The 69380-nt window shown below is 40.9% G+C and overlaps 5 protein-coding genes and 1 long non-coding RNA gene across 9 annotated transcripts; 3 read left to right on the forward strand and 3 right to left on the reverse strand.

The window, feature by feature from the left end:
- Nucleotides 1-5909: 5909 nt before the first annotated feature.
- On the reverse strand, nucleotides 5910-26568 carry eif3g (eukaryotic translation initiation factor 3, subunit G). Of its 2 annotated transcripts, none has more exons than XM_076266376.1 (12): nucleotides 26477-26568; nucleotides 17462-17543; nucleotides 14347-14394; nucleotides 14203-14249; nucleotides 13485-13573; nucleotides 12910-12969; nucleotides 10528-10632; nucleotides 8065-8260; nucleotides 7293-7403; nucleotides 6663-6799; nucleotides 6407-6513; nucleotides 5910-6051 (listed from the first exon to the last, which is right to left on the reverse strand). In XM_076266376.1, the coding sequence occupies exons 2-12, from the start codon at nucleotides 17473-17475 to the stop codon at nucleotides 6036-6038; spliced, it is 930 nt and encodes a 309-aa protein (XP_076122491.1). In that variant the 5' UTR covers nucleotides 17476-17543; nucleotides 26477-26568; the 3' UTR covers nucleotides 5910-6035. The 2 variants fall into 2 exon arrangements, with proteins under 2 accessions (XP_076122491.1, XP_076122492.1); XM_076266377.1 differs by having other exon boundaries at nucleotides 7293-7400; nucleotides 26477-26567.
- p2ry11 (purinergic receptor P2Y11) lies at nucleotides 20519-22471 on the reverse strand. Its single transcript, XM_076266378.1, has 2 exons — nucleotides 22196-22471; nucleotides 20519-21687 (listed from the first exon to the last, which is right to left on the reverse strand). Exon 2 carries the CDS (start codon nucleotides 21678-21680, stop codon nucleotides 20769-20771), a length of 912 nt encoding a protein of 303 aa, XP_076122493.1. The 5' UTR covers nucleotides 21681-21687; nucleotides 22196-22471; the 3' UTR covers nucleotides 20519-20768.
- On the forward strand, nucleotides 22877-24932 carry LOC143102641 (uncharacterized). Its single transcript, XR_012982612.1, has 3 exons — nucleotides 22877-23153; nucleotides 23817-23939; nucleotides 24446-24932. It is a non-coding gene; the product is annotated as an uncharacterized LOC143102641 (long non-coding RNA).
- A 203-nt stretch (nucleotides 26569-26771) lies between the features above and the next one.
- ppan (peter pan homolog) lies at nucleotides 26772-33766 on the reverse strand. Its single transcript, XM_076266374.1, has 12 exons — nucleotides 33577-33766; nucleotides 32932-33102; nucleotides 32665-32766; nucleotides 32402-32452; nucleotides 32018-32188; nucleotides 31739-31815; nucleotides 31080-31187; nucleotides 30740-30863; nucleotides 28157-28235; nucleotides 27921-28050; nucleotides 27536-27702; nucleotides 26772-27430 (listed from the first exon to the last, which is right to left on the reverse strand). The coding sequence occupies exons 1-12, from the start codon at nucleotides 33589-33591 to the stop codon at nucleotides 26988-26990; spliced, it is 1638 nt and encodes a 545-aa protein (XP_076122489.1). The 5' UTR covers nucleotides 33592-33766; the 3' UTR covers nucleotides 26772-26987.
- Nucleotides 33767-34750: 984 nt separating this feature from the next.
- angptl6 (angiopoietin-like 6) lies at nucleotides 34751-42037 on the forward strand. Its single transcript, XM_076266379.1, has 7 exons — nucleotides 34751-34757; nucleotides 35389-35891; nucleotides 36213-36353; nucleotides 36449-36626; nucleotides 38581-38774; nucleotides 39530-39800; nucleotides 40161-42037. The coding sequence occupies exons 2-7, from the start codon at nucleotides 35400-35402 to the stop codon at nucleotides 40343-40345; spliced, it is 1461 nt and encodes a 486-aa protein (XP_076122494.1). The 5' UTR covers nucleotides 34751-34757; nucleotides 35389-35399; the 3' UTR covers nucleotides 40346-42037.
- A 6302-nt stretch (nucleotides 42038-48339) lies between these two features.
- On the forward strand, nucleotides 48340-67525 carry LOC143102643 (uncharacterized). Of its 3 annotated transcripts, none has more exons than XM_076266380.1 (12): nucleotides 48340-48588; nucleotides 49678-49992; nucleotides 50269-50598; nucleotides 50692-50820; nucleotides 63396-63707; nucleotides 63800-64054; nucleotides 64148-64489; nucleotides 64587-64841; nucleotides 65157-65504; nucleotides 65602-65856; nucleotides 65943-66260; nucleotides 66972-67525. In XM_076266380.1, exons 1-12 carry the CDS (start codon nucleotides 48540-48542, stop codon nucleotides 67127-67129), a joined length of 3066 nt encoding a protein of 1021 aa, XP_076122495.1. In that variant the 5' UTR covers nucleotides 48340-48539; the 3' UTR covers nucleotides 67130-67525. The 3 variants fall into 3 exon arrangements, with proteins under 3 accessions (XP_076122495.1, XP_076122496.1, XP_076122497.1); XM_076266381.1 differs by having other exon boundaries at nucleotides 49681-49992; XM_076266382.1 differs by lacking the exons at nucleotides 48340-48588; nucleotides 49678-49992; nucleotides 50269-50598; nucleotides 50692-50820 and adding an exon at nucleotides 52514-52575.
- Nucleotides 67526-69380: the final 1855 nt, after the last annotated feature.

Raw genomic sequence — 69380 nt, forward strand, 5'->3', positions numbered from 1 at the left:
ACTGATGGATCTTCATTAACTCTAGTACATTTATTGGGGTGGTGTCTAGAAGGGATACAGCTAAGGGTTAGGATTAGGGTTAGGTTACTTCCTGTCCTGATACTGTTTATTTCTATGGAGATTTCACTGGAGATTTCACTATCTGTTACGTGACTTCCGTTGTTAGCTGTATCCCATCTAGCCACAACCATTTATTGGGACTCAGGGCCATGGGGTCAAAGGTTAAGGTCAGTTTCATCCCCTGACATACAAGGTAGACGGTGGAGACATGCTAATCAACATGCCATGTTCAATTCAATTACTGTAAATATAGTGAACTTTTTTTATGTTGCACAACATAGACTTGGTTGTTTTTGACATGGGGAGTCCCTATCTACAGCACAATGAGTTTAATACCCCTCCTTTGAATATACGAATCAAGAATCTGATTGCAATTACTGTATGCAAATGTGCTTAGCAGTTACATAACAGTGAAATACTTCCACTAGCATAGTCATGACCTGACTAATATCTCTTTCAATATTGCCCATGCAGTTCTTTCCACATACAAGCAGTGCTACTTCCAGCTGTAAATTATAGCTTTCTCTGCTGTTGTGACTTTCCATAAGTTAGTATGACTGTTAACTGTGGCCCTTGCTATTTTTCCCTTCATGGACAAGGTGTTGTCCACTTTCTCCTGGCAATTTCTGTGACCCTGAAGACTAGCATTGTCTTCCAGTTTTGATGTTAGTAATGTGGCATGTCCGTTGTTATCTGTTCAGTTGAAGTTAGGGGTGGGCAAAAAATAATATCTAAATATTTTGGAAGATTTTGACGGTAGATATCAATAATATAATTAAATACGAATTTGTTACAAGCCACCTTATAATTTCTTACAAAGCACATTAAGGGACACAAAGTATTAGGATAGCAGTTCATTTTCTAAATTTTGTTTCTGAAACATGAGACTGTTGTAAGAAGCAATATTTTCCCCTGGGATGAATATCAGTATTTAGTTGTGCTCAGTACTGTCTTGATTCATTATTTTCCATTTCACTGCAATGGATGATGAGACTAACCTGACTTTCGTTCCGCCTAGCTCCACTAATCCATCTGGGATCGATCCATTGGAGTGGTGTTTCAGAAGGCTGGGCCTTATCAAAAATCCTTGCATATGATTGGATAAGCCACTTGTCCGTCCTCTATTAACATGCTACTTCAACCACTCACATTGAAGCCAACCCGTGATGCTGAGAACAGTCTCACAGTCGCTTCTACGCTATTCACATCTATGAAACCCTGCGTCCTGATTGGCTCTAACATAAAATCTGGTGCCGAAATCACTCTCAACGGAAGCGATCCCAGATGGATGTGAGTGGAGTAAACATTGGTCTAGTGTTATCCAATTGCGTGCAGTGAGATTTTCAAATGCACGCTTGGTGCCACCCCTCGAGTTGGGCCATTACATTGTTCGTGGTCAGACCCTTTAATCTTTCTAGATTACCAGGGTCTGGATTTTCCAGGCTAGAAATTGTCCAATTAACAATTACCACTTGACTATTTAGTAATTTAGCACTCTGGAACAAGGCGTCCGAAGGAGACAATGTAGATAGAAGATTTTCCGAAGACTGTTGATCTTTATTCACCGTATTGCAATGATAGTACAGCCCAACCAAAGTCCAGACCAACCATCAAAGCAATAGGGAGGAGATGTCATCAGCTGGGGCCCCCGACAAGATCTCCCCTACGGATGGCTATACTGTACACTATATTTTATATTCCTCAGCCCTTGAGAAGTGCCACCCTCTCACGCCATCTCCATCAACACCCTTCACCAATCAGTACCAAGCAGGGTCGCTTACTAGGATTCTCTTCCTAGCTGGACAGGCCCTAACTCATAAGGCACAGTGGCCTCCTCATCCCTGTCCTGTCCAGTCCTCACTAGCTTGATAACACCCCCTCTCCCTCAACAGCCTTCACCAATCAGTACCAAGCAGGATTGCTTACATTGGTGGAAACCATCTTCCCATCATGCATAACATATATGCAAACCTATGTAATGCATAGGTAACATATGTAAATACTGTAGCCCTAAGTTTTTCTGTTTCCTTCCAGTTTGGTGAAATAAGGCCTTATCTTATTCTCTTCCTAGCTAGACAGGCCCTAACTCGTAAGGCACAGTGGCCTCCTCATCCCTGTCCAGTCCAGTCCTCACCAGCTTGATAACACCCCCTCTCCCTTAACCATGTAAGGAGGAGATCCTCTCATCCTGGTACCCCCAGTACTTTATGAAACCCATGATTACATCCCTTCACATCCTGAAAACCCACCATAATACCTATTAGAATCCTAGGTAATATCAGTCCGCTGCTGCCGTTGTTTATATGCCTACTACCAACTTCAGGGAACAAAGAATAACTATTGCAATGCGATGCAAGGGTAGTTTTTATTATACCCTTATATCAGTATATCAGATATCAGTATTCTATCAACATAGACATTTACATCAATTGTCTGGCGTTATATAATTAAAGTTGAAGGAAATAGCTGTAGATGACAATGTTTATCAGATGTTTGACAGAAATGGTTTGGATTTAATCTAAAACTCTGAACTGAAACAGTTATTTTAAAACAGGTATTCACACAGATGTTTGCATTTTTAAAACAGCAAACTATTTAATTTCCCCTGGTTTCAGAGAGGCTACAATACTACTGGAGGTTGAAACAACTGTTTTTTATACAGAAAATAAAGTTTGTTTTGCTTTAATAAATGTCTTAATCTTTTTTAATGTCAATTCAGATAGTTGATTATATGCCTCAGCCAGCTATAGCCTCATGACCTTTAACCTTTACCTGTGACCCCATGATCTTTAATGTCTTATTAGTTAATTTAGGCTTAATTAACTGTGTTGGGTTTAATGAGGATCCTTCAATCTGCTTGAGAGGTATAAAACAAACATGACCTCACGTGACCTTGACCCCAATACATTAAACACCTACTAATTTCATCAAGAACTTATGGTGAGTAAGTACACCAAGTTTTACCAGTATGGGAGATCAGCTAATATCTACAGTATATGTGATAATATACGATTTTGGCCCAATAATCATTATACCATGGTCCATTCAAAGCTGTATATCTTTTTTCTGGTACAAATCTGCACTGTAGGCACCTGAAATTCTTAATCTACATGAAATTACGGTTTGATTGATACCAAATATCCTTTTGCTGTATTTACTTCCACCTTCAACCCTAATTCGCTCAGACTATTTGGAGAGATCGATCATCTATTGACAGTGATAGTCACGGTGCGTCTGTGAATGGAGGTGCGTCTTTGCGTGTATACTACGGTGTCCACTAAGCATACCATGCTTATTTCGACCCTCTGCCCAACATAGCTTGGAGGTTGCAGTGGTAATCGTGATGATAGTGTCTGTAATGTACGTGGTAAAGACAGCAGGGCTAATAGAAATAGGGCTCTGAAGAACTACAAAGATAGGAACTGATTTGACCAGGATACTTTATTATAGGCCTTGTGGTTATAGGCTAGTAATAGTTTACTATTGTTGGTTAGGTGTTTTCCTGTTAATTTGTTATGTGGGTAATATGACAAGTAAAGTTCAAAGAAAGTAAACCTGCTCAAATATGTTCATCCAGTATTTATTGAAAGGTGCATAATTTGAGGTGCTTGCCACCCAGTGGCAAATTAGATGGGTAAATTTACCCCCTTCATAAACTTTTGTTTATACTGGGACTAGGACTAGGACTTTATCTCTGACCACTTTCAAGCCATGGCCTTTTGAAATTTTGATATAAAAATCCAATGGTGTTGCTGTCTTAAACCAGAGACTTTCTAATGTGGAGACACAGCAAAATACTCCATAGAAATGCATGGGGCTAGTTTGTCACGCCAATATGGCCGTTGTCTACACATATCCCACCCCTTCCTCGGCAAAACGTCGACATGTGAATACATTGAGCCAATCATGTGGTGTGATGTGAATACATTGAGCCAATCATATGGTGTGTTGTGAAGACATCGTGCCAATCATGTGTTGTGATCTCGCCGCTGGAGCAAGATTGGTGTCGTGAAGCCTTGCGCACGCGCAGTTCGACCGAAAGACTGTGCCCAATGAGTGCCCATAAAACGTTGGTATATGGCCGCCGAGTGGAGGGACTTGCCTAAAAGGACTTTGCTTAAACCTGATGCCTAGTTTGCCAGGTTTAAAGAAGTTATGAGAGGGAAATATTTTTATTTGGTGTGAAACACACACATATACCTGTTTTTATGCTTTTTTGTTTGTTTTTATAATTTGTATTACATTTTTATTTTATCATTATTTTATTTAGAAGCTAAGGTTGCTAGCACAGGTGTCTAAAAATAGATGAAAAGACTTGCACTTTCCATTTGTAGTTTTGTGTGTGAAAATACAGTATTTAAAAAAAACATTGCATTTTAGGAAATAGACGTTTTTTTGTATTATTCTTTAACACTGATGTGGCCCTCCAATCAGATGACATTGGCAGAAGTGGCCCCCAGCTCATTTGAATTTGAGACCCCTGGGGCCTCATTTATAAAGCGTTCTTACGCACAGATTTGATCTTAGACCGTGCGTAAGCTCAAATCCATGCCAACGCTCAGATTTATAAAAACCGTCTTTGACGTGGAAAAGTGCTTATCTCCACGTCAGGTTCAAACTTGACGTACGACCATTTCCTTGTGGTAATGCCGGGGTACCGCAAGTAATCTGAGGTCTAAGTGCGATGCATTTTCAAAATTCCAAGAAACAGACATTTTTCTCCTACTTTAAACACTTGAAATTTTATTTAATTCAGTTTAAGATTCAACTTAACTTTAAATTACTGAACTAATATTTAGTTGCATAAGCATTGTTTTTGATGACTGCTGCATATTTCATAGCATCAACCAATTTCTGGCAACCTGTGAACAGGTATTTCTGCCCAGGATGAACAAAGGATCCGTGAAGACTGTTAAACATGGTATGTGGATACTATGGTGTAGGCCCTATATATTGTATACCAGGGATCAATACATCAAAATACTTAATGTTGACATGCTGAAGAGAAAATGACCCTGAAATGTCAGACATCTGGTTGGCAATGCTTTGAGTGTAAAACCTAAAACGTCACACCCAACAGGAAGTGAATAAGTGGTTCCAACGTGTAAAACTCCCACTCCAGATGCGTGCATTTGACACACGCACACCCCATTTGAATGCATTGTTGGATTACGAAATGTCAAGGGTTGAGGACCTGTAGGTGCTCGGGTCAGTCATTGCTGCTTGCGGTTGATTTGTAATTGAATGTGATATTTCCATTACATTTGAAATATGGAAATAAATGCAATTAAAGATGTTTGCACTTTATTCACTTGTTGAACACAACTGTATAGGCAGTAAATTGTGCTTATCAGTTTTCTGCTTCTGTTCCTTTGGTGGAACATGATGCACTAGTCATCTGTGTAGGGCCATGATGGGGAATTAGAAATTACACACTGGTATGTTACTTTATTTTTTTTGACTATGTTCTCTCAAACCTGAAAATGGCTATTGGTCTTTGACTTAAATAAACTGCAAACAAAATCAGCACCAACAAAACATGGCACCTACTGCGGTTGTTTTGTCTCCATGTTATTTTTAGGGTGACCTCAAAGTCTCCTTTCAATGTCCGGGATGCAACTTCCTCACATAACTTTTTCAATTCCTCAACTTGTATCTCTTGCAGAATCGCTTCACAGTGATAACATCACCATATGGTCCTCAGTTTCCTTGAAGCTTATCAAAAGACCATATAAAACATGAGAAAATGTATCCAGCAAGTCTTTCTAAAAGAAATAAAGGGTAATTTACACTAAAAGAAGAAATGTACACTTAGGTCCACTACAACAAACTACTGCTGGAAGTCAAAATTAATTGTAGACATTCTTTACATTTATTTTAATTCCTTTTATTAAGATAAACACACATCTGGTTGGGAGAATCGCTGAAATCATCCTCCTGGAATTTTCTCTGATCCGTTTTTAGATCGTTCACCCTCAGTTGTTTGAAGGTCTGTGGAAAAGAAGAAAAGGACTGTAAACACTGTACCATAATGCTCCTTTACATTTACATGCATTAATTTAGCAGACGCTTTTTATCCAAACCGACTTACATACAGGGCTCCCTACTATATAATGAAGGGTACAATATACCACTATATACAGGGCTCCCTACTATATAATGGAAGGGTACAATATACCACTATATACAGAGCTCCCTACTATATAATGGGTACAATATACCACTAGGCTCCCACTCTAAGTGAAATGTAAAATTCCATGACTTTCCCTGACAAAAAAAAAACTGAATTTCCATGACCTACTATACACCATTACCTCCGAGGACACAATCAGATGGTACTACTTACTTGGCCCATTCAACGTTGAGGATGAGATGGTCGTATCCGAATCCAGATACACCTGCAATGGCCCTGGCTGCATCCTCACGGCGATGGAAGCTGATGAAGGCGAAGCCCTGCAAACAAGAAGTCAAGTTGATGATACATTAGTTCACAACTCCTACCCCAGAGCACAACAAAAGAAAGGAGATGAAGTGAAGACTGAGTCCCACACAATCAAACAAACAAAAAAACAATCAGACACACGGCGATCAGCGCCACCCACTTTAGATTGTCCCGTGTTCTTGTCCTTGGCCAGGTAGATTCTGGAAATGGAGCCGAAGGGCCTGAAGAGCTCCTGCAAGTCCGTCTCCCTGGTGTCCTCAGACAGATTGGTCACACGGATGGTGGCATTATCATCAGCTGTGGGGAAGGGGAGAGAGAGAGAGAGAGAGAAAGAGAGATTCAACAAACAATCCTATCATTCAGCCTATCTGTTCAACGTCTGTTAGGGTGAAGTAGTAACATTGATATTACATCCCCTTGGGGTAGAGCACAGGTAAGACAGAAGGGTAGACTCCTAAGTCACCTGACCTTAGAATGAGAAGCGATAGAACAGACATTCCTGTTGCCAAAAATACAATTTCTTGAGTCTAACCCAACAAGAAATGAAAATGAATTGATGCGCGAGCTAATGATTTGTTCATGTTTGACATTCGTCATTTCGTAAAATAATTTGTGTGCTAAATAGCACCTATAGTAATAAATGCCTTAGAGGTCCCAAGTGAAGTCAAGTTCTGTTCATGGAAAAACTGCATCAGCTTACACATCCATTCTACTCCTGCAATTCTATGCACCAGCTATGCAGTAGCACAGCTACTCCTCAATTGTATGCGCTGCAGTTCTGGACACGTACCTCTGCGGTTGGGCTGCATGGACTCTCCTCTGCGCGTGCCTCCGTCCCTCAGGCTGGGGGGAACATACTTGCCCGTCTTGCTCTGCGCCGGCTGGGCAGGCTCTGGCTCTGCTAGAGGGCAAACATACAAGAGACAAGGTGTGAAAACCACAAGAGACATACAGTAATGGGGTAAGAGAAATGGGGAAGTGGGTTGGGGTGCTAGGCAGCCATTTCACACCAATCTAGGACCCTCTGAAGAGAGATTTAAATAAACACTTGAACAGGGGTCGAAATGAACTTTTTGGCCTACTAGCCAAAGTGGCTGGTAAGATGAAAATTACCGGCCAGACATAAAACTAAACAATGCATTTCTTAACTATTCAAGTTCACAAGTTCCACTCAAATGAACGGGCCTTCCCAATATTCAGAGGTCCAATAATTTTGTAGCCTATAATCAGACAGTGTTGAAGCGGAGCAAACGAATTACGTTGCTCTATCTTGGTCAGTAATCAAGGATCTTTGCTATAATGACTAGGGCTGGGACGGTATGGATTTTTTCTTACTGCGGTTGAAAAGCAAGAAATGACTGCGATTTTGCGATATACCACTTTATAAAGATAAAACAACATAAAAACTTTGAAGCATCATCAATGTCTCTACACATGAACTCGAGCATTGAGAACATTGTTTGTGTACACATAGTTTACTAAAAAGAAAGGTTTTGGACAACTCACTCCTTGACTGGCAAGAGAGCAGAAAAACCAAGCGAGTTGTTCAAAAGCAAACGCACCGCTTCCTGCAGCCTTCTCCTTCTCTCCTGTGGACAGACCCAGCTGTTCGGCCAGCTCCTTCTGCATGGGGCCCAGGGTGTCTTTGTACGGACAGCGGGTGGTCCAATGGTCACCCTTGCAGATTCGGCAGGACACGATCTTCTGTCCCTTCAGCTTGTTCATGGGGTCCTCATCCTGGTCTTGAGCATTCAGATCCTGTAGTAGTAGTAGGTAGCAAAACAAGACAAGAGTTACAGACACGTGCTACAGACTGGCTCAATCAGTCGGCAAATGCAGTGGTTCCAATACTTCACTGGGGTGTCATGAAGACTGCGTAGGTGTGTCACAGCAAACATAATCATCATCACTTTTTATTATTTAAAAAAAAAATACTGTTCTACTGTATTTCTGATTATTTATTCATGACAGCACACATTATATATATATATATAGAGCAGGGGTCTCCAACCTTTTTGGGAATGAGGGCTACCTGAAGACCCGAAATCATATGGAGGGCTACTCATTTAAAACAAACATACCCTCACCCCTTTTTTGCGAGGGTAGTCCTCCTAAATAATAGGCCTACTGTATGTGATTTTTACTTTTAAATTATCAATATTGTGCAGGCCTATACATCTTTATATATTAAGCAACTGTATTTTCAAATTTAATATCAATAACCTATGCAACACTACCAAAATTTTTGTTCAGTTTGTTCATTTCATACTTTGCATGGGGAATCTAATCTATTTTTTTTTTTTTACAAAAAAAACTATCTTTTTGTGCAATTAATAATTTGGGTTAGAATTTGTACCCAATTTATACCCACCCACCATTATGAATTCAGGGGTTGTTTAAGTTCTGATTTCAGTGGACAATTCGGTTTTAACATTTCAATAGTAATCGCCCACACCACCCTAACATATGAAAACTCATTTTAAAGTTATTGCACACCTGAAATGATCCATGATCTGACAAAAAGGGTAATGCACAGTCCTGCTCAGTCATACATGCTATAACATTTTCAGCGCTATTATTCGGCAGTTGCCTAGGAGGAGAAAAGGCCTGTGAGCTAAAGCCATTGTTTTTCAGTCCTTGAACAATCATGCAAGAACCGTATTTGACGAACATGGAATGGCCACAGAACTTTTGAAGATATGCTTCCATTGGCTACACCAGACAAGCAAGTTTTTTCCCCCTTTACTGTCTATGCGTGCGAGCATCGTGTATGCGCTCCGCTTCCGTTGTTGTTTAAAGATTGAATGGGAAACGGATTTGGAGCCAAAGGCTAAAATTTAACGCAGCTACAAAGGTATCACCAATATCAATTTAATGTTACAGATGTATGGCTACATACATTCTTAAAATGGTTCTGGTCTAGACTTAAATATCTATTGAAAACTTCACAATGGAGCGTGTTTTTAGAGCGTGATCTGCAGGCGACCTGTTGGCTATTTTTAGAAAGTGCGCTGGGGGCGCCTCATAGCCGTCCCGCGGGCTACCTGGTGCCCGCGGGCACCGTGTTGGAGACCACTGATATAGAGCCTAGACCAGGAGTCTTCAACCTTTTTAAGCCCAAGGACCCCTTGGCTGAGAAAGACACTGAGCACGGACCCGCACCCCCGCCCCACTCTGCCCCTTCCCAAATTTATGCCTGATATTCATATCTTATATTTGGAACTAAGTGTCTGTCGGTCACACACACACACCTATCAATTTCAACTTATTCCATTTCTTATTAACATTTTTTCTACCTTCAGGCGATACACAAGGCAACTTTTTGGGCAATGTTGCCGAGCGACACTTTGCCAATGAGATTGGGCAAAGTAATTTCTATCTGAACGATTTGGATACTTATGGGCAACGTTTTGAGATCATCCAATCAGAGCTATGCTAGCAATGAATCACATGACCATCTGTGAGCTTCTGACAGTTTCATGTTTGGAATAGACTTTCCAAAATTCCATGATATTCCAGAAATTCCATGACCATTCCATGATTCAAGTGAGTGAGTTTAGAACTACTTCATTTTTTTTTTTTTGTTCAGTGGCAATAAAGTTACTTTGTAATTGTACATTTCAGGAACTCACACCTTTTAAACACAAGTACTGTAGCTGTTTTTCAGCATCTGTGAAAAAGCTACATCAAGCTGCCTGCAACAATGTTGGCACATTTACAGCCAGAGAGCTAATGAAAGCCCATTTAATCTGTCCTGTATTCGGCCTGTCCAACCAGCGGAAGGGGAGCACTGAGGCCATAGCAACATCTCAGAGCTAATGAGTTAACTATAGCACATAAAACATTAGGGGAAAATCCTTGGGGCATAGATAGAGAATGGTTAACAGACATAACTGACCAATCAATACACTGCAATTACAGCAACAACTACTACTGTGTGAAGGTCAATTACAGATAAACTCAGGGCACACACACACTTCACATCAGCTGAAAGTATCCTTCTTCAGTATGTGAATTCTCCTTACCTCTTTGCTGGAGATGAAGGTCATAAAGACATCGTCGCTGACTGTTGTGGTGGCCACGTTGGGACCAGGGGCGTCAAACTCAGAGTTGCCAAACTTTTTCCAGTTCTGTAAACATAAGTTTACCAACGGCAAGAACACAGCATTAACGTTATGAGATGCTCTTTACAAACATGTGCTTTGTGATTTTTATTTTCTTTTAATCATATTGTTTGGGCTTCGCTGCATGGTATGGCATTCTAGGTGACGTTAAAAAAATGTGTTAGCCTATCGGGAGATTTGAAGACAAAAGAAAATGAAAGGAAGTCTAGGCATACTAGGTGGAGGTATTTGCGTTGCATAGGCTACTGCGATAAAGACATAAACGTCCCACATACTCAACGCACCCGACCTGTAGCGCGACAATGTGACGTCACAGAAGCGGCATAACCATTTATACTCGCGCGTGGTGGTCGCGACACTAGTTGCAATATTCTCCTGAACAGAGGTGTCGCTGTTGTGAAAATATTAACGCTAACTACGTTACACAGCAGAAGAAGCTGCAGTAAGAAACACTAGTAGCTAGCCTCTGTGATGGTACTTCAGACTTTGGTTGCTACTATTTACAACTACCTTGATCATTATCATCTAGTTTCCAAGGTGTGTGCACAGATAGATAGATAGATAGATAGATAGATAGATAGATGGATATATAGATACTTTAGTCATCCCGAGGGAAATTTTAATAATTTAAACAGTTTAGTTAGCTGGCTAGCTAGTTAGCATAGTTTGTGTTATTTCCTGAAGTGGAAAGAGATTTTGTTCAGGCCTTAATAGATATCCTTTGTTTGAAAATAAATCGTTTCTATTATTTCCTCTTATCCAACTTATCCAGCAAACTATTAAAAATTCACGACTGTAACAAAACAATGCAACTCTCGCTTGCCCTCGAACTAGTCCATCTTCCTGTTTCCGCTTTGTCGCGCTCGTCTGAAAAAAAATGAGTGGTGCTGTCACTCCCCAATGTGAGTCGCTACCCGATGTGAGTCACGCATGCTCAGATTGATAGGTTTTACGGCATAACGCCAAGGGATCCGACTGAAATCCATAAAATAATTAACTTTTAACGTTTCAAAAACGTTTTAGCTATCTAAGATTGTTTGATTGCTAACGTTAGCAAACGCCATTCAAGTGACAGCCTTTGTTGTGCTTGATTGCTTACTTACTTGCCAGCAGTGAACAAACTTCGTTATAGGTCAATTTTTATTGATATTACAGAAGTCGCTCGCTAGCAGACTACTTCAGCCTCTAATCTAGAACTGACATTAGAGATCATGCCGTGAAAATGTGATGCCTTACGCTAAATAATACATTACTGCTGTGTAGGCTAATGTCATTATTCTGTGGCTAACAGCACTGGTAGTCGCAAAGTAGCAAAGTGACGCATGCGCGACTCACATCCGGTAGCGACTCACATCGGGGAGTGACAGTGCGCTACCTCGCGCTACCTGGCTTCAATCCTGGCCCGTCAGCAAGATCTACGTCATTTTGACGTCACGTTGTCGCGCTACCGGTCGGGTGCGTCGAGTATGTAGAAGCCCTTAGGCTACCGGTATAAGGCCGTTTCGTTCAATTGGAGGAGAGGATTTCCTTGAGTTGCCCCAATTAACGTTGATGCTGCATATGATCAGTGACAGAAGGACCGTAGTTTCAATGACACTTGCAGTTCATTTCAAGACTTAAATTTTCAAGAAGTTTCATCAATGGTAGGACTAGAATTCTATTTCAATAGGCTATGCTTGATTGAGCCTCTGGTGTTAATGTGCGCTGTGTGTGACCTCCTGCGTGCGTGCACGCTCATCTGATGATTCTGTAGACAATTAAGAATTCCATGACAGTTGTTTAATAGGCTAAAGACAGGCTATCCACAAATGTGAACATTTCATCACTAGCACTGAAATAACTGAGGAATCATCTGCTCCGGGCTCAGGTTGGGCTCGGACATAAAAATGAAAATGCCTGTCGGGTTCGGACAGAAATATGCGGCCCGCACTCTAGTCCCCATGGGTGTGGAGACCCTATTGTGTGTACAGTCAGTGCTACTGTTTGCGCCACAGCTCCCTGTGCTTTGTGATTTTACTTGAGTGCCGCACACAGCTCTTTCTAGGTTTAGTTAAGGCCTCTATGACACTGTTGTCAGATTCGTCCAGGCAACTTAAAATTATACATATGGTTTCTGAGGATTGCTTCATATGTAGGCACACCAGAGAACAGAAAGAGATGACTGGCACTACACCATTTAGGTACAAATATGTTTACAAATGTGTTTGTGAACATGTGGTGCGGTGCTGCCACTTGCGCCACCGCCCCCTGTGCTTTGGTATTTTACTCGGGTAAAAACCTTACCTTCCTCCGGGCCACAGCTTTAGAGGCCTTCCTATTCTCGATCTTGAACGTGCGGACAATCTAGGCGAAAACAAAGAAAACAAATATCTAGTCAGACTATACTGAGCACACTGACTAAAAATCCTATTCCAAGAACCCATTCTGTAAGACATTAATATAACATAATTATGTAAGGGATAATGTATAGAACCGTAGAGCCGTATAATAAATCAGTTTATTCTATACAAAATATTGGGAAGATTAGACCTTATGTAACTCAATGTCACACCACCTCTTGTGCAGGCCATAGTTCTTCCGAACTGGACTATTGCAATGCACTGTAAGCTGGCCTACCTGCTTGTGTAGTGAGACCATGAGATTATTTTAAATGTAGCAGGACAATTAGTCTTTTATCAGTCAAAGACACATGTAAATAAGAGTTAACACTTTACAATACGTTTACAATAAGTTGTTCGTGCATGAGATACAGCAAAGACAGGCGCCATACAACGTATGCTAGCTTTGCAACAGAGGCCAGTTGTTCGTGCTTGCCATATTGAAGCTGGGCACATTATCGAGAATAACAGCCTAATTACCTTAAACTTCTTGCCATCTTCATCAATCTTGTATTCTGTGACCGTTTTTATATTTCCTTTGACGGTCTCTTTTGGTGATGGAAGAGTACCTATAAACAGACAGCAACACCGTATAGTTCAATATTCTAAATCGAACATTAATGACTAATTGTACTAGCTATCTAACGTTAATGAAAGTGTCCTCAGTCCACCAACTGTTACACTAATGTCGATTTAGTAAACTAACGTTACATTCAATAAGGTCATGTTTGATTAAGACTTAAGGTGCGACATAAACATTCAGATTAAAGCCTAAAGGTAGAATTGTATTACATGATTACACGTATGCATATAAATATAGTGTTTTAACCATTTACTTTGTTTCATTCCACAACATTCTTGACATAAGCGATCACTTTAGCCGGCTACTAGGCATTCACATGCAAACCTAGCTTAGCTTTATTCAGACAGACAAGACACTTCAACATATTTAAAAGATCTTTAACTGCTCTAGACAGCTAAGGAAGTACATATTCGCAACACATTTAGCACACATGGAGTATTCATTGAAATTATTTGTGGATATTTTTTAAAGACAGGTGGACACGTGGATAACCATGAAGCTTTTTGGCCTAATTTCCTCTGCGCACTAGAACCTTTTACTGTCTAACTAGCATTCTCTTTAAGCTAACGTTACTGTTAGCTAGCCAGCTAACGTTACATAGCATGGATAACATACCCTCATCTCCTTCCTCTTCTACTTGGTCAGCCCAACTTGGCTTCGAACTGTAAAGAATACATGCTTGTTAAGTATTTCATCCAACATGGAGGCTATCATTCAAATGTCATATATATATATCGTTAATCTTCGAGTTTAACTTACTCGTCAAATTCGATCGAAGGCATCTTCGGCGCTCGTTTTGGGCAAGGGCTGGCTCAAAGCACACGAGTAACGAAAAAAGAGTAAGCCGGCTATGAGGTTACAGCGACATCAACAGGACTGGCGGGGGAAAAGGTAGCCAAAATGCCTAGTTGAGGCTTCAAGCCAGTCAACTAGGCAACCGTTTTAAAATAATTTGTATTTGTATGAACAGACTAGTACAATGTTCATTGGTTTCTTACCAACACACAATAAACATCCATAGGCCTACATATGAATACAAAACAAAGGAGTAAAGCACAGCTGTAATAAAAGAATGTCACACTCATTAAACATCTCTAGGCCTAGTCTATAGTAGGGCGGTTAAGTGCAAAAATCAATCACTTTGCGATAAAAGCATCAAATTTGGCAGGTAGGCTCACAAAGGGGGTCTGATCAGATTTAGGACCGTAGGCGCTCTAAATTTGACCCCTGGCGGTCATGGCGGTCATTTTTTCAAGATGGCTGCCAAATATGAATTTCGTAATGGGAAAATGGATTGAAAGCTGCCAGAAACATAAAATGCAATAACATATTTCATTTGGTAGGAAGACTCACAAAGGGGGTCTGATCAGATTTAGGACAGTAGGCGCTCAAAATTTGACCCCTGGGGGTCATGGTGGCCATTTTTCAAAATGGCCGCCAAATATGGATTTCGTTTGGGAAAATGAATTAAAAGCTGCCAGAAACATAAAATGCAATAACACATTTCACCATAAATACATGTAAATATGAGCACACTTTCACAAAGAAGGTCTTTAAACTTTAAAATATAAGATATGTTTCAAAATGTGTTCCTGTAATACTAAATATTACTACATGGCAGACATGAGGGACTCGAGTCACATGACTTGACTCGAGTCACATTTTTTAAGACTTGAGACTTGCTTGATCAACATGTATAAAAGACTCGACTTGACTTTGACTTGCTATTCATGACTTGAGACTTGACTTAGACTTGAGACAAATGACTTGAAATGACTTGACTTTTTATTTTTTTCATAGATATTAAAACATACACTCACTAATCCTAAACAAACAACTGTATTTGCTTAAAATATAGTGTAAGATGCTCGTGAAAGAAAGATATGCAGCTTTCAAGTGACAAAAACGGCAAATTCCCAAGTTCACATTAAAACTGTTGGACATGAAAGGCCACATGGACTACAAACGAACTACAACGTGACGACAAAAGTGATGACGAGCCCCTAACTGGGCAACTCTGTTAGCAAAATCTGAGAGGGAGTTAAGTCATAGACCTCTGAAGTAGTGATGGGTAAATGAAGCCTCGAGCGCTACTCGGCACATTTCCCTAATGTGCCGAGTAATGTGTCGAAGCTTCGAAACATGGAAGATAAGGAAAACACAGCGACATCTGGTTGCATAAAGCCCCGCAGTCACGGACTAGTGAAAAGAATGCCTACAACGTTCAACACAATGCCAAAGCTTCGAAATGTTCTCATTCATTACATTAAAAGTGTTGCAAGAAATGTGCATTTCTGTTTGTCTCAATTCAATACAATAAAATACGATTAGGCAACATAATCCCGTCACTCGTTATCACGTGAAGATTGGTGTTTCCGTGGAGGCGTGAAATCATGTTATCCCAGTCAATGATCGATCCAATCGGTCTCCCATCCACTTAACGACCGCAGTAGACACTACTTAGCTTCTGAACCAGGACGAAGTATTATCAACCTCAACACGCTATGGACGAGAGTGAAAAGGAAACGACCAGGCGCCTAATTAAACCAAACCCTACATGGCCTGACATAGTTTGACGTTTCATGAATCAAACTTTCAATAAAAGGAAAATATTATGTCAGCCATTATTGTTAGGCCTACATAGAAATGATTAGCCTGTATTGCTTTTAAATGACATGATTGAAGTTGAGACAAGATTGCAACGCAGACACGTTTGAATGTCATTGTTCTAAATGGCAAAGCTTTAGGCTAGGCCTAGGCTATTTCTTCTTTATTTCTATATGTGCATGATATTATGGATTATGGACATTTTCCGGAAAGAAAAGAACGTAAATTCACAAACAGAGAAAGCATCCTATATAAATCAGGGCTACCCACAAATTTCGCCTGGCTCTTGCAATACAACACAACTCATTCCGACACTAGAGCGGGTGCCCTGGTTCGCGCAATTCAAAGCCTTTGAATCAGATTCCGAAGCAGTCACGTGGGTGTGTGTCCCAAACGAAGCTTCAGACGTCACACTCACAAACCGAGGCCTCGTTTGTCATCAGTCACGTGATTTTTATGGAAACGACACAAGCCTCGAACCGGGGCTTCATCTGGCACGCCCCTTTCTGCTCGACACAAGCTCCGAAGCCTCGCTTCATTGGGCACATCACTACTCTGAAGTTCGCCTACAAAAAAGATCCAAAACGGCCATCTTTGCCCATATAAGGAGATCCGGTTGTTAATTGAAGCTAACTACCTATGGCAAATTGCATTGCAAGTTAGCTCTGGAGTAGCAAAAATCTAAGTGTGCCGCCTTCACTTACCGGAGATCACAGTATCCACTCGAAGGCAGAGGACAAAAGTGTGTTCAGGAAAACGTCTGCATTTCAGACTTTTTCATCCCCACGAGACTTTAACAGGTGCGATTATTCAAAATCCCAATGTTATTTTCCCATAGGAAAAATCGCCAGATACCGGATGTCAAAGATGGCAGCTTTTTTGTAGGCGAACTTCAGAGGTCTATTTAGAGATGAATGACCGCGTCGCAGGAAGTGCATCATAACAAAGGGACGCCAGACCCTCTTGTAACAGCTGTACTCAGTGATACTGCAGACTCGTAAAAGTAGTTAGAAAATAAGGCAGAAAAACGATAAGTTTCCTCATGCTGCTTCCTTATGTTGGAATGTGCAAAAATGTACAAACAATCAAGAGGATGCCTTCTTGTATGTGATTTCTGCAACAGTAGGCGTGTTCGACTTGAGGCAGATCTGTGCAGATCTGACTTGATGTGATGCATGCTGGGTTGAACACAATGCATACTGGGATGGACGCAATGCATACTGGTTAGAAATTCTGTCCGACTTCTGTCAGCCGGGGAGGGACTTACCACTGTGACACCATGTCACATGACCTTAAAATATCGCGGGAGTCTTAGCCTGCAGACAGATCTTGCAGTTGCCTTCCACGAGCTGCAATTGTTTAAAAAGCTGTTTACCATGTTAGTCGTTATAATGTGTCAGCCTAATGTAATGTAACAACTTCACTTAAATACCTTAGTTGTACAATTGTACAATTGCAGACATTCCTTGTTTTGGTATAACTGTTAAACTTTTGCTTTTGCCTTTTAGGTTCCAGACCAGATCAGACCAGGGTATTCCCTTTACTGTCTATGGGTATTCATGGGTATTCCAGAAAGCAGGTTTACTGGCTTAACTGGGTATGTTAACCCAGAGTTAGCGGTAAACCTGGGATTTCAGTTCCAGAAAGCACAAAAATGATCAGGCTATGTAAGTAACTATGGTAACATAGGCTCTGAACTGAACTGGGTATGTAAACCCAGAGTAAACAGTAGGCCTAAACCTGGGATTTCAGTTCCACAAAGCTCAAATATGATCAGGCTAAGTAACTATGGTAACATAGGCCCTGAACTTAACTGGGTATGTAAACCTAGAGTAAACGGGAAACCTGGGATTTCAGTTCCAGAAAGCTCAAAAATGATCAGGCTATGTAAGTAACTATGGTAACATAGGCTCTGAACTTAACCTGGTAGGGGGTAGGTTTTGTTCAGGTTATGTTCAATTATGTTCGGTTATTTCAGTGCATGTTCAATCAGGCCGCTATTTTCTTGTCACACAATGGCGTTTCATTTTGACAAGGGTCCGATTGACAAAGAAGCACAAAATCATGTAATATTCATCTGTGCAATTCACCGTGAGAGGGCGATAAGACCACGACATCACATGATAGCCTATCCATTCTTTTCCAAACGAGTTTTTCAAGAGCTGAATCCTAAATATAGGCTACTTGAAAAGCATTCACCATCCCTACATTACGCATGGTGGATTAGAATAGAATAAAATAAATCTTTAATGTAGGCTAGCTAGCCTACACCATAGTGGACATTTGTGTTTGGCTCACCAGACAGATGGACAAACAACATCAGACACATTGAAGATAGGCCTATAATTAAAACAAGTAGGCCTACAGTACAAAAAAGGGGAAACATAGCCTATAGAAAATTACAAGTTTAAATATAGCTGTACAGCTCAGCCAGGTATGCATGTTGTCACTAAGTGTGGTTAAGAATGCTGATGGCATTTGGGATAAAATATTTTTAATAGGCTACACACACTCTCCGAATGGGAGTTTTTGTAGTGTTGGAGACGCAGAACATATCGGCAAGCTGTCGGTCTGTGCGTAAAGTTTGCCTTGCGCTAAAGCAGTTCCTGCGCAACTTCATTCGTTTTCCTGGACACAAACCCACGAGGATCATTAAAGTGTAGTTTCACCAACTGGCAGGTCAGCATCACTTATTAAATTTTCCAAATGTGCACCAAAATGTCTCCAATAGGCTACCCATGCCTTCCGACATTCACCCTCCTGCAGGACCCGCGTTAAAATAGAAAATTACATTTGGGATTCTCAAGGGATTCTAGGGACTCAATCTGTAACAACTAGGCTAGTTTAAGAAAGCATCATTCAAAGCAGTCAATACAATACGTGATGTCCAGTGAATTATTTAATTGTTCTTTTGACATTAAATAGGCTTAAACACATTTACACGGTCAGTTAGGCTATTCTCTGCCAAGCAAGGTCTCGGACGCAGGCGCTTATTGCTCTTTTTTTGTTATTACAGTTCTCTCCTCCTCGTAAGCCTCGACTACTCCGCCTCTGAAAAATACGGTGCTCTTCCTTTCGCCGGTTTCACTCATGGTTTCGACTCTCAATAGATGATGCCTTTATAAGTTCGCCGTGAACGCGCACAACTCTAGGTTATCTAACACAGGGTTGAATGAACTAACTGGTAACGGTGTTTTGGAACCGACAGCTCGGGTTTAGTCGCCACAGGTTCAGACAACCCAGAGGTTAAGTTTTATCTCAGTGTTTGTTAAACCTCCTTTCTGGAATACCCCTCAGTGGTGATGACCGGGTATGACATTACGTGTGCCTGTCTGTGTGCACACCTGTCAACCATACATCTCTGACAATGTTGCTAGCAACATACCTACTAACATACATTCTTACAAACATGTGACCATATCTCAACATATCTGTGCACATACCATTTAACCATACTGAGACTTATCTGAGATCTACACTGTGACATTCTGAGAGATATATTGTTGTGTGAGGACTATACTCACTAACTATATGGAACATGTATACCTGTGAATCATATTTGTCAACCATTCATACCTTTGAATCATACCTGTGCTAACATCTGTGAAACATAGCTGTGCTGTTAGACCTCTCTTTTTAGACCTGAGCTGTGCTGTGTGAAAAATAAGATTCTAACCTCAGTTCTGTCTAAAACTGATCATCTGAAGGGCTGACTCTTTTATTCTTCAGTGTATATATCACCATCAAATTTGACCTAATACCATTAACTGAGGCCTCTAGCTGTTGCTGCCAGTTCAGAGTTAAAACTGATAAATAGATCTGTCTTAGGATAATATGATTGGCATTATCAAGTTCTGTATATATATATATATATATATATATATATATATATATATATATATACACAACTGTGATGTTTACTTCAAGCTTACATTGGTAAGTGTCCATTAGTGTATTCTGAGTATCATTCTGCTGTATTAAAACAAAGAATGTTGATCAATATTGAATTGACAATTTATTTTTACTGACTGTCATATACTCTAAGCTAACATCTAACCAAGTAAGTGGTTTTCAAGAATACTGTAAGACTATGTAATCTGAATAATCATACTGTAAGTAATATAATGTTATACACAGCAGCTTTTTTGCATTTACATGCAATGGTAATTCCCTGGAATTGCATTTTCTAGTTATTATTATTATTTAACTTACATTCATTCATTTAGCAGTCACTTTCCAAAGTTCTAAACTTAAGTTATCTTAACGCATTTGAAGTCAAAAGGACATGATACAGGTAACAAATAAGAGTGGTGCTTGTCTGAAATGGGGTCTTGTTAGCTCTTTATTGACAATGAGAATGGCATATGCCTATTATGCAGTTTTAACCTATGAGTAGCCTATGCCCTACATAAACAGAGGCCTAGTACAACGGATGTGTTAAAAATAACACAAACTGTGTTGTCCCTATCTGAACATATGTGTTACAAAAACAACACAAGCTTTTTAAGAATGTAACCATTTGATCTCACATTGGATACAATGATACCAGAAAAAAGTGAATAGCCTACAGTTGGCTAAGACTTATCCGATTCAGTCTCCCCACAACAGGCCACCCTGATGCTGTCAAACACTGCCATGTAGAGTATAGGGTGTATGCACATGTTCAGTGTCACTAAACCTTTGCTCACTTGATATAAGGAGTAAACCAAACAATCTACTTTTTCGTGGATCCTATTGTACGAGAAAAACATTTGTAGAATATGGTAGGGAACAAAAGAAATCAGGTACAGCACAAGGACGGAGACCACCATTAGTGCGACCTTTCTCTTCTCCAACAATGTTATATTTGCATTTTTGTAAATTACCCAAATCAAACTTACATATGATGAAAAAGTCACTAGTAAAGGGACCATGCATCCCATCAAGGCTAAAAACAGTTTGTATTTGAAGTGGGATTTCTTAAGCCTATCGTTGCAGCAGGACACGCAGTTGAATTTTCCGGGGTGATTCGAATTACAGGTGTCCGCGAACACCGCGATCGGAGAGGAGATTGCAATCACTGCCACCCAGACCAGGACACCAGCAATTTTGGCATGTTTTGGTCGCACATAGCTGCGCGTGAAGAAAGGATGAACGATAGCCACCCATCTGTTCACGCTAATACACATGATGAAGAAGATGCTTCCGTACAGGTTGCACGTGAAAAGGAAGCGTTCAATTTTGCAGATGGCAGCACCGAAGGTCCAATCCCTCTCGCGGGCGTAGTAAACGATTAGAAGAGGCAGTGTGAGGACGTAGAGAACATCGCTGATAGCCAGGTTAAAGGAGAACACCACTCCGGTATGCCAGTTTTTCCTCTCTTTGATGAGGAGCAGACATAGCGCAAACAAATTCCCCACCAGTGCCACGAAGAATTCTATTCCAAATAATGGGGGCAAGAGTTTAACTTGGAAACTAGTGCAGTTTTCACTGTTATTGCTTTCCATTGCTCACCTGTAATCATAAAGTAGAGTAAGTTTTCCTGCAGTAATCGGAAACTATCGCATACATTTAAAGGTAAAGTGTTTAAAGCATCAGTCTTATAAAGTTACTATTCTTAGTAGTCTAATGACACGGGACATTATTAGGGTAACGTTACATTCAAATTCTTCAACGAAATTTAACAATTTAGACCCAAGCGTAAAACTGGTGTACACGTAACCTATTCTCCAACTTTAAAGCTGGTATACTATTCTAGTATATGACTGCAATTACTAATTTACTTGTGGATATTAAATTATTTGATCCTTCTGTCATCCATTACTGTTGGAAAGTGTGATGTGGAGGAATAATGTGCAGTGGTCACACCCAAAATTACTTTGTTCACAATGAAAAGGATTTAAGTGTGAACCAAAACATGGAACTTGCCATAGGCCTACTTTAAAAAAAATGTGTACAAATCATAAATAACATTTGTATATATCAATAACAATAACATACAGTAATTATAGCCTATACTAACCTGCAACTAAAATGTGTAGGATGTTATGAAGACTCTGATCCTGAGGGGTATTCCAGAAAGGAGGTTTAACAAACACTGAGATAAAACTTAACCTCTGGGTTGTCTGAACCTGTGGCGACTAAACCCGAGCTGTCGGTTCCAAAGCACCGGTTACCAGTTAGTTCAATCAACCCTGTGTGAGATAACCTAGAGTTGTGCGCGTTCACGGCGAATTTATAAAGGCATCATCTATTGAGAGTCGAAACCATGAGTGAAACCGGCGAAACGAAGAGCACCGTATTTTTCAGAGGCGGAGTAGCCTAGTCGAGGCTTACGAGGAGGAGAGAACTGTAATAATAAAAAAAAAAAGCAATAGGCTAAGCGCCTGCGTCCGAGACCTTGCTTGGCAGAGAATAGCCTAACTGACCGTGTAAATGCGTATAGGATAGCCTATTTAATGTCAAAAGCACAATTAATTAATTCACTGGACATCACGTATTGTATTGACTGCTTTGAATGATGCTTTCTTAAACTAGCCTATCTTGTCACAGATTAAGTGGGCCATAGAATTCTTTGAGAATCCCAAATTTAATGTTCTATTTTAACGCGGGTTCTGCAGCTGTGGGCCAAGTTGAACTTTTGCGCTCCATCATCGAAAGGGTGAATATAGGAAGGCATGGGTAGCCTATTCACTGAAAAAAAGGTCTCTTTGGGGTTGTTGAAATTGCATGAATTTATTGAAAGAACCTCACATGATTTATTAGTGGTCCTTCTGAAATTAAAAAAAATCATGTGAGCCTAAGCTATTCCTTGAGAATGTCAAATTCACATAATTTTATCATGTTGGATGGTAAGAACTAAGTGACGTGACCACCCCGGTAGCTCGTGCACCTGACCTGAGTTTAAGCGGGAAGGAGGAATCAACTGGCTTTCTTGCTCTGAAGACATTACGAGCGGCATGCAAGATCTACAATGTGAGGTAAATATCAATTGATTCTTAATCTTCGGTAGCTTTTCCGAATGTTTTGCCAAGCTATTGCGTTTTTACAGTACAAACAGATAGTTGCACTAACTTCTTACATCTAATCATACCAGCTATGGGTTACTGTTGTGGCGTCAGCCCAATATAACGGTCGAGAATGGGGTTATTGTTGTGGCGTTTTCGTCGTATTCAAGTGGTGTGTGTTTTACTATTTCGACACATGTTTCATAGCGAATTCATTTCATTTTCGGGAACCTGTTGTGGTCACTGCTGTACGTCAATTGCTGTGCGGATTTAGAACCTAGAAAGTGTACATCAAGCTAAGCTAGCTGGGTTTTGATGGCGCCAAGGCATGACTGGCTGTAACGCGTGCGTACATTGAAACCCATCGACAACTGGTGAATAAATGCTGAAGCTTTTTGATGATGATATTTGAAAAACGGTGTTGTGAAATCCTGCTTCAAACAGCCAAAGGAGCATTTTTGTTTATCTGGCAGTCACTGGTTAGCATTGCATATGGACAATAGCTGCTACATTTAGATAACTGAACCTTTCACTGTTCAATGCTACATGGTCATACATCTTGTTGCACTTAATGTGCTTTTGTACTTTTTAAGACGAGTAATGCTGAGTTTGTATCATGTGATTTGGGTGTTGCAGAGCGTGTAGAAGAGGATTTACCACCTGTAGAGCAAATGGTCCCTCACAGTCCAGTTCCAAATACACTTCAGAAGGAGCTTGCTGCAGCATTACTGAAATTGGAACATTTGGTGCATGTGCCAGGTAAGTTACAGCAATTGATGATTTTGTACACACACACACACACACACACACACAGCCCTGTTCTCTAGGTCACTCCCTTCTTTCTTTTGTCTCCCTCCCTCATACTTTCTATAAATCCTTTCTCAGGTTAATCTTGTATTCCTACTTCCCTCTTCTTTTCTTCTCCATCGGTTTCTTACTTTTTACCTAACTCTTCCACTTTCTCTCTCCCTCCTTCTTTTTGTTATTGTGTTGTACTTCCCTCTCTTTCTTCTCCATCAAACTGAACCTTTTATAACTGTTCAATGCTACATGGTCATAAATCTTGGTGCACTTAATGTGCTTTTGTACTTTTTTAAGACGAGTAATGCTGAGTTTGTAAAGCTGTACACAGGACAATACATGGTAAATTTGATTCATGAAGTGTTATACATTTTTAAAAGTTGTGTTGTGATCACAATGTTGTGTGTCTGTATTCATATTCTGTATTGGTATATCAACCTCCCTTTCTGTGTTCTCTTTCACAGTAAATGTGGCAGTGCAAGGGATGTGAATCAGCGGTTCAAAGTAGGTCTGATCTACTTGCTCATTACAAACTCCATCATCCCCACTTTGGCCGCACCACAAACTACCCCTGCACATATACAGATTGTCCCTGTACTTTTAAAACATGGAACGCTCTTATTGTTCACATCGGCACACAATTAGGTCAGACCTTAGATCAGTTAACCACCTTCTCGTGTCATCTATGTAGCTGTTCCAATTTGCCAAACGAAAGGGAGTATTTCATTCATGTCAACACACATCTGAGGAAAAATGAAGTTGTGTCTTGCATGTTCACTGGCTGTACTTTTCAAAGTTATGACTTGCAATGTAGAAAGTTCAAGGGACTAGCAATTTTGAAATGCACCGAATATTGCCCAAGAACATTTTATTTTTGTAATAAATGCATCACGTTTTTATTTCATTTGTCTGCAATGTCTGGAAATGTGAAATAAATGTTGTAAATGTGTACTCAAATTCTAGTTGTGGTTGATTGCTTCAGGTTATTGAAGAGGCTTTTTAAAATAACATGTTAATTTGACATGCAATAGTTTTTAAAATATGACATGAAAAAATCTTGTACATCGGTTGCATCAAAAAAATTATGTCCATCAAACAAGAAAAAAATCATGTTGGACTTATGACAATCTTATATATCAGTGGCACATGTAAAAATTATGTTCATCAAAGCAAAATAAATCATGTTTGACTGATAAGAAACAATTTCTTCACATACACATGAAAAAATCATGTTCATTTAACAGAATACAATTTGCCACTTTTAACATGAATTAATTGGACTTCGTGGACATGATTTAATTGATGCAACCGATGTACAAGATTTTTTTATGTTAATTTAACAGCCCATTTTTTTCAGTGTTGGACACATTTCGGTGCACATTTGGAAAATTGAATAAGTGATGCTTACCTGCCAGTTGGTGAAACTAAACTTTAATGATCCTCGTGGGTTTGTGTCCAGGAAAACGAATGAAGTTGCGCAGGAACTGCTTTAGCGCAAGGCAAACTTTACGGACCGACCGACAGCTTGCCGATATGCTCTGCGTCTCCAACACTCCAAAAACTCCCAGTCGGAGAGCGTGTGTAGCGTATTAAAAAATATTTTATCCCAAATTCTTAACCAAACTTAGTGACAACATGCATACCCGGCTGAGCTGTACAGCTATATTTAAACTTATTAATTTTCTATAGGCCTAGGCTATGTTTCCCCTTTTTTGTACTGTACTTGTTTTAATTATATCTTCAATGTGTTTGAGATGTTGTTTGTCCATCTGTCTGGTGAGCCAAAGACGTAGGCTAGCTAGCCTACATTAAATATTTATTTTATTCTATTCTAATCCACCATGCGTAATGTAGGGATGGAGAATGATTTTCAAGTAGCCTACTGTATATTTAGGATTCAGCTGAAAAACTCGAGCGCTCTTGAAAAACTCGTTTGGAAAAGAATGGATATGCTATCATATGATGTCGTGGTCTTATCGCCCTCTCACGGTGAAACGCACGGATGAATATTACATGATTTTGTGCTTCTTTGTCAACCGGACCTTCGTCAAAATGAAACGCCATTGTGTGACAAGTGTAAAAATAGCGGCCTGGTTGAACATGCACTGAAATAACCCAACATAATTGAACATAACCTGGTAGGGTGTAGGTTTTGTTCAGGTTAAGTTCAGAGCCTGTTAGTTACTTACATAGCCTGATCATATTTGAGCTTTGTGGAACTGAAATCCCAGGTTCACCGCTAACTCTGGGTTAACATACCCAGTTAAGCCAGTAAACCTGCTTTCTGGAATACCCCACTGCTCAATTTATGTAGACAACAAAATAACAGCAGTCAATAACCTCTTCGGTTCAAAGAATACTAGTCAAAATCCATTTCAATATGTTGCTTATAATCAGGCAATCTCTGCCATTAAATGTATAACTATGAGGCTTTTAATACCTAAGAACAGGTCAATTGACAATAGATGGAAAACAAATCAATGGATGTTACTTACAGCTTCCCCCACAGACGTTTCGTACACAAAGCAACCAAAATTGATTCAAAATGAGAAGCAGTGAAAGCACGTGCTGAGGCCTTTCCTGTCACCATTTGTTGGGCAATCTGCATGTTCCACAACAGTGAGCAACTATGCATGAAGACCCGAGTGGAGTTGACATTTTGCACTTGGCCCTCCCCTTCCTCTTAGAGAATTATTCAAGTCTCAAGAGTATTATCAAAATGTTCAGGAAACACTTACCACAGGAAAAAACAGAAACAGCATAATTGATGGAAGACAATTCAAAGCCAAATTTAACCAAAATGTACACATTTTAATTGCAATGAGTTTACAGACAATACATATTTTTTACAAGGCACAGAAAGACAGAAACACATTGATCTCACCAAGATCCACAGCTTCTCAACGCAAAGTGACAATCAGAACTCTCAGCAAAGCCACAGTGCCACCGAGTGTTCAGTCCTGGCATTGCAGCCATCCAGGGACTATTGGTACAGTATAATAGCAATCAACTCCTCCCTTTCTTTTGTTTGAAACCTTGCCTCCCCCCTCCTTTTTTGGGGCCTTTGTTGAAGCTCTGAGATTTGGACCCTTTAAATTTTGAGCCGCCACCGCCACCACCACCCTTTGCATTCCTTCCCTTGAAGTCTCTGCGTCCTTCTCCTGTGTTTCTGCCTCCAAACTTTTTGCCGCCTCCACCCATTCTCTTGCCCCCAAACTTCCCACCTTCCTCTTGCATCTTTTTGCCCCCGAACCTCTTGCCTCCTTGCCCCATCTTCTTCCCTCCAAAACCTTTCCCTTCAAATCCTGGCTTGGTGAAAGGCTTTGAGCCTGGCTTCTTCCTGTCGTTGCCGCTTGAAGGGGCACCCCTTCCTGCTGACATTTTCCTCTTCTTGAAAGGTCCAGGAGACCTGCTGGGGTCACGTTTCCTCTTAGCAGCTGGGAACATATCTGATAAAAATAAATAAAAGGCAAATCAATTTCAAGAGTACACCACCTCAAGACAAGCCCTAAAATGAATCCCTTGATCCAGACCAGCTGAAGAGCAGGCCTCACCTTCATCAGGGTCTTCCCCCACAGCCTGTCTGTAGTACTCGGCCTCGTCCTCAGATGATTCTGCTTTGGCAGGCTTGTCGTCCTGCGCCCCTGGATCCTCCACCTCACTGTCGTCTGATCCACCAGCCTGCAGCTTCTTCCTCTTTATGCCTTCCAGGCTCTTCTTTCTGTAAACAAGCAAAAACACACCACGATCACAACCAGACCATATATATACTGTATATTTGTGCTTTTTTACTAAGCTCATTGTGTACTTTTATGTTTGTTTTGGGGAATTGATGCGGCAACAGTACAATCTCACTTAGTTGGCTCAATAAAATGGTCCATCTATGTAAAGTGTATGGACAACCTGGGATTTCCTAAGGGGTTCTCCTCTCTCACTTACTTGTTCGCTTCCCTCTGCTCCTTTTTTAGGGCGATGTTCTCCTCCTGCTTCATCCTGCGCTCCGCTTTCTCCTTCAGACGCACCTCCCTCCTCCTCAGAATCTCCATCAGCTCCTCCTCAGACTTAGATACTGAAGGAACAAGGCGCAAGAGAACATCAAGAGACCATCACACTTGCCACACCAAAGCACAATGAATTGCAAGACTGTTGTTCGTTAGGATGACTGGGAACCGTACCGATGGAGTGATACATCACGTTGCCCTCCCCTAAGCCCTCCACGATCTTCACCAGCTGCAGTGTCATTCTTGGGCCAATCTGTAGCAGAAAAACATTTATTTTCACATACAGTTATCCAGAATCAGAAATCACTTGGCAACTGCACACAAATACTACACACACACACACATCATCAGGATGAATGAAGAAAATGCAGTACATTGATGATTTGTGTGTTAATTTCCACAGCACAGAATCACGAAACACTGGAGGGACTGACACACAGGTGGTGGTGAAAGGATAATATAATCCAAACCCTTTAGGCGCCAGGTTTTAAAAGAAACATCATTCGATTTTTACATAAAAATTTCAAAAGGCCATGCTTGAAAGTGGTCAGAGATAAAGTCCTACTGTAAATGTGAAAATCATTGAGTATGAACAAAAGTTCATGAAGGGGGTAAATTTACACATCTAATTTGCATATTATGACGTCACTGGATGACAACCACCTCGAATTATGCACATTTCAGTAAATACTGGATGTTGAACATTTGAGCAGTTTTGCTTACTTTTATGTCATTTCACCCACATAACACCTGAACAGGAAAGCAGTCACATGTAAACCAACAATAGTAAACTATTACTATAACCACAAATCTTATTCTACTATACCAGGGGTGGGCAAACTTTTTGGCTCAAGGGCCACATTGGGTTTTGAAAATTGGCCGGCGGGCCGCACAACAAACACCCCCCCCCCCCCCCCACGACACACGCATAAAAAAATATTTTTTTTATAGCCTATAATTTAGTATGAGAAGTATTTGCTTTAAAATATGAATTGCTTAAAAATACTGCTAATTTTATGCTGTTTAACAAATGTATAAATTGTGCACTGTCGCTTTAAGACAGTCGCTTTAATTCACGTTTATTTCTCAATTATCTTCTGCCTGCTCCGCTATGGCTAGTGCTGTACATACGGCTGGGCCCTCTCACAGTTTTTAAATGGTCAGTAGTGGGAACTACTGTTGCCTTCATGATTTCCTTTTAAAACTTTCTTATAAGGAGATATCAATTATCAACAATCACAAGCCAGCTGGAACCTGCGGCTCTCTCTCCCTCTCGTGAGTGCAGACGCGTTCCCAATTAAATGGATTGCATAATGTTCACGTTAGATCTGCTGCAAAGGAGATAACTAAGAGTTAACTTAGTTTAACATGATGTTATCTCTATTTAACATGATGTTTTGACATTGACATTGTAAACGTTATCTAAGGAGAGTGAAAAGCAGTTTGCAGTAAAGCTAACCAACGTCGTCTCTATCGCAGGAAAAAAATAGCGAGCAGCCTGATAACTAAATGAAATGCTCGGCGGGCCGGATGAAAGTGCTTGGCGGGCCGGATCCGGCCCGCGGGCCGCAGTTTGCCCACCCCTGTACTATACAATAAAGTAGCCTGGTCAAATCAATTCCTATAGCGCGTGACTTTGTAGTTCTTCAGAGCCCTATTTTTTACTACCCCTGCTGTCTTTACTACGTCCATTACGGACACTATCATCACCTTCACTACTGGCACCTTCAGCTACGTTGGGCAGAGGGTCGACATAAGTGTGGTATGCTTAGTGAACACTGTCGGAAAGACGCAAAGACGCACCTCCATTCACAGACGCAACGTGACTAGACGATCGCTCATATTCTCCAAAAGGCAGATATTCTTCAGAATCAGACTAGGTAAATAACCCAAGACTTCATCACATGTTAACTTTTTCTTCAACATTTGGTGTATTTCTGCTTCAATTTGTGCAAAACTATGGCCTGCATTGCTTCCGTGTTATGGAGAAAATGCACGTCTTATGTGTTTCTTGTGTGTAATCGCGTGTAATACCACGTCCATTACGGACACTATCATCACTATTACCACTGGCACCTACAGCTATGTTGGGCAGAGGGTCGAAATAAGCATGGTATGCTTAGTGAACACTGTCGCAAAGACGCCAAAACGCAACTCCATTCACAGACGCTTCGTGACTATCACTGCCAATAGACGATCGATCATATCCTCCAAAATGCAGATTTTATCCTTTAGAATCCGAATAGATGAATAAAAGACCCGAGACTTCATCACACGTGAATTTTTTTCCCAACATTTGGTGTATTTCTGCTTCAATTTGTGCAAAACTATGGCCCGCATCGCTTCCGCGTTATGGAGGAAATGCACGCCTTCTTCGTGTGTTTCTCCCATGGTTCCTGAACATTTAGAAAAAAAAGGTTGAGCTTGAATCGAAGCTCTGGGTGTCTGCCAACTAGTGGTGGAGTACAAATGAAATGTGTCACCGTACATGGATCTATCGTCTGTTTTAATCAGTGACGTTGTTTGTCGCAATTTTGCAACTTTGGCGGGTAAAGGGTTAAAGGTTGTCTGCCCAAGTGCCTAGAAAGTGCAGCAACTGCCTTTGTTTTTATCTATTCCCCTTTAAAAAATATGTGAAGTACTGTTGGGTTATGTCGACAGATGCCTAAGCCATAACATAAGTCATGGTTTCATTTGCTCCCTCACTTCCAATAGGAGAAACACAGAACCGGAGAAAAGAAAGGCAGCAATAGTCACCTCTGTTAGGCGCACTGCACTCTGCTGGGAGGTCATGTTTCCGCGGCCAGAGTAGGCCTGGGGCAGCTCTGTGATGTTGTGATCGCCGTCCAGCTCGGCCTCGCTCTCCGACAGGTTCGCCCCCCTACAGACACACAAGCAGCCAGGTCTAGGTGAGGGTCAGCCTAACCCGCGAGATATCACAAGTGACATCACTGCTTGCGATGCATCAGCGCGTTTACTTTGAAAAGCTCACTGTTCATTCACTTAAAGATAGATCCTCCTCCTCTGCATCGCATCAGGACCCAAGACCAAACCAGTTAAATGGAAGCATATTCTCAGGCGTACAGGGCTCACTTACTTGAGGAGCAGCTCGCTGATGTCCTCAAACTTGCTCATGTTGGGGAAGCGCTCCTGCATGAGCTTCTTCACCCCTTTGCTCATGCCCACTGGCACCACCTTTATGCTGCTGCAGAGACGAGAGCCAAGGGACAATGTCAACACACACACACAATCTCACCACCACCAAAAGAAACAGACTAAAACTATATTCAGCCACGTTTTATGGAGTCCTTTTGGTCTTTTGTACACATTAAAGAGAATTGCAGAGCACCAGCTTCTATGCTAATTTTATGCTTTCATTAATAATGGATACATGTGCTACAAGTAAAGGGGCTTGTTTTAGGTGAAGCTACTTCTTGTGACCAGTTAGTGAATAGCCAATTTCAAAGCTTATGAAAAAACACATTCCACTCAGCTTACTAATTGTTCATAACTCAAGAAAAGGGTTTCTTTGTCAGTGGTGTCTAGTGGCAGGAGCCAACAAGACAAAAGGGTATTCTGCATGTCGGGTGCATCAGTGCGTTTACTTTGAAAACAATCACTGTGCATTCAACCTGTAGTTTGTCATCATCTGCACCCGTTAAGTCTATCAGACCATCTTACTGGGAACACACTGGACAAGGGCGTACAACCTGAGAAGAGCTAAGAATGTGTGCAGATGTGACAAATAATACTTACTAGTGCCGAAACTCTATCTCCTGTGATGCTGGATCATAGTTAAGTAGGACACATCTCTTAATGTTATTAAGATTTACCTGCAAACAGCAAATATGTCATCAAACTAGATCTCACTACACATCACCATATAAACACAGCAAGGGTATTGTTATGGCCAATCAGAATTAATTTGAGACAATCACAGACAACCTCAGCAGACTATACATTCATCACACCATAAACTTTGTTCTGAGATAAATAAGCAAAGGACAATCCCAACACATAGAGCCCCAAGTCTACCTTATGCACGTTGATGGATGGGAACATGTTCTGGAACATGGTGGCCATTAGTTTGACATGCATGCCCTCTACACCAAAGTTGTTCAGCACCAGCAGTGGGTGGTGGGTGAACTGCTGCTCATGCATTCTGTGTTTCTTCAGGGATGACACCACATCCTTGACGAGGGCATACTGAACACAAACACATGCACCTTTAGAACGACCCCCAAATGCTATGTAGGCGCAAACATAGTTGATAGACGTTTATACAAGGACTTGGTACATCAGTGCGTTTACTTTGAAAGATCATCATAGTAACATCAATGTAATAAACATTTCATCCTCTGTACCCATGAAACTCAAGCTTACAATCGGAAATCATAATAAGAATGAGAGAAACCTTACCTTGCTGACATTAAAATGTAGCGTGGGGCCTTTAGGGATGCGAGCCAGTCTCTAGGGACAGATAAGAAAACCTTGTCAAAATCCACCAGTCAATGCAACAGTTGGCCTACTTTTAATGTTGAAATCTTATTTACACTCAAATAAACAAATAAGTACACAAATTGTTCTTTACTGTCCAAGGCCAAGAACTGTACACAAATTACGCAGCATTGGATTTAAAAACAAGGGACATTAATTAAAGCGCAAAAGACAAAATTATTTACCAAGTTCACACTGGTTTTTGTTTTGGTAAAGATGGCAAAGTGTGTCACTCCCAGTGGCCCCGCCACCGTCGCAAAATCTTTAAGGACATTCTTTTTCCGCACCTACTGGTGGAAAAGACCAAGCACTGCTTAGAAATGCACCAATGATATCTACGATATTTCCAATATCGATACCATACATTGAACAAGTAACGTTATAGCATATGTGAATGAAAAGAGGTGTGTACTACTTAGTAAGGTTAACATTATAAAGCCACAGCTTCGGACCTTTAATGACTCTGCCGTGTATGGCTGCATGACCTGCCGCATGTCCGACACAAGCTGACCGACATTCTTGCCAATTTTCCCCCTGTGGAAGACAAAGCTGTGTGGGACTGAGCCAAAGGTCTCCTCCGCCAACTGATTAGCCTTTTGACGTGAGGTCTTCTGGTTTTTGGTCTGCAAATATGAAGTTCATAACAGGCAAAAGATTAACTCTTCATGCATAACGTTACCGTAATGCAGTCAACTGACGTTAACTTACTGGTTTCATTACATAATGTCACGTTTATTTACACAAATAATAATGTATCAAGCAAGATACGCTAGAAGAAAGAAAGTCACCGCATTACACAAAACACTTCAACTACAAAAAACAGGCGTCCTAACGCTAATGTTAGCCAACACCAATCAGCTAATGTTAAGGCGCTTTAGCTGAAGTTACCCATAAAATATAATTAATAACAATACTGATTGACGCATGCCGCCAGGACAATACCGTAAGAACGGACAATTAAAATAATTTATTGATGATTGAATTTCACCGTTCCCCTTACAGACCACTTTGAGTTAACATTGTTAAACTGTAACGTTATAAGTTACACGAGTAACGTCAGAGTGATTGCTAAGCTAGCTAAGTTAATGGTTACTTACCTTATTTTTACCCATGTTGTCACATGAGCCTTGAGACAGATGTAACTAGAATGTCTTCTTCGCTGACTACAAGCTTCAAATATTCAGTTTATTTCTTCTTTCTTTTATGATTTTGTCCGCATTTCGTCCGATTCAGCGGTTGGACAGCTTCTACAACTTGAACTACTACTGCTGTCCTGCATTAGCCACGTGCATGCATATGTGTTACATTGACATAGGACCGTGCTCTCCAAGAAAGCGGAAACAAGGTTCTGCCTGGCGGAAAGTGCGTAAAACGTGTCCACTTCGACGGATTAAACAAATTGCACAGCCGATATATTTTTTTCTTTTAAAAAATAAATATGTCGTTTTTACAGATTGTCATCCTCCAGGGGGTGCCTGAGCAGATAGTGGTCTTTCCACACAGGATAAGTAGGCCTATTGTAAACTGTGTGTTATTATAGATTTTCACCAATCAGCTGTATAGCCTAATAATGTACTAATTAGAATTCAATAGAACATGGGTAGTGTACATGACTCGATTATAATTATCATAAAAAATACTACACTGGGCTAACTTTAAATCATTCATTACACGACATTATCCATCTTAAGGCCACCTGGCTACTAAAATCTGCTGTTGAGTTATTAAAGGGCCATCAGAACCCTCACAGTTTTATTTACATTGAAATACTTAAATTACTGTCAGTCTAATGAATAGATGCAGTGTGAATTACTTTTTAGACTGATCTTAAAGTTCAGTTATTCAACCACAGACAAAGCGCAGGGAGGAGACTGGGGACTGGCCTGGGCTGATGTGGCCTGTGATGGGGGTGCACAGGGACACACCCCAGAGTTTGGGAGGTGGTGTCATCCGAATGGTTAGTAATTATGTGGGTCTTTGTGTACAAGGACTACAAGCAAGGAGGGGTCTAATTACTTTAAAGTCCCTGAGTGTGTGTCTCTGTAAACTAGCGGTGTGCAGTTTCTAAGGGTCACACTCACATGTACGTCTCTCTGAATGTTTCAACTGAACAGTTAAGAATTGGGATATAGGAAGGTAATTTCATACCGAAAGCTTCAAATAAGAGGCCAGAGTTAGTCAATGAAGTAGAAACTATTAAGAGAGAACGAAAACTCCAAGAAAGAAAGCTCCACCAAGACCTTCAAAGAGCTGATCTGTTGTAGCATCGAAGACTTTGGTAAGACAAAGATTTTTTTTGCAGCATTTTTATAATTTATTAAAATCTTTATTTGAAATGATTTTAGATAGATAGGAATGATTACATATATATTTTGGTGACTTTCCATGAACAGTTTGCAATTTACAGTTTTACAAAATTTTACAATTTCAGTGTGGGCCTACAATAGTTGAGATACTTTTACATTAGTAAAATGAAATAGACAAATTAGTTATTCTTCGTACAAGTGGGCAGTTATAGGATGATAATCACAATGTCTGATTCATAACTGCTTGACTTCTTATATTTTATAAATGCTGTGCAATACATTAAACCAGGCAGCTGTTTCCCAAGTTGTTATGTGTACCTTTGTCTTATTGTTGGAATTATGTTTACCATTGGTTGCCAGTGTTGATTTGCTAATTAACTGTTGGGAGAGAGGACATACTACTCTGTTTTCATCCCACTAAGTTACTGACATGGGACTATCTATTTTATAAACAATTATAAACGATATTAAGTAGTGTTTTTGTGTGAGATACTACATTTTGTTCTGTGCCTATCACCCACATTTCCATTGTACAGTTCTTAAAGCCATCCAACAAATGTCCTATAGCATAACATATCCTTTCTCCCTTTACATACTGAACAGTGGGCCAGCTCATGGAATGCCTGGTGTGCTTTGCCCTCTTGCTCCTGCTGGCCTTTAATGGACTAATGCCCAGTGCTGAGAGGCACAAGGAGGGACCTCACAGTGACCGTGCCCTGAAAGATGCAGCTCAGAAACGCTCGTCTCGCTCCTCGGACCTGAAGGCGGGCCGCTGCTCCTACACCTTCATCGTGCCCCAGCAGAAGCTGAAGGGCGCCCTGTGCGTCAGCCAGGAGTCCGTCGGTCGCGCCGCCAACCACTCAGAGGTGGTGTCGCTGCGGCAGGAGCTGAGCCGTCAGCAGGAGCAGCTGGAGAGGGTGCGTGCGCAGCTGGAGCAGGAGGGCGCCATGGCAACCGAGGTGCGGGCACTCCGGCGGGAAAGCGGTGCCATGAACGCCCGCATCGCCCAGCTCTACGCCGAGCTGCTGCATGAGATCACGCTCAAGAAGGGCCAGGACCTGGAGCAGCGGAGAGTGGAGAACCTGCTCCTCAACGCCACGTCTCAGGTACCCAGGGTCTGTCAAGGAGGGTGTGTCCCTTACCGAAGAGGTCTCTCACCTCTTCAGTTGACTTGCTTCTATAGATAGATAGATAGATACAGTAGATACGGTAGATAGATACTTTATTGATCCCGAGGGAAAGTTTAGGCATCCAGTTGCTTATACAACCATAAACAAAAACACAAATATACACATCTCACATACATACAAATCACTATATCACTTCTATAGAGGATGTTCTAAGACTGGACTTAGGCTACTGATGTATAAAACTTATGTTCTGTTCCTTTGCTATCTGATTAAGTTCATCTGTTCAAATGTCCCAAGGTGCTGCAGGTGACCAGCAGCTACAGAGAGCTGGAGAAGAAGTACGAGGCCCTAACCTCTATTATAAGCAACCAGAGCCATCTGCTAAAAGATCTGGAAAAACAGTGTCAACTCTGCAACAAACCCTCACAGACAGAAAAAGTGAGATTAAAAAGGAGTAATCGATTCATATTACAGATGAAATCAGAAATGTTTCTGTTCTATAAGAGATGAACTTGTGTCTTCGTTTTACACAGGAGAAGGCACCATCCTCTAGTTTCCCGTCCAGTCCGAAATCCAATGATGTCCAGAGAGACCAGAGTGCCCCGCCACCAAACTCCAAGTCTGTGCGGGGCGTCCAGGAAGTGGTCACAGCCTCACCTGCCCCCTCCACTGACTCCCCATTCATCAGCTTCCCCGTCACCAAGAGCCCAGGTAAGAGCCTGTAGTGTAGACCCAAGTAGCCTGACTGGGTAGTGTGGGAGCTTGGGTACTAATGAGATGAATAAGCCTTTAGGATTGCAGAACTGTGTCAGAGTCGCTCCCATGATGAACGGCACAGGCCTGGAGTGTCAGTGACCCTGTGTGTGTGTGTGTGTGTGTGTGTGTGTCTGTCTGTGTGTGTGTGTGTGTGTGGAGGGTTATCTCTCTGGGAATGCCTGAGCCATGTGTAAACAGTGCCAGATGTTCTCATTAGGGCTCCAAAAACACTGAGACTAATGTGAGATCCAGTGTGTGTGTGTGTACTACTCACAAACAAACACACACACACACACACACACACAGAGATAAAGACAAACACACACTACTCACACATACAAGCACAAACAGAATAAGAGATAAACACACTTTGTGTATATCTATCATTATCTCTCTCTCTCTCTCTGTCTCTGTGTGTGTGTGTGTGTGTGTGTGTGTGTGTGTAGTGTACACACTCACTCACTCGCTCAGACAAAACGGTAATGACAACCTGCCTGAAAGCAGCTTGTTTCAATCCTGAATTGTGAAGAAGTGCTCAGAAATGACAGGGCTCCTCGTGGATGGGGCTAATGCAAAGTGTTTCATCACAATTACAGTGAGGAGCAGCACTCAGATCACAAATGATAATGTTGTGTTACATTAGTCTTTGTGTGTGTGTGTGTACATGGGGGCCTAAGAATGTGTCATGTTGATGTAACATGTACTCTGTGACATTTGACTTTGGTCTTGATGGCTATGTTGAGGGATGCATGTATGTTCCTCAGATGTAAACAGATCTCCTAAGCTAAGTGATAAGTGTGTTTGTAGTGTGTGACCTTAATGCATTCTGGAATTCCAGTCCTTATCAATTGTTTCACTCCCCCACAGTTTCTACAGGGGTTTCTTCAGCACACGCACGCACGCACACACACACACACACACGCGCGCGCGCGCGCACAATGCAGACATACTGTCATACGCCTAACTATTTATTTGTGTGTGATTTATTGTCGTTTGGACTCATTGTCAGTCAATGTTAACTAGATGTACTGCAAAGTGGAACAAAATATGACCGCCACTTAGTCCAGCACATTCTCTCCACAAAAATAAATCATCTCCTACTCCAGACCCTACTCTTGCAACTTTTGTGTATGTAAATAATAATAATATGATAATAATAATAATATGAGTGTGTGCATAGTGTGTGTTTGTTTTTGTGTATTGTGTATTGAGTTCCACGGGTGCACATAAAAGGCGAGATTTTTAGGTGTGGACTGTGCTTCTGAGTGTGTTCGCTTGTGAGTCTGTATGAGGGGGTAATGGGGTGTGTGTGCGCGCGGGCGCGTGTGAGTGTGTGTGTGCACGCATGTATCTGCTTGCCTGCATGTGTGTATGTTTTTATTTGTGTGCACGTGTAGGTGTGTTTATGTGCGTGTGTGTATGTGTGCGTGGCAATATGCCCACCAGGTTTCATGAGGCCTGGTCTTTCAGTGTCTCGGGAATCTCTAACACAAATTTACAGAAGAAAAAATAAATAAATAAATAAATAAAAAGATGTGTTAATTTCGTCAGACGAGACGAGAGGAAATATGTTCATCAACAACCTTTTTTTTCATGACTAAGACGAGACGATGACGAGACGGCAGTAATGTCCTGAAACACTGACTAAGACTATCTTAAGATGCATTATTGTTGACGAAAAAAGACAAGACTAAAATGTTTTGCATGAAATAAAAACTAAGATAAAATCTCTCTTCATTTTCTTCTACAAAATGAGAAGACAGAATATCTAGCTGTTATGTTTTCAAAATATTCCGAATGAGTTCATACGCAACAGCTTTCCTGTAGGCTAAGCTGGCTAAGCTCCTTGTTTAGAAAAGTAGGAAAGATTTTCACCTGGCTGAGTACATTCTGCACTCCTCATGTTCAGGCCCGTGGCGGGACTGCCAGCATGTGCTGGAGTCCGGCGAGACCACCAGCGGCATCTACCTGCTGCGGCCGCAGGGCACCAACCTCCTGGTGCAGGCCTGGTGCGAGCAGAGCCGCGCCCAGGGGGGCTGGACCGTCATCCAGAGGAGGCAGGACGGCTCCGTCAACTTCTTCCGCACCTGGGAGTTTTACAAGGTGGGCCCCATTCCCTGGCATCACGGTTCATTTGACACATCAAAGAAAATATGCGGAGGCTTTTGTGCAAAGTGACTTACAATGATACATATTACATTAACAGTTCAAAGTGAAGAGTGAGTATAAGTAGCCAATAAAGAGTGAATCAGTAGTGCCCATTTGCTGTTATAAGTAGCCAATAAAGAGTGAATCAGTAGTGCCCATTTGCTGCTATATGAAGCCATGAAGAGTATACCTGTACTGCCATTTCAACAATGAATGCTTTCACACATAGTCATTATTTAGAGTCTACCTATAAGAGTCATATTGTGATGATCGGTAAATATACACAAACACAGTGTTTTCCATACATTGACTTATTTGTGGCGGCCCACCACAATATCAACATTGACACACAATGATTTTCCAGGTTGTACTAAATTGTGCTTAAATCTGGTTAGCATCATAACCACGCTGTGTTTGTTAAAAACTGTTGCATTCAAGTAAATTCTGCAAACCAACCACCACAAATGGAATTCAATTCTGTGGGAAACACTGTGAATAGAAATGGAATTTACTGAAATAATGGTTATACGTGTGAAAGTGTTACAGTAGGCCTATTGGCACAATTGCAAAGGTACAACGTTAGCAACATTTCATCTCGCAATACAACTCACTTCTTTGTGTAGTTGATTGCCTTGCTGAAAAGTGCTTCTCACGTTCACGTTGAAATCTGAATGTGAATGAATCCTCTCTGTTCTTTCCCTGGTGCTCAGCAAGGCTTTGGGAATCTGGACGGGGAGTACTGGCTGGGCCTGGAGCACCTCTACTGGCTTGCTGCACAGGCCACCTACAAGCTGAGGGTGGCCATGGAGGACTGGAAGGGGCGCCATGTGTTCGCCGAGTACGACAGCTTCCGCCTGGAGCCGGAGAGTGACTGGTACCGCCTGCGTCTGGGCAACTACAATGGCAATGCTGGGGACTCGCTCTCGTGGCACAGTAACAAAGCTTTTACCACTCATGACCGTGACAAAGATTCATATTTAGGTAATACATTTTCTTAGCATGCTTATACTCGTAATTCACTATCTGCATTTGTAGTTTTACTATGTGTGTTGTGGGTAGCATGTTTTATTTATTCAGGTTGACACTACATGGCTGCTATGGCACGGGTCTAACAACACCAATGTCATGGTTTTGATCTTCAAGGAGCACACATACAGATGACAATGTTTCTATATCGTTCTGTAAAATGGCTTGGGATTCAAATTCATTTTAATTTGTTAAAATGAATACATTTATGTAGTGGATGTTGTAGTAGTCTACCTTGCTTGTGAGCCACTTTGAGTAACACTAGATCAATTTGTAGTAGCTGAAGCAATCTTGTTTCTTCAATTGTTCTCCCAGGAAACTGTGCCCACTACCACAAAGGAGGCTGGTGGTACAACATGTGTGCCCACTCCAACCTGAACGGTGTGTGGTACAGGGGCGGGCACTACCGGAGCCGCTACCAGGACGGAGTCTACTGGCAAGAGTTCCACGGAGGCGCATACTCTCTCAAGAAGGTCACCATGATGATCAAACCCACTTAAATCAGTCAGGTCAACACCAAAGACACGCTGTGGTCACAGCTCTCACATGATGGACATATTGAGCACCAGGCGTCTCAGGTTTTTGGCGAGATTTTTAGGTGTGTACTGTCACTCAACAATGTGTGGACGAAACAGACACACTTTTTGTCCACACACCTGGGGGAAAAAAAGGTCCCAGCTTCAAGTGGACATTTTCCACTTAATGATGTGTGATTCTGAATATATATGAAAAATCACAATGAGAAAAGATAGGTTTTATAGTGATGTGTGTTCATCGACTGTTGATGAGTTCCTGAGCCAACCCCCACGCAGAGCAGTATGCTGTTTTATAAGGCGGTGCAGTATGTGAGGAGTTCTTGAGCCAACCCCCATGTAGAGCAGCAGAGGAGGACAAAGTACACAATTCACGCAGAGCAGTATGTTGTTTTAGAAAGCGATGCAGTATGTGATGAGTTCTTGAGCCAACCCACAGAGTAGCAGAGGAGTACACAATTCCCTTACTTAAGTGAAAGTATAGATACACCTTGTCAAATATTACTCCAATACAAGTGAAAGTATAGATACACCTTGTCAAATATTACTCCAATACAAGTGAAAGTATAGATACACCTTGTCAAATATTACTCCAATACAAGTGAAAGTTGGTAGCCTAAGTCAGATTTTTACTTAAGTTGAAGTACAGAAGTATTTGCTTTTAAAGTATTCAGAAGTACAAGTATTTGTCCTTTTTCATGTATTAATGTAATGTTTATTTGGTCAGGTATATCCTTTGGTCAGTCATAGGACTTGAACAGACCTTCAGTTCCTTACATCCAACAAAAATTTTTTGCCTATTTTCATAACTTTGCAACTGTTTAAATGGATGCAACAGTATAATTGAAATAATTAATCATTCTCTGTTCACAAATCTAAAACATTTTCAGCGCTAAATACAAAACCAGATAACTCAATTATGAGTAGTATCGGAACTCCCCCTATTACTGTCGCTCCCGTATTTCTGCCGTCTTGCGTGTATGTGTCACTTAATATCCATTTCTATAAAAACCAAGATGGCAGATTCCTAAAGAAACGCAAGCATCCACACCATAGGTGTATCTAAATTAGCTATGTACCAAAAATGACATTTTACCGTGACTCAAAGAGCTGTAAACAGTGTTGTAAGGCTGCGTGTACACATCCGCTTGGAGCTCCAGTGGATTTTAATATCATGGCGAGAATTCTCGGTCTAACCGCTCATGTGCCGTTGAAACGGCGTAAATAGGCGACCCATCAGGCCAGCACTATAACTCCGAGCGTGGTAAACAAAATTGGATATTTCAGGCAGTAAATGCTCCCGTTAAGAACCAAACCAGATTTTGTTCAAATCTACACACCTTTGGCTACTGAAAATGTAAGGTTAATTTAGCAAATGTTATTTTGAAGTGTTAAAAAACATCGTTGTTTTAGAATTTTCGAACAAAAGTGGTGATAATTGGGGGTGTTACAATAGATTATTTATCGTTTCATGATGTACGCTAAAGATCTAGCTATTTCATTTCATTCCAATTTCACAATTATCATGGAGGATAGCCTGGTTAAATACAGACCACTTCTCAAATCTCAATTGCAGGTTTGTCTGGGTTCACTTACTGTAGGCTATATGGAGGATGTTCTGATGAAGAATCTGTTGTCAACATCATTACCATAGGCAATTCAGCCAAGTTAAAATTAGACTATTGAAAAAACTTCAAGATGGTTTATCGCATTATTGCATTCAAAGAATCAAATGTGGTTAAAAGTAACGAGTACTCATGCTCATATTTCAAAAATAGTGGAGTCAAAAGTACAGTATTTTTCTTTCAAATGTAGTGGAGTAAAAGTCACAAGTTTCCAAAAAGATTAATACTCAAGTAAAGTATAGATACTCAAACATCAAACTTAAGTACAGTAATCAAGTAAATGTACTTAGTTACTGTCCACCCCTGCAGAGCAGTATGTTGTCTTTATAAAGCTATGCAGTATGTGCATAATCTGGACTTCTGCTTTGAGGCTCCAAAGTGCCAAATGGAATTGTTGGCAGTATGACAACTGTATTTCAAGTGAGGGGTGATGACTTGATTGTATCAGGGACTTAAGAAGGTTCTGTTCATGTGTTCAAATGTATGTTTCTTCAAAAAACAATAAGATGACTGTTGCTCTGAAAGTATATCTTATTAGTAATCCATGTTACCACATAAATGCTCAGAATGTATATTCTTTGTATCAACATGACAACTTACTATACATTTACTTATACTTTGCCCACACTAATTGTTCATAATGGAACCCCAGAATAAAACATTCTATATGTACAGTGCTACACTAGTGGTAAATAATGTTTAAGGTTTAATGTCTCAAGTCAAGTGAATGTTAATTATTATGACGTTTTAGTATTATTAGTATTATTTACTAATGAATATTAGTAAATAATACTAATAAAGTGATAGTCTGTAGTGGCAGCATGACTGTATGAGAACCAGTGTCACATACACACACACACATGCATTCACACGCATATACACAGCAGAATGACTATAAGAAGCCGTGTCAGTGGTGTGGTGCATTTAGAGTTCTGACTGCCCAAGGGTAGAAGCTGCATGTTCTTCAGTCTGTTTGTTTTGCCTCTGAGGTGATCTGAACCTTTTCCCTGAGGGCAGCATGCTAAACAAATGATGGATGGGGTGTTGCTACCTCGAGAGCAAGAGGTGAACCATGATAGATTGCATTGCTAGTCATGCATGGCATTGTTAGTCATGCATGGCATTTGTCACATATAACACCGCAGGTAGGCTAAGTAACATTGTAATTGATCATAACAATGAAGGACTTTATTTCCCATTAATAATATACTGTCTTTTATATTATTATATTGAAATTAGCCATACAGTAAGTGATGTGTTCAACCCTGGAAATGAGGCCATCTCTGAGTTTTGTAATATACTGCCACCTGTTGGTGACTAGAAACATTGCAACTGAACCAGCCACATGCGTCCAACACAGGGGTGGGCAAACTTTTTGGCTCAAGGGCCACATTGGGTTTTGAAAATTGGCCGGCGGGCCGCACAACAAACACCCCCCCCCCCCCCCCCCCCCCCACGACACACGCATAAAAAAAATATTTTTTTTATAGCCTATAATTTAGTATGAGAAGTATTTGCTTTAAAATATGAATTGCTTAAAAATACTGCTAATTTTATGCTGTTTAACAAATGTATAAATTGTGCACTGTCGCTTTAAGACAGTCGCTTTAATTCACGTTTATTTCTCAATTATCTTCTGCCTGCTCCGCTATGGCTAGTGCTGTACATACGGCTGGGCCCTCTCACAGTTTTTAAATGGTCAGTAGTGGGAACTACTGTTGCCTTCATGATTTCCTTTTAAAACTTTCTTATAAGGAGATATCAATTATCAACAATCACAAGCCAGCTGGAACCTGCGGCTCTCTCTCCCTCTCGTGAGTGCAGACGCGTTCCCAATTAAATGGATTGCATAATGTTCACGTTAGATCTGCTGCAAAGGAGATAACTAAGAGTTAACTTAGTTTAACATGATGTTATCTCTATTTAACATGATGTTTTGACATTGACATTGTAAACGTTATCTAAGGAGAGTGAAAAGCAGTTTGCAGTAAAGCTAACCAACGTCGTCTCTATCGCAGGAAAAATATAGCGAGCAGCCTGATAACTAAATGAAATGCTCGGCGGGCCGGATGAAAGTGCTTGGCGGGCCGGATCCGGCCCGCGGGCCGCAGTTTGCCCACCCCTGGTCCAACACAATACAGAGGGTGGAAGGACATTGGAGAGAGGGAGTATTGGAAATGCAGAATGACTGTATAAGAAGCAGTGTCAGTGGTGTGATGCATTTAGAGTTCTGACTGCCCAAGGGTAGAAGCTGTTCTTCAGTCTGTTTGTTTTGCCTCTGAGGTGATCTGAACCTTTTCCCTGAGGGCAGCATGCTAAACAAATTATGGTTGGGGTGTTGCTACCTCGAGAGCAAGAGGTGAACCATGACAGATTGCATTGCTAGTCATGCATGGCATTGTTAGTCATGCATGGCATTTGTCACATATAACACCGCAGGTAGGCTAAGTAACATTGTAATTGATCATAACAATGAAGGACTTTATTTCCCATTAATAATATACTGTCTTTTATATTATTATATTGAAATTAGCCATACAGTAAGTGATGTGTTCAACCCTGGAAATGAGGCCATCTCTGAGTTTTGTAATATACTGCCACCTGTTGGTGACTAGAAACATTGCAACTGAACAAGCCACATGCGTCCAACACAATACAGAGGGTGGAAGGACATTGGAGAGAGGGAGTATTGGAAATGCCCTAGCAAGAGCGCTGTATAGCGGTATGAGTGATGGGACTAAAGTGACTGTTTAGAAACACCACCCCACTAAAACTATGGAACCATTAGCCTACTCATTACTAAACTGAATGTATGCATCAATCAATGGAACCTGATGGAGCACTAGCATAGAAATTTCATTTTTGATATTAAAAATAAACAGTTTCATAAACAGTTTGAATTCTATGGACTGTAGGCCTATAGCCTTCACTTTAGCATGACCTCTAATCTCCTTTGTATGGCTTCAGTATCAGACAGAACTGGTAACAAGTTTTATTTTAAAACACAGCTCAGTTCATACTAAAGAAGGGAAGGTTTACAGAGCACTCTATTCAGTGAAGTTTCTGATGAAATAGGTGTGGGTTTATTGTGACTTTCAGCTGTTGCTAGGTTGGTGTGGTTGGGCTTAACAAACCAAACAAGTGAATTTCCGTTTCGTGTCTTGTTCTTCTGTGGTATTGGAAAGGAAGTGACAGCCTAAGTATGTGTCATGTCCACATTCTAATTATGATGCATGCTCGTGGTCCAGGACAGTAGCTTCTATACCTACCACGCACTTCCATTTTTTCCCTCCGCTACCTTTTTCTTCAACCACATCCTATCACACTTTGACTAGTACTTATAATGTCAGCACTCTCTAGTAGTAGTATTGACAGATGCAGTAGTAATTCCTAGCAAAGGTCTCCCATGCACTGTAGCTTGAATGCTATTCTCTTGCTGTAGGTCGCTTAGGATAAAAGTGTCTGCTAAATGAAATAAATCTTAAGTATGTAGTAGAATGTGAAGATGTTCTTAATATCTTGGAACCACAATAGACAATAAACTCAGTTTTTCACCATCACACAAAAAACAATCAGAGACTGTCAGTCCAAAGCAAATTACAACTTTTATATTATATATCTCTGTGTGGTTATATATATAATTATGCATACTGTATACACACAACACACTATATTGCCAAACGTATTGGGTCACCTGCCTTGACTCGCATATAAACTGAAGTGACATCCCATTCTTAATCCATAGGGTTTAATATGATGTCGGTCCACCCTTTGCAGCTCTAGCAGCTTCAACTCTTTTAGGAAGGCTTTCCACAAGGTTTAGAAGTGTGTTTATGGGAATATTTGACCATTCTTCCAGAAGCGCATTTGTGAGGCCACACACTAATGTTAGAGGGCAATTCCATGGAAAATTACATTTTTTGTAACATCCATAACGCCAATAAATGTGATGTTATGGTATGATGTGAATGATTACATGAAATTTGAGCATTTGCTACTTTTGGCTGAATGTAAATGAGAAAAAATGCACAAAAAATTTATGTTATCATTCACATCATACAAATGCCAAGGCATTTCACTGGCGTTATGGATGTGACAAAAAGTCCATTTTCCGTGGAATTGCCCTAGACGAGAAGGCCTGGCTCTCAGTGTCCGCTCTTCATCCCAAAGGTAGAACACCTAGGGTTGAGGTCAGGAGGTTGTGCAGGCCAGTGTGTGTGTGTGTGTGTGTGCGCGCGCGTCTGCTTGCCTATGTGTGTGTGTGAGTTTTATGTGTCTGTGTGAGTGTGTGTATATGCGCTTGTGAGTGTGTGTGTGTGTGTGTGTATGCGTGCATGCGTGTGTGTGTGTTTATGTGTGTGTGTGTGTGTGTGTGTTTATGTGTTTATGTGTGTGTGTGTGTGTGTTTATGTGTGTGTGTGTGTGTGTGTGTATGTGTGTGTGTGTGTGTTTATGTGTGTGTGTGTGTGTGTGTGTGTATGTGTGTGTGTGTGTGTGTGTGTGTTTATGTGTGTTCCTGCATGTGTGTGCATATATCTTTATGTGTGTGTTTGCGTGTGTTCATGTGTGTGTGCGCACACACACTAAATGTACACATATATTAATTTATTGTATGGTCCCCCATGAACGGAATTCCATGACTTGGCATGCATTCAGAGGGTGACCTAATGATCCTACTCTGAACCTGTCAGCCAAAGATACCTGGGATTACAATGCCTTTTTGCTTTTTCATTTTTAACTAAGTGGCGCTATACCGGTACATCAAAGGAGTAGATATGGGATGGGTTGATATGGCCCCTAGAGGCCAACATACCAAAACAAATGGGTCATCCTAGGCGCTACAGTTCTCGATATATTCACAGAAAACTGTGTCCGGCCATCTACAGGCCAGTTGGTGTACAGTCAAATGTACACATATTAATTTATTGTGTGGCCCCCCCATGAACGGATTTCCACGAAACTTGGCATGCATTCAGAGGGTGTCATAATGATCCTACACCTCCAATGTTGGGCAGTTTTGTCGTTGACACAACATTACTGAAGAATAAAAAATAAAAAAATCCGGAAGAAAAAAAAAACTCAGACTAAACCTATATGACCACCGCTTGGCTGACTTCGCCAGAAACAGAGCAGAACTGCACTAACTCTTGTGACCAACTGTAAGCCACACGATTGCAACAAAAGTGGCAGAGCCGTGAGAGCTGTCAAGCTGAACGTTGGGTTACCAGAAGTGCGTAAAACAAAAGATGGCGCGGACGTGTGCAGCCTCTAACAGAAAACAGCACACACCTGTAAGTTGGGCAGGAGGCAGACACCCAGTGCTGCCATGCTCTCAGCTATATCACAAGCTGCTTTCAGACATAGGTGTAAGTCCGCATGTTCTGCGGATATCAAGCGGTTTGGCCGTATATCTGAACAACATAGCCGGACATTTGGGACTCCGAACTTAGCCGGCTCTTACACTACTCCCCTTCTAGTATTTCCGATGGACAATTATGTAAATGAACTCATGTCTGAACGAAGCGAAGAACATGCAGAGATTCTGTTCATGTGCATGTTCAACCACGTTCAACTTATTCAACCACACAGAGATTCTGTTCATGTCCATCAGTGTCGTTCACACATAATGTCCGTATGTAAGCATCATATCTGAATCAGCCGAAGGGTCGGACATCCGTTTGACAATGATCCTGCAGAGGACATCTCTGAAAGCAGCTATAGCCATCAGTCTACATCACAGTCTATTTCACTGAAGAGCAATACCCTGTGTCCACAGCTGCCCCTCTCCCATACTTGGAATCCTGAAGTCTGATCACACTGCACGGTCAGTCAGGACTCTCTCCACACTGCCATTTGAAAACCTGGGTGTTAGCTTTTAAAGGCTTCACATTTAAGATCTGTCAGACAAGTGGAAAAGAATGCTGAACACCACTTCTGAGGCAACCATTCTGTGACACAAGCATCATCTTGCATCAGGAAGATAGACACCCACAAAACCTATATCTTAAGACCAGGGCTGAACTTCAGTGAAAGCAATTTATACTTAATTTATTACAAACCACAATCCATGCACTTGTAAGAGGTGGAATGAAACATTTTACTTTAGTGTGTTTATCTACCTCTGCATCTTTGTGTGGTTTTTGTTCCATTCTGTCGTTCTGCTCTCTGATGAACTGCCTTGCAGACATATGAAAGTTCTATCATGTGATTCATTTACATACAGCCTTCCCTTCTAACATTGATACAGTATGTCATTCTTAAAGTAAAGACTTCATGGCAACTAAGCACACAGCAGGAAGCCCCAGCACGGTCATGCTCCACAGCTACTCTTCATAGCAGACTCAGGACTTCCTCTTTGGTTTCTTCATATTTCCGTAGCCGCCAAAGCCATGCTCTCACCGTCTGATCACTGAGAGATCGAAAAGGAGATTTGGATTCAGAATACAATTGGGTTTATGCTGAAACTATTAGGTTCCAAGGGCTAAGAGTCTCTTATTAACCTACCCATAGGCCCTTAGGCATCTCTGAACTTCAGTATGTCTCTTCAGCACATGGACCTTTGGATCATCTTTCTGTTCGCCAGCGGTGAGTCCCCTGTTGCTTTTGTAGATGCCCCATGTTGGCAATATGAAATACTGTTCGGTTGTGTCTGCCATCGATAAATCACAATAAGGGTCTGATAACTTTCTATGGGTTTTTGTTGCATTGGTGTACACTGGCCTGTTGGTGCAGGACTGTGGTTGCATACGTGTGGCTTTTTTAACATCATGAGTTGAAGATGTCCCAGCTAAGTTTTAATATGCGCCACTGCTTAATAAAGACAGAGGTAGAGTGTAATGTGTCACTGTGGTTTGAATCTGTATTGATCATTTGTAAAACTGTGACATTATCAAAAGTCTCATAGTTTTGACTACTTTTATCTAAGGGTAGGACATAATGTTCTTCATTCAGCTGACAACATTGCCTTTGGATGGTGATGGGAGGGGGGGGGGGGTGGCTGGGTGGTGTCAGGCACTGTCAGGGTGTGGACCAGTAGCTAGTGGTTAACACAGGATTTTGAAAGCAAACAGAGCTACCGATATACTTCTGTCATTGGGTGGACAGATGCACACATAATTATTCTGCAGTTTAAAGTGAACTGTGCCATCAGAGTTGTCTGTGCGTAGTCTAATCCTGTATCATCACTGCTAAACATGCACTCCTAACAAATTAACCATAACCATAGCCATAACCATAATTATGCCACACACCAGTATCAGCACTGTTCAATCATTTTTGATTAGTATTATTATATGAATACTATAGATATTATCCTATTTTGGGACATGCTAGTAAGACTGCAGGAACACCATAGAGGGCAAGGATATAATTACAGAATATCACAGAAGTATTATACACTGTAGAACTACTTAAGAAATCCTACAGTATAACAAGGCCATAGTTCTTTTTTCTGTAGCCTAAGGGTTTAGCAGCTTAGATCTGAGAAGCAGTAATGGTGATAAAGCAGGGATGATAATAAGGATAGCAAACTAAGCAAGTTAATGTGTAGTTTCTCAATCTCATTAGTGGTATTAGTATCATTCATGTTAGCGATTAGTAGTACTAATAGTTTGCCTTCATTCTGACTTTAGTCCTACTTGAAACCAGTGAAGTCTGACTTACTGTTTCTTTCAGCAGTGGCCAGTGACAGGTGCCCTCCTGCATCTCTGCAGCTGCATCCATCTGAACTGGTGGTGGAATATGGGGGATCACTCGAAGTTAACTGCACATCTCTTAATAACAGTGCAGTAAAATGGCAGATACGTCCAGATCTCAATGACTTGACGGTGCCCTATGACCTATGGAACACACGGTGGACAGTAGAAAACCTGCAAGAATGGGACATAGAAGCACAATGCATTCTAATTCTGAATAATAGTCTGATTGATGATCTGACTGATAATCTGACTGATTTTCAGTGCTATGAAAACCTATCTTTAACAGTCTACAGTAAGTGCACAACATTAATACTACTTAAAACTAGTGTGTGTGTGCAGTTATTCTTAAATATAATTTAAATTTTTTTTTAAAAATCATGTTAAATATCTACATATTTTCATATTATATATATTTCATATATTATCACTTGATCTGGAAAAACTTTAAACACTGAATTTCTTTGCTGATTGTTTACTAGATTAATATATGCTTAAAATGTTGCTTGATGGGATCCAGTGTATCCAGTAGCCTAATAAAGGTGAAAACTGAAATGATTTCCTTTTGCAGAGGCTCCTGAAAATGTATCCATCACTCTTGTGAACCACACCGAGGTAATGGGTGATGGCAGACAATATGAACTCCAGTGTGACGTCTTGGATGTTGCTCCAGTTCAGAACCTAACTGTACGATGGTACAGAGAAAATGTCACTGTGAATGAATCTCGATTCACGGATACTGAGAGGGGTCCACGTAATGTATCGGCTTCCCTCCTGATCTCTCCAACCCGAGAGGACGATGGAGTTCTGTACCGGTGTGAAGCAGACCTAGATCTGGGACCACTAGGACCAAACCCACCTCTTACACGCTCATTTGATCAGCTACACATCACTGTGAAAAGTATGTTTTCTGCCCTCTTAGACTTTTCCCTTTTCACTATTGCACTGCTGACAAATACAGAGATTTTGAACATTATACCTTATACTTTCTCAGAGGATTTGCCTCTGTGGAATGATGCAGAAAGGACTGCCGTGCCAACAATGCCAACGTCAGCGATCACAACCACCGCCACTGTAACCACAGGCACAATTGGGGTCCCAACATCAACTCCTCTACCAGACAGTAAGTCAGTCCATCTGAAAACAGGACAGCATGCCACACTTTCAACAACATGTTACATTTATTTTCTAGACACTCAAAGTGTGTGTCTGTGTGTGTGTGTGCATGCGTGCGTGCATGTGGGTGTGTTTATGTGTTTGTGTGTGAGTATGTGCGTGAGTGCATTTATGTGTGTCTGTGTGTGTGCATGTGTGTGTTTATGTGTGTGTGTGTGTGAGTGCATTTATGTGTGTCTGTGCGTGCCTGTGTGTGTGCATGCAGTTTTGAACCTGTCAACCAAAGATACCTGCGATTACAATGCCTCGTTTTTGCCTTTTCATTTTTAACATGGTGGAGCTATACCTCAAATAGGTGGATATGGGATGGGTTGACATGGCCCCTTGAGACCAACATGCAAAAAGGTGGTCATCCTAGGCCCTACGGTTCTCGAGGTATTCACAGAAAACTGTGTCCGGTTTACCCTCCTTTCGGGGGGCCCAGTGCAGCGGGTGGGCGACGGAAAAACACAAAAACAATAGTTCCGTGTCATCCTTGTGAGGCTGCAAGCCCACCTAGTTACATGCAGCCAGGTGGCCCGGAAATAGTTGACAGGAATGTACTGGGGGGAAAAAACTCTGACTAAACCTATATGATCACCACTTCGCTAGCACGGCGGTCATAATAAAACTTAGGGATGTAACGGTATGAAAATTTAACCTCACGGTTATAGTGACCAAAATTATCACGGTTTTCGGTATTATCACGGTATTTTTAAAAGTGTGTTCAATATGTTCAGAAAGCACTGATAGGCCTACACAAGCTGAAATAGTTTTATATAGAACTGCAAATCATCTGAACATCTAATATTTACAGATATCTAGGCTATATTTAACATTTATTTTATATTTGGCCTGTTATGAAATCATGTATTGAACAATTTAAGCACAGTTCAGCTTTAAGAAACTCAAATAGCCTAGATGCATGCTTAGCATTTTGTGATCTACTTTCACAAACTCTTAGTCAGCTGTCCTCTTATTTACCGATATATAGGCGATATTCGTAACATTTATTTTGTATTTGGCCCGTTATGAAATCATGTGGAACAATTTAAACACATTGTAAAACTTAAAGCCCAAATTTGGAGACATCCATGCATGTCGAAATGTACTGCAAATTCAAAAGTGGATTACTCTGGAACGGCTAACTGTACAGGGGACTGCTTTACACCTTTATGTTCGGTAAGGTCTGCTGTTTATTCTGATATATGGTTTGTCATGTGTTAAACGAAAGGTTCGTGAAGTATTGCACCGAGAGGAATGGGTAGGGAGATGGACGAAAACCTTCAGTAGAATTTATGATTCAATTTAATTATATTATTTACGTTTCTCGCGAACCGTTCACCACAGCAATTCGCGGCTAACATCGTTTAAAAGCTGAGAAAAAGCTCTTTCATGTGATGTCTGTGTGATGAGTAGGCTACTTCGCGAGTAGTTCAACTGAGAAGAATAGGTGAATTTAGACGCACTTTCTTTCTTGCGCTGTCACTTTCTCCACTGCGTAAAATAAATTAATTTGCGCTGTGAATGCTAAGATTATTTTGACAGGCCATAGGCTAAATAAAATTCGCTATTAGTAGGATGCAAAGCAGAATATTGAAAGAAGGGCACCAAGGGCACCATGGCCTGTAAACCTCTGATTTTTTTTTTAAAGGGACATCACGGCCAACACAAGGGGCAAAAACGTGGCCGCCGTGAAATTCCTACCCTGAGTGAGACCAAAGTAAGTGTTCGAAATAAAACTTTAGGCTACTGTGTTCTTCTGATAACGTGAGTGGAATGGATTTAATGTGCACGCGAACATAAAAAGACGCAGAGTGTAATGTTACAGTGCAAGTTTTGCGGTGAAAATGTTCCGCCTTTTAAAATCAGGTGTAATCCAATTCGCAGTTAAAACCATCAATTAGGCTACACAACAGAATCAGTAGGGTACCAATTTTGCTTCATTGTACCAGGCCTACTGTATGTCAAAAGCAGGCTCGGATGAAGCTGGGAAGGATTAAACACACGGTTTCAACACCGTGATAATCAACCGTGATAATTATGATATTTCAAAAGAAAACGGTAATTGTTATCGTCAACATTTTTATCACGGTTTATCATTATACCGGTAATCGTTACATCCCTAAATAAAACAGAGTAAAGTCTTCACTAACTAGACGTGCCGCATAGCGGTACAAAATATGACCGCCGCTCAGTCCTGTACATCCGTTCCGCGAAAATAAATCACACTAATCAATTTGTCTCCATCTTTTACTCCATCCCCCACTCTTGAAACTTTTGTGTATGCTTGTTTGGCATACCTGTGTGTGTGTGTGTGTGTGTGTGTGCGGCTGCACAGAAAGTAGCCTACTGGCGCTGCAAAGGTGAATAGATTGTAGAATAGCCAAAGAAGTTGTAGCATTGTTATAAAACCTTTAAAATCTCTAAACAATCACAAGTAGGGCAGTTCATCACAGTTCATCTACTGCAACTGGATTGATGAAAGGTCACTTACACCTGTAGGCTACATTGTATTTGGGAAAAGCAAAAGGTATCAGCATAATGTTATATATTTTTTATTTTATTTATTTATTTATTTATTAATAAACAAAAACATCTGTCAGTTCCATGCCGTTTTCAACAGCTATCAAAAACAAAGGTCATTTTTGGATGGATGGATTTTTTGTGAATGTTTCTTCTTCTACATAAGATTTTAGTCATCTTTAGTTCATGTGATTCTTTATTGTCAATGCACAAATTAAGTAACAGTAGTCTGAAACGAAATGCTGTTTTACATCTAACCAGTGGTGCAAATAACTGACATGTCCAAATGGGCCTTGATGAAATGCGTCGCTAGACTGTTCATACACATTTTAACGGGCCAAAGTTGAAGAGCTGTTGTCCGTTATTGTTCGTGCAAATATAGGCTGATTCATGTTCCCTTGCATTGTGTAACTGAGGTCCATGGCTTGTCTGGCTTTCACCAGACCAAGCTCAATCTTTTAAGAAATCAAAAAATAAATAGCGGGCAGATCAGGCTGGGTTCACCCAGCCTAGTTCATAGGCGCCCGATATTGTTTAATTTTCCGATTGAGATATCCACGCTCTGGCTATTCTAAATGCAAAAATGCATCAGGGAGTTATGACAAAACTGTAACTAACAAACTAGATCCTAACAGAAAGCTGTTAGCTTCCCTAAGCTACAGGTAGGCCTATAGGTAGGCCTATTTACAACATAAATTGTCAATAGGCTATGCTGGCGACACAAATAAAATCTCCTTTGGAAACCAATGGCTTACGCCTTACAGTATCAAGCGGACTTAAACTGCCATATCGTGGCGAAAAGTTGTAATAAAATTCACGCAGCTCCATGAGTCAAGGAAAGCGCGAATGAAGTAGCCACTTCTAAATGGGACCCACTACAGTAGCTTAAGGTGTGTTGCTAAAGCAGCCATAATGAAATGAAGGTGTCATTGTTTGGATACTTCACACACACGTGCTTTTTAATCTCACAATCTACAACTACCAAGCTGGAATCAAAGCACATCGATTCCCCTCTCACACCCTGCACGCACTTAAAACAAATAAACAGGCGTCTCAGTCTCTTGCATGTAGGCCTATAGGCAAAACTGTATCAGACCGGTGTAACATTGGTAAATCTTCCATTGCACAGAATGATTTTTGTAGCACGTGCAACAAATGACAGTCGAAAGATTACAGTGCTGCTATCAATTTGCTTGGTATAACCGCATTTATAGTTTTCTACAAATGCAATCAAATTGGCCTCCATCACTCAACCAACGCTAACGGTAACATTATTGTACCTAGGTCCTTATTGATATTATAAGATTAATGTACCTGCAGTAAAAACCAAGCATGTCCGATAAACATTCTCAGTAGAGATGTCTGATAATATCGGCCCACCGATATTATCGGCCCGATATTAGCATAAAAATGTAATATCTGTTAATATCGTTATCGGATTTTTTTTGCCTTAAAACCGATAAAATAATGCTTGCGTTACACCCAAATAGTGCCTATGCGCTCCTGAAGCGTTTACCGGCGCACAGATGATGACCTCATCAAGCTGCGTCTTGAAGCATACAAACAAGCGTGGATGCCTGCAGTAACAAACTTGCTCGCTCTGTTTCAACATTATGTCTGTGGTTTGGAATTGGCCATGGCCGTCGTAGCCCCTTGAGTTGGCCGTGACGCCCCATTTGAAAATCAGAGGTTTACAGGCCATGGTGGCCTTGGTGCCCCCTTCTTTAAATATTCTGCTTTGCGTCCTACTAATAGCGATATATATTTAGCCTATGGCCAAATTACGCAGTGGAGAAAGTGACAGCGCAAGAAAGTGCGTCCAAATTAACCCATTCTTCTCAGTTGAACTACTCGCGAAGGAGCCTACTCATTACACAGACATCACAAGTATCACATGAAAGAGCTTTTTCTCAGCTTTTAAACGATGTTAGCCGCTAATTGCTGTGGTGAACGGTTCGCGAGAAAAGTAAATAATATTCAATCATAAATTCTACTGAAGGTTTTGCGTCCATCTCCCTACCCATTCATCTCGGTGGAATACTTCAGAACCCTTCATTTAACATATGACAAACCATATATCAGAATAAACAGCAGACCTTACCGAACAGAAAGGTGTAAATCAGTCCCCTGTACAGTTACCCGTTCCAGACTAATCCCGTTTTGAATTTGCAGTACATTTCAACATACATGTATGTCTCCAAATTTGGGATTTAAGTTTTACACTGTGTTTAAATTGTTCCACATTATTTCATAACGGGCCAAATACAAAACAAATATTACAAATGTCGCCTAGATATCGGTAAATCAGAGGACAGCTGACTATAAGAGTTTGTGAAAGTAGCCTTAATGATCACAAAATGCTAAGCATGCAGCTATTTGAGTTTCTTAAAGCTGAGATGTGCTTAAATTATTCAATACATGATTTCATAACAGGCCAAATATAAAATAAATGTTAAATATAGCCTAGATATCTGAAAATATTAGATGATCAGATGATTTACAGTTATATGTAATATGTCATGTTTTATGTTTTTGTATACAGTGATGCAGGTCTACTGCAGTGAATACAACTTTGATCATTTTTATAGCCTTCTACTGTATAGTTAACTTTGGCCTTGGTGCCCTGACATGTGGCCTTTGTGCCCCCCACCAAATATGCCCAACTGAAGGCCAAGTGGCCTTGCCCCTAAAATTGTGAAATTCCAAGCCTGATTGTGGGTATGGCCCGTTATGTACTTCACCTCAAGCCTGAAGTATTTTTTGTAGCTCAAACAAATGTTTTCAAAATTGTGCAGTATAGTTGCTTGCCACATTGTAATTGACTCATATTTGTGCATTCATTCAATTAAGGTGATTGAGTTTTAGTTAAAGAAACAGTTCATGAAGCATCCTACAAATGCAGGCTCATTTAACACAGAAAAAGGGCAGCCTGTCATACACTATGCCTGTTATTTTAGTTGGCTTTACATTCTGCTATGTTGCACATAGTTGTTCAGGTACAATGTTTTATAATTTGTGAAGAAGTCAAATTTGCCCTATTTGTTGTGGGCATTGTCAAGATTATCTCAGGGAGAGTGTAATCCAAACTGTTGTTTGAGACAATTAAAAAATAAAAAATAAACATGGCACTTTTTCCCTAAATTAAGTTGAAGTATTTTTCTTATTTTGCACAGACAATGTTAATATTTGGAAAGCCTTGTTGCATTCAAGAATGCATCCAGTGGGGCATCACAATAACATTAAGCATGTTGTGTTAATTCCACAACAGGAGATATGTGATGTTACCTAAATTAGTTTTGAGGAAAAATAACCCACATATCGACATCGGTATCGGCTGATATCGGAATCGAAATTTGAGAGTTGGACAATATCGGCATATCGGATATCGGCAAAAAAGCCAATATCGGACATCCCTACTGCAAACGCTAAACTTCATGAAGATACTGTCTGTATAAATCGTCTTGTAAGTAAACTACCAGTGCTTTTTAAAAGTTCTCAATGTCTCGTTTTAAATGTCAGGGCCTTCGGTAGTCTACCAATGAAGTGTGGAGATACATTGAGCCTCGTAAATGGTGTAAAACAGTGATTTATTTGCATGGCTAGCCCGATGCCGAAGCACCACAATTGAAAAAGCTGTTGGTAGCATTGGCTAACTAGCGCCAGATTTTGGAGTGCAGGGGACAAGCCGAGATGGGCTATGAGACATATGTTCACACTCGGTATCATGTTTCAACACACTTTAGGTCAATATCACACCGGAATTCTCCTTTAAGAGCAAATTGAAAACACTCGTAGATCTACGAGTGCTCCAGAGTAGCCTACTCGTTACCGGCTAAGAGCGTCTTAACAGTACTTCTCACTGAGGTCACCAACAGGACATACAGAGGAATTACAACTTAGAATACATAATCCAATTTATGTTCCCATTCTTTATTGTGTTTACCTGTGATGAATCAGATTTTAGCGTGCAAAATAGCCTACATTTAATGGTCATAATAATGTGATGAAAAGCGGACAAAAATGCAATCAAGTTATGAAACGAGACGTTGCCAGAATAGTTTGACATTATCTTTGCTAAGTGAATATTGTATTAGGCCTATGAGGTAAAAAGCAGAGAAAGCAACATGTGGGTTAGTCTGTAGCCTACTGCATCAAAATCTAAGCCTACACATTTCCTCTCTTTCTTACTCGACTTCTTTCTTATCTTCAAACGTGTTCTTAAGTGGCACCGCGAAAAATTATTGCATGGTGCAACAATCTAATCTTAAAATAATTACAATTATTTATGTCTCTGTGTGGTATATAACCTACTTGGGATGCTTACATGCAGATGTCAAAGTGTTTATATTTTCGTATTGATGTGAATTACTGTAATGTGTAGATCCGAAGTTTAAATGGTAGGCCTATAGCTGTGACGTGCAGTCACCGTCAAATCAGAGGATATTTCAGAACTATTAACGTGGACAGCTCCCCTTAAGAGCATCTTAAGAGCAGTGCACGCGCGTTCACGCATACGAGCATGTTCGGGAAACAGTCGGAAAAACCAAACGAACGATCGTAAGATGAATCGTAGAAAACCCTCTTAAGAGCGTGTCTCCGTCGTTATCGGGGAAGTGGGCCCTGCCCTGGATGCATCTCTCAACGTGCGCTCTAAAACATTTGGTAGTTGGATGTAGATCACCACGGGTGCGTTAATAAATTTACATTGCGGCCCTAGCCGTGGCGCGGCTGGCTGGGGCACCTACGCCGGCGACCCGGCCCGAGAGGTGGTCCTTTCCGGATCCCACCCCGACTCTCTCTCCCACTCGCTTCCTGTCATTCTCTACTGTCCTGTAAATTGAAGGCATAAAAGGCCAAAAAAATATTTAAAAAAATAAATTAAAAAAATGTAAAAAATCTACATTGCGGCGAGTTGACACAAATTATTAAATTTATGTAGTTTCAGTCCTAGTTAGGCTACTTTACTTTGAGCCATGCTCTTCCTTACTTGAATCACCTTTGAAAATAGAGTATTGAAGTAGCCTTTATGGGTATTTGGGAATGAACATTGACTCAGATGCTTTTTGAGACTTTGAGCTAAATGTCCCAGCCCGGTGTTTAGGATGCATCATAGACAGGTTATCTTTCAGGTAGCCTATATATTTTCCATTAGAAAACCATCACATAGCGAACGTGTTGTGGCTAACTCACTTAGCTCCTGTTAGTAGCCTAGGTTATGGTCATAAGCAAATGAGATGACAGCCGAAAGATGCAATTAGTGCTGTTATCAATTTTCTTAGCCTAACCGCATTTATGGTTTTCGACAAATACATCAATAATCAAATTGGCCTCCATCACTCAACCAATGCTAACACATTATTTTACCTATAGTTGGGTCATCTATAGCAGTTCCGTGACCGTGGAGAGCGAAGGTTCTCACTAGATTTGTCATCTATAAAGGTTAAAGAAAAAAATTAGCCGGGGTGCCCCTCACAAAAATGTGGGGACATTTTGTGAGAGCCCTATATCCAATATGGCTGCCGTAAGCCAAGCTGGATATGAACTTTTTAATGGTTTTGCCCACAGCGCTGCATTACACATGGTTTATTGAGACTATTTAGGTCAAGAAATTCATAAATGATAGATTTATTGATTTGACCTATTTCTGACCTTCAAATTCAAGATTGCCGCTCTTTAAATGTTGATGTTTCAAAATAGTCATAGAGCTGTAATATTAGGCTCAAATGGAAGCTCTGCTCACACTGAGTTCAGTTATGGGCAGTAAAATTACAACATACACATAGGTCATCAGATGTCTGTCATTTTTTATTATTTATTTATTATGATTTATTTATTGAATTAACAAAAAACACTCTCCATCTGAATCTGTTGAATCTCCACACCGACACCTCTCATCATCACTGCTACTCTCATCTGAGCTTTCATGAGGTGTGAGCTGCTGGGGCAAGGGGGTGTGACGCACTGGTCGACACTTTCCGTTCTCAAGATGCTCTTGCAGGTTGTAATGGAGCTGGAAATATGAAAGGTACTGTAGTTTGTCCTTTCCATATGAAGATTCAAAGATTCATCATCAGGTGGGACATGGATTGTACACTTATTCAACAGGCCAGATCAGAGTTTCCAAATGGCACAAACTGAAGAATATGAGTACAATCCGTCTCCCACCTGATGATGACTCTTTGAGTCACACCTCATGACTGCTCAGATGAGAGTAGCAGTGATGATTAGAGAGAGAGATAGACTCCTGACGGGCAGCCGTCCAACCACATGCTCATTGTACCCCTACCTATGAGCCTACTTCAGTCCATCAACCCAACTATCACACCAGCTAACACACGTGATCAATGCTTCGTTAACCTTTGGCACATTTCCAACAGCATTCAAAATGGCCCGGGTAACACCGTTACTTAAGAAAACTTCTCTCAACCCTGCTCAAGTTGAGAACTACCGTCCTGCTGTACTCCTACCTTTCCTATTCAAAGGTATCGAACAAGCAGTCTCCAAACAGGTCTCTGAATTCCTCTCACCGAACAACCTTCTGGATCTAAATCAATCTGGGTTCAAGAGGGGCCACTCAACCGAAACGGCTCTGCTGTCTGTAATAGAAGCCTTCAGTGTTTCCTCTAGGATTTTTTTAAGCAGTGGGGGCAGGCCTGTCCGAACCAGCCCCCCCACCGTCCCCCGTTCCACGGAACTGACAACTGACACTTCGCTGCAACACAAACAATTATATGTATTCACCTCTATTCACACACAATGAGGCATTATTTTCAGTTGTGATTGAGCTGTATATTTGGAGAATCTACAACAGGTCTGCACAATGAATTTTGAAAGGCAACTGCGACTATTGTACGTCTGCCCCATTTCTGATACCGTGGGGGAAGAAAGTTAAACCGTGGGTGGCCGCCACTACCAAATCAACATAGAGGAAACACTGGCCTTAAAGGAACCCAAGGCGACCGCTCGGTCATCAGAACTCATTCTACTTCACTTACTCTTATACATGGGAATCTCCAGTTCTGCTCTCTCCTGGTTTGAATCCTACCTCACAGAATGCTCGTTTAACGTATCATGGCTTGGACAGCTGTCTGCACCTCACTATCTCACCACAGGGGTCCCCCAGGGCTCAGTGCTGGGCCCTCTTCTCTTTGCTATCTACACCACCTCTTTGGGACAGATTATCTGTTCGCATGGCTTCCCATACCACTGCTATGCAGACGACACACAGCTCTATATGTCCTTTCCACCGTATGACCCCTTGGTCTCGGCATGGATCTTGGATTGCCTCTCAGACATATCTACATGGATGAAGGCAAACCACCTCCAGCTAAACCTCTCAAAAACCAAACTGCTGGTCCTCCCAGCTAAACCTACTATACATCATGGCATCAACATCAAAATTGACTCCCTGTCTGTTATACCTACATGGCTGCAAGAAATGTAGGAGTCGTTCTCGACAACCAACTAGCCGTTTCACACTCTACAACATATGGAAAATCAAGACTTACTTGACTCAAGATGCTACCCAGCTCCTGGTACAAGCAATCTCACGACTCGACTACTGTAACGCCTTCCTGACAGGTCTCCCAGCCTGCACAGTGAAACCCCTTCAGATGATCCAGACCAGAATGCGGCAGTGCGCCTGGTCTACAAACAACCCAAAAGGGCACATGTTACCCCGCTGCTCATCCAGCTACACTGGCTACCTATGGCCGCCCACATCAAATTCAAGTCTCTAACGCTTGCCTACAAAGTAGTCTCTGGTTCTGCTCCCACCTACTTGAATGCCCTCATACAGGCCGCTGAGCTCCTCAGACTTACGACGTCTAGCTCTGCCATCGGTACGCTCAGGTCAATCCAAACTTTTTTCATTTGTTGTTCCTTGTTGGTGGAACACACTACCAGTTCCTACTAGAGCAGGGACATCCCTCTCCATCTTCAAAAAACTCCTGAAGACCCAGCTCTTCAGAGAATATCTGCTCTCGTAGCACTACTTACAACTAGCTAATTCTAGCACTTACCACCGGACTACAACTGACACTTGACTGTATAAAAACAGCACTCACTCTTATTGTGCTCTACCTTTTTACATTGTTTTAAATTGTTCTAGTATTGTTGAAAGAATTGTTCTAAAGCTTTAAACTGTTTACCATGTTGTAAGTCGCTTTGGCTAAAAAAACGTCTGCCAAATGTAATGTAATGTAATGAGTCAGTGTGGAGATTCAACAGATTCAGATGGAGAATCTTTTTAGTTCATCCAAATAAATAATTAGTTTGAGCAGATCTTCCATTTGAGCCTAATATTACATCTTTATGACAATTTTGAAAAATTGACATTTAAAGAGCCAAAAATTGGCGGCCATCTTGAATTTGAAGGTCCAAAATAGGTCAAATCAATAAATCTACATCATTAATGAATTTCTTGACCCAAATAGTCTCAGAAACCATGTGTAATGCAGCACTGTGGGCAAAACCATTAAAACGTTAATATCCAGCTTGGCTTACGGCAGCCATTTTGGATATAGGGCTCTCACAAAATTTCCCCACATTTTTGTGAGGGGCACCCCGGCTAATTTTTTTCTTTAACCTTTATAGATGACAAATCTAGTGAGAAACGAACCTTCGCTCTCCACGGTCACGGAACTGCTATAGATGACCCAAATACTACTCTAGGCTGATTAACATAGCCTACCTGCAGTAAAAACCAAGCATGTCCGATAAACATTCTCAGATTTATGTCGGCTTCAAGAAGAAATGGGAATTACATGTCATGCAGAAATCATCCTACTTTAGACGTTCTCTGTGGTAAACTACAATCTTGTCCTTGTAGGAAGCATAGTGTCTTTCCAACCCACTTTAGATTTAACTTCCAAATAAATTACGTCTCACTGCAACGATGCGCCATCTGGTGGACAAACGACTATGTGACGCCAATACTGGAAATGCAGCTAAATTATTATGATGAATATTTGGTTTTCCTTTAATCCTACTGAATTTGTAATTATGTATCGCCCGTTGTAATTGCCGATACTGATGGTATGTGCGTGCCTGTGTGTGTGCGTGTGTATATATGTGCACCACCATCTACAGGCCAATGTGTGCAGTCACTAAATGTACACATAACTTAATTTTTTTAGACCCCCCCATGGATGAAATTCTACGAAACTTGGCATACCCCCAGAGAATGTCAGCTTAATCATACACATAAAATTTGGTGCAGTTCTGAACATCTTAACTGAAGAGAGGGGCGATTAAAGCAGAATGATATTGCATTTTCATTTTTTACTGGGGGGGGGGGGGTGCAAATCACAAATGAGTGATTATGGGCTAGGTTGATGTGGGCCCTTGAGACCAACATACCATAAAAATTTCTTCATCCTCGGTGCCACGGTTCAGGTAGTTATTTAGGAAAAACTGCATTTTTTGGGTTTCGGGGGGCCCAGCGCAGGGGGGAGTGGCCCCTGGGGACCAAACAAAATTTTTCCGTAAAAGTCTAGTGGGGCTACATACCCACCAAATTTCATGTGCCCCGGTGGTTCGGTGTCCCGGGTATCGTTGACCAAAAATTCAGGAAGTAGATGACGGAAAAAAAAAAAAAAAAAATCTTTGACAATCCCTATATGACCGCTTCGCTAGCGGCGGGCGGTCATAATTATACTAATCAGATTCCGTCACCATAAAACATTTTTGTTTTAGATTCAGCAAACCAAGAAAACATATTGGATTCTTATTTACCTGACACAGATCCTGTAGTGATGACAACTAGCTAGATGACAACAAACATAAATGTATTTTCACTCTTTGGATTGGATGCACTATTGGATTTTCTACCTTTTAATTTCGGCCAACTGATGTTGGTAAAAAACTAATGAATCAAAAACAACTACCACTATTTTCACCAATAACCAATATCTACCAATAATATACTGCCTAAATGTAACAAAACATCAGAAGCATACCATGCCATACATACATACACAGAGTCCTTATTGTGTTTTTCTCTCTTTCTTTCTGCAGTCCTGTCAAACATCGATATTGTGGTGGTTTCTCCTGGGCCGATGGCTGTGGGCAAAAATTACACCCTGTCATGCCACATCGAAATCCCCCAAACTGTTGGCAATGTCACCGTGAAGATGTTTATAGGACAGGTTCTGCTGAACACAGAAATAATAGAGAACTGGGGGGATAGAAATATAACCAGTGATTTCCTGTACACAGCCCTTATAAAACATAATGGGGAAAAATACCAGTGTGTTGTAGAGTTCCAGCAACCAGGAAAGGAGTCTTTTCTTGAACACAAATCAAACACCCTCAACATTGATGTGTACAGTAAGTTGCTATTGCGCCCAGTTAATTTGCGAAACTCATCTGAGACCTGTGAGATGTGATGAAGCGCTAATTATCCCACTGTGTTCCCATAGGTGGCTGTCCAGTTGCAATCAGTCCCTCTACTCTGGTGGTGAGGTATGGAGGTCCTGCTTCGTCCACCTGTCATGCACTCGTACCCATCGACGGCATGGGCTGGGAGTCCCCTGTGGGGGCTGTGGGTATGGAGGAGGAAGTCACTGAGCTCAACTGGACGGTGAAGGAGCTTAGAGAGTGGACAGTGACTCCACAATGCTTCATTAACATGGAGGAGGGACAGTGCACAAAAGATCTTTCTGTTGTAGCTTTCAGTGAGTTCCATTGTCACCAACTGTTTAGTTCAAAGATGAAGTACTTGCTTAGCAACTTAACAAAAATATAATTTTTCAATGTGCCTTTCACAGCAACTCCGGACAGTTTGACCATTACCACAAAACGTCATAGTACAATGGCTGTGGGCAAGGACAACACCCTCACTTGCCACATTGAAAATATCGCTCCTGTTCAGAGCCTCACTGTAAAATGGTTCAAACAAGTACCTGTTGATGGAAGCACTGTTCCACTGTCGGATGATGAACGACACCAGAGCAGCATCAGTATTGGTCCTCAAAATCTTACCAGCGACTACATGATTACTCCTCATATATCAGATAATGGAACACAATATTGGTGTGAGGCAGAGCTGGACTTAGGGCCAGGAGGACCCCCTAAACTGACTTCAGCCCCACTCACCATCATCGTGTACAGTAAGTTGGCCTGACATTCACTTAAGCTCAGCTGAATCATCCTGCAGGGCTTCAGTGATACGAGGGATGTGTCATGCATTCTACTGAATCACCACAGGTGGCTGTCCGATTGACATCAGCCCTTCCCCTCTGGTGGTGAGGTATGGAGATTCAGCTTCAGCTGACTGCCGTGCATTAATACCTCACAACGGAATTGGCTGGAATTCTACTCTTGGACCTGTAAGCAAAGTGAGGGATGTCCAAAATGTCACCTGGAGGGTGGAGAGCCTGACAGAGTGGTCAGTGAAGCCCAAGTGTGTCATTGACACTGATTATGGGCAGTGTGGCCAAGACCTCAATGTTTCTGTTTATTGTAAGTCCAATATTGTCAATCAGTAACATAAAAAATGTAAATGTTTACAAAGACCTGATATAATTACAGTGCATGAAAATGCACTGTACTGTTTTTCCTAGGCAACTTATTATAGTGCATGAAAATGCACTGTACTGTTCTTCCTAGGCAACTTCTTATTAGAGTGCATGAAAATCCTAGCATCACCGTAGTAACCATCTCTGTATTATCTATTTTAACTATACATGATATTTTACATCACAACTTTTGCATTTTCATGCACTGGTAATTCCTTGGAATTGCATTTCTAGTTAATCCATATTGTCCTTTTTACAGCTATTCCAGATGTTATCACTCTAACAGCGAATATTGCTGGAGCAATGGCTGAAGGCAAGACCTACAGCCTTTTTTGCCACATTGAAAACATTGCTCCGGTTCAGAACCTCACTGTAAAGTGGTTCAAACGACACACTGTTTATGGAAGCACTGTTGAAATGATGTTGATGGATGACCCAAAACACCAGAGCATCAGCAGTATTAGTTCACAAAATATTACCAGTGACCTCCTGATTGCTCCTAAAGTATCAGATAATGGAACACAATATTGGTGTGAGGCAGAGCTGGACTTAGGGCCAGGAGGACCCCCTAAAGTAACTTCAGCCCCACTCACCATCATCGTGTACAGTAAGTTGGCCTGACATTCACTTAAGCTCAGCTGAATCCTCCTGCAGGGCTTCAGTGATACGTGTGATGTGTCATGCATTCTACTGAATCACCACAGGTGGCTGTCCGATTGACATCAGCCCTTCCCCTCTGGTGGTGAGGTATGGAGATTCAGCTTCAGCTGACTGCCGTGCATTAATACCTCACAACGGAATTGGCTGGAATTCTACTCTTGGACCTGTAAGCAAAGTGAGGGATATCCAACATGTCACCTGGAGCGTGGAGAACCTGATAGAGTGGTCAGTGAAGCCCAAGTGTGTCATTGACACTGACGATGGGCAGTGTTCAAAACTGCTCAATGTCACTGTTTACCGTGAGTCTTACTTTTATGGTGCTTAAACAATCAGTCCAGATAATACTTCAAAATAATGTTCTCACATTCTCACATATTTTCCACAGAGATGCCCAGCAGAATAACCCTGACAACAAATCATACTGGCAAAATGATTGCTGGCAAAGATTACATTTTTACTTGCCACATTCAAAACATTGCTCCTGCTCAGAACCTGATCGTGACGTGGTTCAAAGGACAGACTCTGCTGAACGAACCGCACAAATATCAGGGCACCGGTGCGGGTCCCCAAAACTTGACCTTTGACCTTCGTATTCAACCCACTGCATCTGATGATGGAGCACAGTACAGGTGTAAGGCACAGCTGGATCTTGGCCCTGGCTTGCCTGAAGTCGAATCAAACCATCGTGTCATTAACATACCTGGTGAGTAAAAAATGTTCATGCTATTTATGTTTATGTAGAACAGAGGGTTCTTTGTAAGCACGATAAGAATGTGTTTGTTTTTTTATCTGAAAATGTCCCAAAAATGCTACAGGATTTTTTTTTATTAAGTTACATTTATTGTCATCATATAATTGACATTATAATTCCACACAGAGTAAAGCAAAGAATCGAACCTCAAAATTGAATGATTAATAAGTTATGACATTTCTGTGAATTTCTTTGTTCATCAGTTCATTTCATCTCAAGTAGTTAATGTAGTAAATCAAATTATCATCTAAATCTAGACTGACATCTTTCAGACTGTTATAGCCTACTGTTAATCTCTATACACATTATTGAATTATCTTAGTGAACAGCAAAACGTTCTTATCACATTTCATTATTTTGGGTGTGTGTAAAAGTGTAAAAGCTACTAAAAAGGAGGCCATTGATTTGACAACAGAGGGCGCTGTTCAGCAAGTTTTGAAATGTATGCATACTCAGTTACATGCACAGTTACACAGGGTGTTGGAGGCCTACAGGTAATCCACTGAGGACTGAAGCCTATTTATCCTCAAACAAATGTTTTCCTCACAGTCTGGGACAAACTGACTTAACCACCTAAACTGTTTTCCCACTTTGTGCAGTTTAGAATGTTTCATGGGCAGATAATGTCCTTTAACATAACATATGTATTTTTCTCTCTTGCAGCTGACTGGACAACCACTATTATAATAATCTTTCTCATCTTTGTTCTGATTATATTGGTCCTGATACTTGCATTTCGATACTTAAAAAGTAAACAGGGGAATTACAGCGTTGTGCAGACCCAGATCCCTCTGACTGAAACTCCCAATGGAAATGCATGAACACCAGTCAGTGCAGCTACACTGAGACAGCCTGACTAAACCTAGATGAACCTGTTAGCAAATTTGAATGTAGGCCTAATGTATATAATGTACAGTACAGCTATAACTTACATACAAAACAACATATAGAAAAATGTATGTATACTGTATGTATGGAATGTATGTATGGAAAACCCAGGGTTCCCTTGAAAAAGATATGTAAGATCTCAATGGGACTCACCTGTTAAAGTAAAGGATAAATAAATAGGCCTAACAAATCTGAATAATGACACACTAATGCAGAAGGGAAAAAGTGTTGTCTACCAAATGTCTAAAACGTTTGCACAGTAGTCCAGGGTACTATGACTGATTTTACATTATTAATAAACAGTTGGAAATGGAAAAAACTAGCCTGCTAGTGTTCTTTGTTTACACATCCCAGCAGCTTAACATGCTGTTATATTTTTGGTTGATTCTCCAAGAAAAATGTTTAATGTTTGAGGGGGGGGGGGGGGGGGGGGGTGGCATGATTCTCTATCATAGGGCCCAACATTTCTAGCGGCGCCCCTGCTAACAACTCCAAAGTACTCAACGTTGGTCAGTGGATCTTCTGGCCAATCGATTTCCGTTTCTGAAATGAAAATTAACAAAACAAAAAACGAGGGATTATTTGATTTCCGTTTTAAAATACAAAATCGAAAAACGAGAATCAAGTCGTTCTCCGTTTTTCTAATCGGTTTCAAAACATCAAAATACAAATATCGAAATTAGTCTTAAATTTCGATGGTCATTATTCAATGAAGCCTAGTCTTAGCTCCTAGGCTAATATGAGTAGGCTACCCAGAAGCTCGCATCATAGTCTTAGGCTAACTTGGTAAAAATAGGCTACCTGTTAGATATGGCGGCCTTGGAAAGTGTTGCGAGGGATATAGAAGAGATGGTTAAAAAGGACATGTCTTATGCAGAAATCCCAAACACTTTAACAAATAACTTTGGTTCACAAAGAGGTTACTCTGCGAGGAGCATCCTACGATTTTGCACCCAGCATAATTAGGCATCCACTAACTCGGGACCACCTGGAAACTGAGGTGGTGAAGTTTGCGAGGTAGCCTAGGCCCTAGGGGATGCCAGGCCTACTGCGGTCACGTAGCCTACCTACTGTATGCAATAATTTTATTCATTTTAATTTGATGTATTTATTAGGTTGGTCCAACATACAGTACCTCAGAATTATTGGCACCTCTGCTAAAGTTGATGCCAGTAGAAAAATGAGGAAATATCCAATTTATAGCCTAAGGACACCTGGTTTGATGCTCAGGACACCTGGTTTGATTAGATTATATTAGATTAGATTCAACTTTATTGTCATTGTGCAGAGTACAACAGAGACAATGAAATGCAGTTTGCGTCTAACCAAAAGAAAAGATATAGTGCAGTGTAGACAGTAGTATACAGTTATTTTCAGAAGGTGGTTTAGAGTAGTATAAATTAAATATAAGTATGTGCAGTGTATTAGCAGTAACCTTATAAGAGCAGAATAAATATGGCTGTAATATGGACAATGTATGAACATCATGTACAGATATGTGCAATGTAGTGGCAGTATACATTATAGTAGTAAGAACAATATAGATATATGCAGTGTATTAACAGAATATATTACAGAAAAACTGAATAAATATGGATATTTAGTATGAACCATATAAACAGATATGTACAGTATGTACAGCTATGTGCAGTGTGGTAACAGTACCATCGTAGTGCAGAAACAGTAACAATATAATAGTAGGCCTATTAAGAATAAGTATGTGCAGGATGAAGAGCAGTAGAATAGTAATAGTAGAGCAGTAGCAGTAAACAAATAGACACTATGGATGATTGATGCTCATTGAGCTCAATGCAAATCAAACCAGCTATAATAGGCCAACTGAAATAAAACCATGCCAATCTGTATGGTGAAGGGTATGTGATGATGTGGAGGTATTTTAATTCCAAAGGCCAGGGGAACTTTATCAGGATGCATAGTATACTAGATCCATGAAATATCTGCCTCTATAGGAATGTAACATAGGGGTGCCAATACCCTATTTTAAGGAAGAACATTTAGTTATTTATGATACATTAATCATTCACAAAGAAAATTGGTGTCCTTATAGGTTTCCTATTTTTTTTACTTAAGGCATTAAGATCAATTTCCAAAAGATTTGCATTCCTCTTTTTAGTCAACTTTAGCAGAGGTGCCAATAATTCTGAGGTACTGTATGTTGGACCA

Source organism: Alosa pseudoharengus, unplaced genomic scaffold (assembly GCF_046254945.1).
Source record: "Alosa pseudoharengus isolate Yale_2024_CS ecotype anadromous, Long Island Sound unplaced genomic scaffold, YU_APseudo_1.1 YU_APseudo_1.1_scf_4, whole genome shotgun sequence".
Taxonomy (NCBI): domain Eukaryota; kingdom Metazoa; phylum Chordata; class Actinopteri; order Clupeiformes; family Clupeidae; genus Alosa; species Alosa pseudoharengus.

Bases quoted from the DNA above. Each gene is read 5' to 3' on its own strand.
- ppan (XM_076266374.1), bottom strand. The intron at 32,189-32,401 runs GTAAGGTTTCTC...GTTTGTGTTCAG, and splicing joins TACATTTTAATGTCAGCAAG to TATGCCCTCGTCAAGGATGT. The intron at 27,703-27,920 runs GTAAGTGAGAGA...GCTTGTTTACAG, and splicing joins GAGCAGAGGGAAGCGAACAA to AAAGAAGAGCCTGGAAGGCA.
- LOC143102643 (XM_076266380.1), top strand. From the start codon at position 48,540: ATGTCTCTTCAGCACATGGACCTTTGGATCATCTTTCTGTTCGCCAGC. The intron at 50,599-50,691 runs GTATGTTTTCTG...ATACTTTCTCAG, and splicing joins GCTACACATCACTGTGAAAA to AGGATTTGCCTCTGTGGAAT. The intron at 64,055-64,147 runs GTGAGTTCCATT...TGCCTTTCACAG, and splicing joins TCTTTCTGTTGTAGCTTTCA to CAACTCCGGACAGTTTGACC.
- p2ry11 (XM_076266378.1), bottom strand. From the start codon at position 21,680: ATGGAAAGCAATAACAGTGAAAACTGCACTAGTTTCCAAGTTAAACTC.
- eif3g (XM_076266376.1), bottom strand. The intron at 7,404-8,064 runs GTGCGTTTGCTT...TTTGCCCTCTAG, and splicing joins GGAGAAGGCTGCAGGAAGCG to CAGAGCCAGAGCCTGCCCAG. The intron at 6,800-7,292 runs GTACGTGTCCAG...CCTTCCCCACAG, and splicing joins CATGCAGCCCAACCGCAGAG to CTGATGATAATGCCACCATC.
- angptl6 (XM_076266379.1), top strand. From the start codon at position 35,400: ATGGAATGCCTGGTGTGCTTTGCCCTCTTGCTCCTGCTGGCCTTTAAT. The intron at 36,354-36,448 runs GTGAGATTAAAA...CGTTTTACACAG, and splicing joins AACCCTCACAGACAGAAAAA to GAGAAGGCACCATCCTCTAG. The intron at 39,801-40,160 runs GTAATACATTTT...TTGTTCTCCCAG, and splicing joins TGACAAAGATTCATATTTAG to GAAACTGTGCCCACTACCAC.